Source organism: Bufo bufo, chromosome 6, assembly GCF_905171765.1.
Source record: "Bufo bufo chromosome 6, aBufBuf1.1, whole genome shotgun sequence".
In the NCBI taxonomy this organism is placed as follows: domain Eukaryota; kingdom Metazoa; phylum Chordata; class Amphibia; order Anura; family Bufonidae; genus Bufo; species Bufo bufo.
The window spans coordinates 319,956,407-320,028,495 of record NC_053394.1 but is presented as its reverse complement, the minus strand read 5'-3'; the positions used below and the strand labels follow the sequence as shown (position 1 = coordinate 320,028,495).

General features: G+C 46.8%; 1 protein-coding gene across 1 annotated transcript; it reads left to right on the top strand.

Moving 5' to 3' along the window:
* The first annotated feature begins 33,655 nt into the window (after window positions 1–33,655).
* On the top strand, window positions 33,656–60,955 carry LOC121005704 (membrane primary amine oxidase-like). The gene is made up of 5 exons (XM_040438476.1): window positions 33,656–34,984; window positions 36,764–37,041; window positions 42,410–42,695; window positions 57,854–57,983; window positions 60,668–60,955. Exons 1-5 carry the CDS (start codon window positions 33,681–33,683, stop codon window positions 60,953–60,955), a joined length of 2,286 nt encoding a protein of 761 aa, XP_040294410.1. The 5' UTR covers window positions 33,656–33,680.
* Window positions 60,956–72,089: the final 11,134 nt, after the last annotated feature.

Here is a 72,089-nt window from a genome sequence, read left to right as displayed (position 1 = left end):
AACTTCTCCAGGATCAACATTTGGGCAGGATTTTTTTCCTCAGCACCCTCAGATAACCCCAGGATTCTCACGTTACATCTCCTTGACCTGTCCTCCAAGTCTACAACTTTTTTTCTAAGGGTACTTTCACACTAGCCTTTTTCTATTCCGGTACTTCATCATAGGGGCTCAATACCGGAAAATAACTGATCAGTTTTATCCCCATGCATTCTGAATGGAGAGAAATCCGTTCAGGATGCATCAGGATGTCTTCAGTTCAGTCACTGAACGGCTTTTTGGATGGAGGAAATACTGCAGCATGCTGCGGTATTATCTCCGTCAAAAATTCCGGATCAGTTGCCGGAATGCCGGATCTGGCATTAATTTACATTAAAATGTATTAGTGCCGGATCCGGCATTAAAAATATCACAATGATGGATCCGGTAAAAATGTGAAAAAATATATAACGGATCCGTTTCTCCGGATGACATCCGGAGAGACGGATCCGTTCTTGCAATGCATTTGCAAGACGGATCCGCATCCGGATCCCTCTACAAATGCTGTCCGTTTGAATTCAGATTGCCGGATCTGCTTGCCGATCACTCTGCTGCAAGTGTGAAAGTAGCCTAAGCATGTTAAGATCCGTCTTTAGGGTAAAGATTTTAGTTTTTGATGTTTTAAGTTCATTCTGTAAAGCGCCCACTGACTTTTCTACGGCATTAACTCTGTCCCGAATCTTTGATACATCATTCCTTACCAGGGCTACATCAGACTGGATTGACATATCCTGTATAAATTCCCAATTTTTTTTTTGACTGCCAGCAATATTTCAACATTGGATGGTTCTCCTTCCTCCAGTCTCTCTGTCCCTTCAACTTGGGAGAATTCATTCAATGTTTCCTCCACAGTAATTGCAGAATTATTATTTATTTTAAAGTTAGTATCCTGCAGCCCTTTTTGTCCTGCTCTCGTACTAATCTTTGGAGAATTCAAAAACTGGTTAACTTTTTCCGATTCCAAAGGTCTCTGGGCTGTAAAAGTCAGCTAAGCGCCTATTTTGCTTAGGGCCCATTTTAGATTCTTATTTCCCCCTCCTTTACCTCTTATCCTTTCTTCTCCCACTTTTCTTGCTTTTTTTTTGCTTTTTTTTCCTACTCTCCTGCCTCCTATTTCAGCCCTTTTCTTTAATTTCGCTTTTTTCTTTTTTTCCTAAATCATCTGCATCATTAGTCTGTTATAAAAAATGCCTTCAGTACAGCACAAAAAAACACAAAAAACTAATCCAAAAAGGAAAAGTATAACAAAATAATAGCAAAGACAGGTGCACTCTGCGGTCTTACTAAACCCTCAAACTGATTTTAAAATTGAGAGATTAGCCAACATGTCCTATGGTGTAGGACATGTCTGAGCCCGAGTACCGCGCCACGGTTTCTCAAGTAGCTCTGGACCAAACACTCACCTACCTGTGCCATGTGGGCAATACCAGGAGCCAGTGGGCAAATTACAGGAGCATGAGGCCGACTCACAAACAACTCACCAGTTACCTCCAACATGTAACCATGCTAGCAATGGGAGGAGGGAGGAGTCTGCGAGTCCCACTCAAGACTGGCTAATAAGGCCCAGGCCTCGCAGGTGCACCTAAATGTAGCCTGTAGATGGAAAGCAGGCACATTTAAATTGGAGTTTATACACCTCCAGGCATCTCTATATATACAAATTGAAAAGAATGGCGTGGTTTTAAACAGGCAGGAAGTGCTCAAACCCACATGCAGTTGTGCATATATATAGGGGAGCAAATCCTGCACTTGTGGCCTGTTGCTAATGACGATCCCCAGCAAAAATGCATACAGTGGAGGATGCCCGCAGCGAACCACAAGTACCCCAATAGACATCCTACACAAGATAGCAATTATGTGGATGTGATAATCAATATAACAATATAACAAAATAATAGCAAAGACAGGTGCACTCTGCGGTCTTACTAAACCCTCAAATTGATTTTAAAATTGAGAGATTAGCCAACATATCCTACTATGGAGGACATGTCTGAGCCAGAGCACCGCGCCAAGGTTTCTCAAGTAGCTCGGGACCTAACACTCACCTACCTGTGCCATGTGGGCAATACCAGGAGCCAGTGGGCAAATTACAGGAGCATGAGGCCGACTCACAAACAACTCACCAGTTCCTCCAGCATGTAACCATGCGGTGCTCGGGCTCAGACATGTCCTACACCGTAGGACATGTTGGCTAATCTCTTAATTTTAAAATCAGTTTGAGGGTTTAGTAAGACAGCAGAGTGCACCTGTCTTTGCTATTATTTTGTTATATATGTTATATATAATGCCGATATTCACGATTAATATTCGCAATTCAAATATTCGCGCCCAACACTAATCGGTACACACAAAACCTGTCCTAATCACACAGGAGGACAAGTTACTTCACCACAATGAGCCAAAGTGCTGCCTCATTCTCCTCTCTGCTTTGCTTGTCAGGAATCATGATACTGAATACAGGTGAATCTCTTTGGAAATGGAGATGATGAAGAGACATGAGAGGAGGGTGAGGTGTGGCTAAAAAGCAGCAGCAGGTATTTGATAATATATTTATAATAAAGTAATATTTAAGTTTTTTTATTTTCTTAATTCCCAGAGAATGTGGCAGGCGCAGCACTATGAAGTGCCTTTTGCACAGCACATTAGAAGAATTTTGGTATCTCTGACTTTTAGTCTAACCAGACTGTCTATTACTCTGTAAGTCCTCTAGCGCCATTCTATGAAAACAGTAGGTTTAAAGAGCACACCAAATTCTTGAAATAACTTCTCTATTAACTTCAACTTTTCTTCATATAACACTGCCACCTCCGCAGCAGATAGTCCATGTACATAACACGTGTTGAAAAGATATTACAAAATGGCGGTATGATTACGATGGTGGTTCAACTGTTCAATCTTGTCATTCAACATAAAATGGTGAATATATTTCTCTCTTGAGTATCTGTACTCTCACTTTAAGTTATTTAAGCACTTTATGATCTCTCTGAGAGGTATATCTGAGGTCTAACTAATAGTTCACTTGCAGTATGCAGTTAGCAGTGACTATTTGCAGATTGGTTGAGTATGATCTGGTATGGTTGTATGCAATTTGGATTGCAATTGAATTTGCAATTGTATGCTGGCAATTTGAATTTGGATTGTGAACTTTGTATTTGCAATTGGTAGAACTGTAAATAAACACATATATATTTAGTTCAGTATACAGTTCTAAACACAATACCAACAATATGAACATTATATAACTGTTTTAAATACCTATATTGGCCTCTTGTTCCCATAAAACTCAGCTCTCAGTGGAGGGAATGTCTCTTCAGCTCCTGTCTCTAGTGAATAATGTAGGTGTGATATATAGACCACCTAGCCAAGTCAAAGAATTAGATGATCTACTAGTTGAGGAAATAGCTAAAATGACATTGAAGAGGAAGTTATCATTATGGGAGACTTCAATCTTCCTGATGTAAACTGGAAAACCAAAACAGCTAGTTCTGCCAGGAGTGCAGATATTCTAAATTCCCTACTGGGATTATCTCTACAGCAAGTAGTTGAGGAGCCAACCCGGAAGGAGGCCATTTTAGATTTAGTATTCACAAATGGGAATTTGATATTACTGTAGGGGAAAGCTTGGGATCTAGTGATCACCAGTCAGTGTGGTTTACTATAAGTACAGTGACTCAGAGTCACACCACACAAAAAAAAAAGTTTTAGATTTTAAGAAAAACTGCCTTTCTAAAATTAGATTAGTGGTATACGAGTCCCTATCAGATTGGAACAGTTTCATTGGAGTCAAGGAGAAATTGGACTACTTAAAAGTGGCACTATTGAAGGCAACAGAAAATTGCATTAGGCTTGTCAGTAAAAGCAAAAAAAAGGAATAGACCACTGTGGTACTCAGCAGAAGAGGCCAAAATCATTAAAAACAAAAAGATAGCATTTAGGAATTATAAAAAAATTTAATAAAATGAGGATGACAGGCAAATTTATAATATTAGGCAGAGAGAGGCCAAACAAGTTATAAGAGCTTCTAAAGCACAGGCAGAAGAGAAATTTGCTCAGTCAGGGAAAAAAGGCGATAAGCAAAACAAAACAAAAGAAGGAAGGCATATGGAAGAAGATAAAGAACTAGCTGACTGCCTCAATGAATACTTCTGTCCAGTTTTTACAAAGGAAAATGAAGGAAAAGGACCTCAGTTAGGAAAGAAGACTAATGAATCTTTTGATGCATGTGTTTTTACAGAGTAAGAAGTTCTAAGTCAGCTGTCTAAAATTAATACAAATAAGTCACAGGGGCCTGATGGGATACACCCAAAGCTATTAAAAGAGCTCAGCGGCGAACTAGCAAAACCATTAACAGATTTATTTAACCAATCACTGGCAACAGGAGTTGTCCCAGAAGATTCGAAATTAGCAAATGTTGTGCCCATTCACAAGAAAGGTAGTAGGGAGGAATCGGGCAACTATAGGCCAGTAAGCCTGACATCAATAGTGGGGAAATTAATGGAAACCATACTTAAGGAGAGGTTTGTTGAACATCTAAAATCCCATGGATTGAAAGATGAAAAACAGCATGGCTTTACTTCAGGGAGATCATGTCAAACTAATCTTATTGATTTTTTTGATTGGGTGACTAAAATAATAGATGGCGGAGGTGCAGTAGACATCGCTTATCTAGACTTTAGTAAGGCTTTGATACTGTCCCACATAGAAGGCTTATCAATAAATTGCAGTCTTTGGGCTAGGACTCCCATATTGTTGAATGGATTAGGCAGTGGCTGAGGGACAGACAACAGAGGGTTGTAGTCAATGGAGTATATTCAGACCATGGTCTTGTTACCAGTGGGGTACCTCAGGGATCTGTTCTGGGACCCATATTGTTTAATATCTTTATCAGCGAAATTGCAGAAGGCCTCGATGGTAAGGTGTGTCTTTTTGCTGATGACACAAAGATTTGTAACAGGGTTGATGTTCCTGGAGGGATACACCAAATGGAAAAGGATTTAGGAAAACTAGAGGAATGGTCAAAAAACTGGCAACTAAAATTTAATGTTGATAAGTGCAAGATAATGCACTTGGGGCATAAAAACCCAAGAGCAGAATGTAAAATCAGTGATACAGTCCTAACCTCAGTATCTGAGGAAAGGTATCTAGGGGTCATTATTTCAGAAGACTTAAAGGTAGGCAGACAATGTCATAGAGCAGCAGGAAATGCTAGCAGAATGCTTGGGTGTATAGGGAGAGGAATTACCAGTAGAAAGAGGGAGGTGCTCATGCCGCTGTACAGAGCACTAGTGAGACCTAATTTGGAGTATTGTGCTCAGTACTGGAGACCATATCTCCAGAAGGATATTGATACTTTGGAGAGAGTTCAGAGAAGAGCTACTAAACTGGTACATGGATTGCAGGATAAAACTTACCAGGAAAGATTAAAGGACCTTAACATGTATAGCTTGGAAGAAAGACGAGACAGAGGGGATATGATAGAAACTTTTAAATACATAAAGGGAATCAACAAGGTAAAAGAGAAGAGACTATTTGAAAGAAGAAAAACTGCTACAAGAGGACATAGTTTTAAATTAGAGAGGCAAAGGTTTAAAAGTAATATCAGGAAGTATTACGTTACTGAGAGAGTAGTGGATGCATGGAATAGCCTTCCTGCAGAAGTGGTAGCTGCAAATACAGTGCAGGAGTTTAAGCATGCATGGGATAGGCATAAGGCCATCCTTCATATAAGATAGGGCCACTGTATAAGGTTATTAGCAGGTTTAGCTGTATACACATATAAGGTATATTAGCAAACTAGGATAGGTCTTAGCTGGCCAGCTACAGAGAACCCCTTTAAAAGTAAATTGTCAACCAGTCAGTTTTTGATGATGAGATCAAGATAAGAAATGCCGGTGCGGTGACAGAAGACTCTGTACAGAACTTTGTTATGTCACCAACAGGGCTCGGTTTTTGTGTTGGTGTTCAAACAAATCCTCAGTATGAATTCTACCATGTGCATAACAGGAAAAATCACACAATCAATGTAACTGAAAGGGGCAAGTAAAGGGAAGAGCTGTTTCATGAGGAAACTAGGGGTGAAGTAAGTCCGTATCTGAACGGGTGTGTTCTACACATACGGAGGGTGATATACATGTTATGGCTACTGCAGAGGTGACCCCAGATCAGTGTTTTGCATAGAGAAGTAAGGGCCCCATAGCAAGGATAAAGCCAGGCCCCCCACACAGGACAGAAGAGTTTTTGCCTAAACCTCTTTCAATGACCCTTGGGCCATTTTTCCACTGCCTTATTTGCTAAAAGCTGTTCCTTTAGAGGGTAGAGTCCTGACCAAGTTTTCACCTCCAGAAAAACAGGAGATAATCCCAGCTGCGATGGGGCCCCCTCTTGCCCTGGGACCCATAGAAGTCGCCTGGTCTGCCGCTATAGTAGTTACGCCACCTGCCCCAGATGTTTCTCAACATAGAAACTTTGACCCTTAATTGGGGTCATTTAATGTGATAAGTCATACGGCCTTTATCGGGGGAAGTATATGTGGCAGTGGAGCTGCCAGAGTGGCATATTGGGGTCAATAAAATGGTGTATCTTACCCAGAGGAATCTGGGTGAGAGCGAGAAAGTGTGGGAAAATAGGGTTTTCAAACTCTTTGAATCAGTTAGGCTGTTAATTAGCAGCAAGATTAGGAGCTCACTGAAATTTGGGCTGAACTTTTTCACCAGGGCTCCCAGTCTGGAGAAGAAGGGGGCTGTGCCAATGCCTGTGGGAGCCAAGACCCTTTGATCACATGTGTGGTATGCACTGTAATTTGTGTTTTGGGGAACTTCTTGAAACAAAGCACTGCCACACTTTTTTCTTTTAATCAGAGGGTTGGAGGACGGCAATACTATAACACAGTGCCACATTGACAGAACTTACGTAGTATGCAGCGCTGTGTTTTCATGTAAAATGATGGATATCCCATTAGTGAATCTTGCTTGTTTTGGGAAGTATCTGTAACTGCTTGAAGTCTATTTTTCTGTTCCAAGGATGGGAAGAGGGTATGCAAATGAGCTCTTAGCAAGTTCTGCCTCTAATGCCACCAGATCTATCCGTAGGATGGAACATTAAAAAACAGAATTCACAAGCAGATGTGACCTCAACCTTTAGTTTCTGAAACAAAACTTGAAACAAAGCACTGTCAGACTTTTTGTTTTATCACAGGGGTGGAGGAAGGAGACATTAAAACACAGTGCCAGTTAGGGAGCCATGTATGCTCTAAAGCTGGCCAAACACTTACATTTTTGATCGTCCAGAATGTGATTAATAATTCTTCATATTAACAATCCACTCGCTACATACCAGGCTATAAGGCTACTTTCATATCTGCGTTTTTCTATCTGATATTGAGATCTGTCATAGGATCTCAAAACCGGAGGAAACCGCTTCCGTTTTGTCCCCATTCATTGTCAATGGGGACAAAACTCAAATGAACGAAATGGAGCGCACCAGAATGCATTACGTTCCATTTCATTACGTTCCCATGCCAGACACAAAACCGCTGTAAGCAGTGTTTATGTGTGCATCATGGGATGCTGATCAAGATGGATCCGACATGAAACACAATGTAAGTTAATGGTGCCAGATCCGGTTTTTCGGACACAAGAAAACCTGATCTTGTTTATTTTAGAGATAATACAACTGGATACATTCAGAAGGGATGCAGCCGGTTGTATTATCATAATGAAAGCGTTTTTGCTGATCCCTGCCGGATCCACCAAAGATGCAGATGTGAAAGTAGCCTAAACTAGAAGATCATGGAGTCATATTACAGGAGTTGTCTCACTTCAGCAAATAGCATTTATTATGTAAAGGAAGTTAATACAAGGCACTTACTAATGTATTGTTATTATGCATATTGCCACCTTTGCTGGCTGGATAAATTTTTCCATTACATTATGCACTGCTGATTTCCATGGTTACGACCACCTTGCAATCCACCAGTGGTGGTCGTACTTGCACATTATAGTAAAAAGCACTATCCTATGTGTGCTTTCATGGTCCCGGCCACCAGACAAGCCAACGCTTTTTCCTACAGTATGCAAGCACTATTGCATTGTGGCCGTAACCATGGATACGAGCAGTGTTTAATGTGATGGATAAATGAATCCAGCCAGACAATCACTATACATTAGTAAGTGCCTTGTATTAACTTTCTCTACATCAGGGGTGCACAACCTGCAGGCCGCATGTGGCCCCCAGATACAGGATTTGCGGCCCCCATCCTGCTAGGCAGAAACGCAGCTGATCGTGCGATCAGCTGTTTTTCTGCCCGGAGCGCCACACAAATGCAGGATTACAGCTCCTGCTTCTGCACTGTAGCAGGACGGTCCCCGGCTGTCAGAAACAGCAGGGGAGCTGAGGAGAAGGCAGAAGAGGTTTATCAGTGCTTCTGCCTTCTCCCCAGATAGATGAGCGGCGCACTGAGCAGTTTAGACTCGGCGATCACGTGATTGCCGGTTGTCGGGGACAGAGGAGTGCAGAGCCAGATCAGCCCTGCCCTATACAAAGCCCACCTCAGCAGGCTGGTTTTCCCTGTAACTAGGGCTCCTTTGGATGCTCCAGTTACAGTGGAAATAGTGTTAAAAAGCAACCTTCTGGACCTTTTGGGGACAAATTATGTGGGAAATATATATAAAAAGTTTAAAATGTAAAAAAAAACTTGAAAACACGAATAAAAAAAACACATAAAAGTAAAAAAAGTGCAAAATAATTTAAAAAGAAAAGGCAGTGTCCCCCTGTCTCCCAGAGCTCGTTTAAAGACCTCTTGGGGGACATACAGTACTGCAAAAATAGATTTTAAAAAAGAAAAGAAAATTTTCTGAAAATAATAATAAATAATAAACAAGTAAAAGAAAACAAAAAAAATGAAAGTCCAAAATAAAATTGTTCACGGTCCCCCAATGGTCTTTTTATGACCTCTTGGGGGACATGTAGCAAAAATATATTTTAAAAATAAATAATAAAGTAATTATAAAAAATAATAATTAAATAATAAATAAAAAAGTCAGTGTCCCCCAAAGGTCTCTTTGTAGCAGAAATATATTTAAAAAAATAAGTTAAAAAAAGACCAACCAAAACCATTACAATTATCACTGCATTCATGTGAAACCATACATATTATATAATAAAATTATCCAACTAATTATAATAATTTGCATATTTAATTAATGAGCTATAGTTTGAATAAAAATAACTTAAAAAAAAATTGTACAGTTTTCCTCTAATAAAACTAAAAAAATATATAAAAAATCCCTGCAAAATGTATTTTGGTAGTCCAACAAATAAAAAAAGTGTTTGAACCACGTGCGCTAAATCACAAAACAGTCACTGGCCATTAAGGCCTTTTCAGGCCTGGTCATTAAAGGGTTAACCAATAAGTGTGTTCCCCATAAGTAGGGCCCCATACACATGACCATGCTGTGTTTTGCGGTCCGCAAAACACGGATACCAGCCACGTGTGTTCTGCATTTTGTGGAACGGAGTAACGGATGCGGACAGCACACGGTGTGCTGTCTGCATTTTTTGTGGCCCCATTGAAGTGAATGGGTCCACATCCAAGCCGCAAAAAATGCGGATCAGATGCGGACCAAAACAATGACGGTGTGCGTGAGCCCTCAGGGAAAGTGCTTACTGGTTATTGCAGGGCACCTACATTTTATCTGGGGGTGCAGGAGGCAGTAAGAACCAGTGAGCGCCATCCTCTGCAGTGAAGGAAAGAAGGTAGGATGGAAATGTCGCCACTTAAAAGGGTTTCCCAGTAAAAAAAAATGAACAAGTTCCTGCAGCATGGTCCCTGACACAGAAGATTCATACTTTCCTGCTCCATGATGCTCTCACTGTCTCCATCTTCCTGTCTCGGAGCACCTCTCCACCAAATAACTGACTTTAGCGGTGAAACGCTGCTTGTGGCCACATCACCAATGAAGCCAGTCATTAGCTGGAAAGGTACATTTGACTCTGCCCATAGCCAGCCAGATGTAAACAGCGCCGGAAACAGAAGATGGAGACAGCGGATGGCAGGGAGCAGGAAAGTATGAATCTTCTGTTTCAGGGCCATGCTGCAGGCAAGTGTTAAAAATATATATTTTTTTTTATCGAGAAATCTCTAAGTTCCTATGCAGTGCACAATATTCAGGACAATTACTGGGAACAAGTGTTCATAGGAACGCTCATTCCTAATATCTGGCCGGCATAACTGTGCCGCTGATCAGTCGATAAACAAGGAATCACTCGTTTGTCGGCTGATTTGCATATTTTATCAGGATGAAAGATGTACCATAATCGTCACCACATCTCCCTGTGTAATCAGGAATGTGCTACCGATAATCAAGAGAACTGAATGAGGGAGGAATGACGAGCACTGATTAACCTTTTTATTTTTATTTTTTTGCTGCCCTCTGAAATAGTGATGTGACGATGAGGCCCCCAGACCAAAAAAAGGTTGCGCACCCCTGCTCTATATGATTAATGTTATTTGCTGAAGTGAGACAACCCCTTTAAAGGGGTTCTCTAGGAATTAAGAAAATACTTTAAAATTACTTTATTATAAATATATTCCCAAATACCGTTTATTAGTTATAATGGCTCGTTTTGGCTAGGGAGCAATCATCAAAATAAAATGGCTGCTGTCCTATTAGTAGACACAAAACCTGTCCTAATCACACAGGAGGACACGTTACTTTACAACACTGAGCTAAAGAGCTGCCTCATCCTCCTCAGTACAGTTTAATATGATCTTCAGCTGAATCTCTGTAGGAATGGAGTTCATGAGGAGAAATGGAGTACAGAGAGGAGGTGGGGATGTGGCACTTGTATGAAGTCTCCATTACCACAGTCTGTCCTGACCATCCTCTCTGTACTTAATGTCTCCTTATGAACTCCATTCCTACAGAGATTCGGCTGAAGATCTTATCAGTTGTTTTCAGGATCACAATCCCTGACAAGTAGAGCAGAGAGGAGGATCAGGCAGCTCTTTAGCTCAGTGATATGAAGTAACTTGTCTTGCTGTGCGATTAGGACAGGTTCTGTGTGTACTAATACACACAGATGATTGCTCCCCAGACAAAACAAGCCATTATAACTAATGAAAGGTATTTGGGAATTTATTTACAATACAGTAATATTTAAGTATTTTCATTTTCTTACTTCCCAGAGAACCCCTTTAAGAAGTTAACATACAAATACACACAGTGAGTTTATGCAAAGTTGCAGGTGCATGTAGTCAATAATAGCTGAAGAGGCGTTTCTATGAACTTTTATTCCTATTCATTGCCTTGCGTAAACATGATAGGGTTATTGGTGAAGTTCTCTCGGGTCCCTCACACACCATCCCACCCCTAACACTCAACCAGCCCCAACCCATCAACCCACCAATAAAGACACTGAGGCAGATAATTGGAATTAAATGGCCACAGCAGCCTTTTATTAACATAACATAACATTAAAACATGTACATCATGAACCCGACGAAGGAGGTCCTGAAAGCCCTAGTTACACTCTAAAACAAGTGCACCAAAAACACCCGGGTAAGTACAACTTGCCTCCAGCCGCGCCACACCAGCTCGGAGACCCCCGAGTGTTGTATCCCCTTTAAACCGCCCGATTACCAAAACCTGGGAGTCCAGCCCCACCAATTGAGGCCCTCCCATCCACAAAACACCAAGCCATAGCCCAGCTTCCAGGACCTCCTACCGCCACACCTGCCGTGACAAACAGATTCGACCTCCCGCCAGCCAAGCGATAAAAAAACCAAAAGGGGGGGGTGGGTGGGAGCTTGTTCCAACTAAAGATGGTGCCAGATAGCCCTTGGCGCCACCCTTATAAACCTTCAGCTCCGCCCCTACTCCCCGGCCGCTTCCTCCCACCATTTAACCCCTACCTCGCCTCACCAATCCACCATGCGTCCCCTCGCTCCCCAAAACCTATCATGGCAGCTTTCCTTAAAGGCTGTCGCCCCCCAGTACAGCTGCACTTGATAGGGTTATTGGGGAAGTTCTCTCGGGTCCCTCACACACCAACCCACCCCTAACACTCAACCAGCCCCAACCCATCAACCCACCAATAAAGACACTGAGGCAGATAATTGGAATTAAATGGCCACAGCAGCTTTTTATTAACATAACATAACATTAAAACATGTACATCATGAACCCGACGAAGGAGGTCCTGAAAGCCCTAGTTACACTCTAAGGCAGACCTGGGCAAACTACGGCCCGCGGGCCGTATACGGCCCGGCGGACCTTTTAATCCGGCCCCCGGCATTTTTGTTGCCGCCGCCGCCGCCGGCCCTGTAACAGCACGGAGTCACTGTCCGGAGTGAGGAGGGGGCGGGGCCCGCGGCCGCTCTGCGCTCCGCTCTGCTGCCTGGCCTGCCTGTCTCTTTAACAGAGCAGACCAGTGGCTGCTGGAGCGTGATGCAGCTGCCGCACAGGCAGAAAGAGGAAGGAGGCGGAGCCCCAGCCAGCAGCCACAGCCAAAGCCAAGCAACTAACAGAACTTACAGGTATTTGGTGGGGGTGGGGGGGGGCTCATATAGGACAGGGGGACAGTGTGTGCTTTCCTGCCTGCTACTACATCACCCCCCCCCCCCAGGGATTGTGGGGGTCATTAAGGGTTGGACTTGCTGCTGATGTTGAGTGTGCCAGTGTGTGTGTGTCCGTCCCTGTGTGTGTGTGTCTGTCCCTTTGTGTGTGTGTGTGTGTGTGTGTCCGTCCCTGTGTGTGTGTCTGTCCCTTTGTGTGTGTGTGTCTGTCCCTTTGTGTGTGTGTGTCTATCCCTGTGTGTGTGTGTTTGTCCCTTTGTGTGTGTGTGTGTGTGTCCATCCCTGTGTGTGTGTGTTTGTCCCTTTGTGTGTGTGTCCCCGTCCCTGTGTGTGTCCGTCCGTGTGTGTCTGTCCCTTTGTGTGTGTGTGTGTGTGTCTGTCCCTTTGTGTGTGTCCCCGTCCCTGTGTGTATGTCTCTCCCTGTGTGTATCACCTTGCCCACAGTGTTCCTATGTCTTGACGCAGCTGCTTCAGAACGTTCTGTGCGGGGAAGAAGATGGAAGAGGAGGCAGCGCCAGCATGGAGTCTGTGCGATAGACACAGGGAGGCACACTAAGGACGAAGGTAACACTTCCACATGATCTACACTAGTGTTATCTGTGGTTTTACATAGGACTGCAGGTAACACTACTACATTATTTAGCACTAGTGTTATCTGTGGTTTTACATAGGACTGCAGGTAACACTACCACAAGGTTAGCTCACACAGGGCGCCTGAACACCTAAGGCCGGCCCTGGCTGCGCACCCCAGCGCCAAGGGATGACTGATGTAATATGCCTCTTATATGTGGAGAGCGGTGATGTCACAGATGTAATATATTACTTATAAGTGATATATTACATCAGTGACATCACCACTCTCCACACATAAGTAATATATTACATCAGTGACATCACTGCTGTCCACATATACCGGTAAGTAATACATTACATCAGTGACATCACCGCTCTCCACATATATGTGATGAGCGGTGATGTCACTGATGTAATATATCGCCTATATGTGGACAGCGGTGATGTCACTGATGTAATATAACATTATATGTGGAGAGCGGTGATGTCACTGATGTAAAATATCACTTATATGTGGAGAGCGGTGATGTCACTGATGTAATATAACATTCTATGTGGAGAGTGTTCATGTCACTGATGCAATACAGCGCTCCAGATGGCGACCAAAATGGTCGCCAATGCGCCTTAAAATTTGCAGATGGCGACAAGACTTGTCATAGGCTACAGGCCTGAGGTCTATTTGGTAGTGAAATCCCAGCGCAGGCAGGCATGATGATGTCATCACGCCCGCCTGTGCCAGGACGCGGTGATTTTATGCAGTATTGAGTTTAGCCTTTTGGCCCGGCCCTCCAAAATATTTTCAGTTTCTCATGTGGCCCCATCGAAAAAATAATTGCCCACCCCTGCTCTAAGGCCTCTTTCACACTTGCGTTGTCCGGATCCGGCGTGCACTCCACTTGCCGGAATTACACTCCGGATCCGGAAAAACGCAAGTGTACTGAAAGCATTTGAAGACGGAACCGTCTTCAAAATGCTTTCAGTGTTACTATGGCACCCAGGACGCTATTAAAGTCCTGGTTGCCATAGTAGGAGCGGGGAGCGGGGGAGCGGTATACTTACAGTCCGTGCGGCTCCCGGGGCGCTCCAGAGTAACGTCAGAGCGCCCCATGTGCATGGATGACGTGTCCAATGCGATCACATGATCCATGCGCTTGGACGCACGGACGGTAAGTACACTGCTCCCCCGCTCCCCGCTACACTTTACCATGGCTGCCAGGACTTTAGCGTCCCGGCAGCCATGGTAACCACTCTGAAAAAGCTAAATGTCGGCTCCGGCAATGCGCCGAAACGACGTTTAGCTCAAGGCCGGATCCGGATCAATGCCTTTCAATGGGCATTAATTCCGGATCCGGCCTTGCGGCAAGTGTTCCGGATTTTTGGCCGGAGCAAAAAGCGCAGCATGCTGCGGTATTTTCTCCGGCCAAAAAACGTTCCGTTCCGGAACTGAAGACATCCTGATGCATCCTGAACGGATTTCACTTCATTCAGAATGCATTGGGATAATCCTGATCAGGATTCTTCCGGCATAGAGCCCCGACGACGGAACTCTATGCCGGAAGACAAGAACGCAGGTGTGAAAGAGCCCTAAAACAAGTGCACCAAAAACACCCGGGTAAGTACAACTTGCCTCCAGCCACGCCACACCAGCTCGGAGACCCCCGAGTGTTGTATCCCCTTTAAACCGCCTGATTACCAAAACCTGGGAGTCCAGCCCCACCAATTGAGGCCCTCCCATCCACAAAACACCAAGCCATAGCCCAGCTTCCAGGACCTCCTACCGCCACAGACGCGCAACTTGAACCAACTAACTCAAGCTTGCGCGCCCCTCCACACCACCAATGCCCGTTCAATCCCGCCCTGCAGACCCAGGGCCCATAAATCCACACCCACCGCATTAAGGTGAACCCCGTCCGCTCTCCAATACGCCCCCTCACCCGACTCCAGATCAAAATGCCGCACTACCACCGAACCGTTCCGGGCCACAAACTTACCTACCGCCCTATTCACCTTAATACGAGCCCTATTGATCCGTTCCACCGAACGCGCCTCCCGCCAACTCTTCCTCGGGACAATATCCGACCACACTACCACCAGCCCTGGGAACAAGGCCCACAACCTTAGTAAGTCAAATTTAATGTCCCTTATCAACTCTCTCACCGGCTTCACCCCCAAATCGTTACCACCTGCATGAACAACTAGGACATTCGGGGGGCGATCCAGCTGAACAAAACGATGCACCTCCCTCAAAACCCCACCCCACAACATACCTCGATAGCCCATCCACCGGATGGCCGCAACATCCCTGCTAACACCCAACTGCCTCCCGTTAGGCCTCACGTCAGCCCGTATCGCCCCCCAGAAAACAAAGGAATGGCCGATAATCCACACCAACGCCGGTGAATGACCTAAAATACTAAAGAAACAATCAACATCAGAGAGCAAGCCCTAAACCACAAACCATCAGACTTCCCTAAGCCGCACGTATGAGCGGAACCTACCAGATTCCCACCGCCCAATCCTCCGAAAAACCTCATGTCACAAGCAGACAGCTGAGAAGCTCTGACAGGAGCCGTTCAGATCCTCCCCCTTGAGTTTCTTTGTTTTGGTTTCTGTTCCTCACCTCGTTAGGCTATCTCAGCTGTCATGCAGTCAGACTCATTACCTCCCTTTATATTCTCCCCCATAAGGTAGTTGGGTGTGGCTGATACTACTTCCTGGAATGAGTGTGCATGCTGACTTCAGCTCCCAGCTACCAGTTCTCAGTTCACAGTCGTCTTCAGATAAGTGCTGTTTTGTATTTATGATTTTCTGTTGTCTGGATCCAGGTGACCCTGACTCCCTCCGTGTCTGTGTAGGGAGCCGGTGGTCGTGTCCCCTCACTATTGTAGGGCCTTCAGGTTAAGATAGCCGAGGTACGTGGATATGCGCCCATTCACCTTTAGAGTGGTCGTATAGGCTGAGCATTAAGGGAGAGCGGCAGGTCGATTGCAGGGGTCTCCCTTTATGTTCCTTAGTTGTGGATCCAGTGAGTCATCATTTGTTATTTGTATCATCTTGTTTCCTGTACACCATCCGTGACACCTCATCACTCACACCCCTCCGCGCAGCCTCCGTGGCTGCCCCAATCCTGAAAGAGTGACCCGTGTAATACCCTGGGTCCACCCCCAGGCTCCGCAAACACTTCTTCAACACAGCCAAAAACTGATACCGGGACAAAAAAGCCCCATTCTCATGCCTAAGCAAAGGGGCACCCGTCCCCCGCAACCCCGCACCATACTCCCGCAAGCAAACCACCGGGCACATAGAACAGCCCGGAACCGAAAACAAACAGACACAACGACCCCGCCCTTCCTGATCCGTCTTTGACACCCTCAGCCGAATCACCACCCGATCCGGGAACACATCCACATCATCATCCCGCAACCCTCCAGCACAGCGAACACTCCCACTCACCAGCTCCCCCAACCGAAATGCCCCAAAAAAGGCCAGCGAATACGCTGCCTTAAACAAACGAACCTCGCTCCCCGAGCTGCAAACCAACTCAACCTGCACCCCCAGCCTCAGCAACAAGTCAAAAGACACCGGCCGACGCCGATCCTCCGACCTCCACCCCCTCCGCCAGCCCTTTAGAACCTGACGAACCACAAAAGCCTTGGTACAGTCCACCAACCCCCGCACCCGAAACCCAAACGCCAGGCCCGCCATGCACTTGTTAATCCTCGCTGTGCCGGCATACATACATAATTCCTCTGGGTAGCCATTTTGTATGCTTCTGGCCTATGTAAAAGAACAGTGAACTCTCATCTTCCTGAAGCCTGGGTCACCTATGATATAGATCGACACTTTTATTACCACTACTCTGTGAGGCCGGCTATAAAAGGTCATAAAGGCTATACCAGGCCCAGCTCATCCTGTCCTATAAGATAAAGATCAGCTCGCTGTCAAGCCTGGCTGGAGCGTGACGTCATTAATTTCCAGGTCTGGTTTGAGGAGAGCTAATAGCCCTTAATTAGCTCTGGGCATAAAACCAGTCCACTTTCATATTTCATTTATAAATCAACTTATGCCCTTTCTGACACCAGATCCAGGCTGTACAGAGTATTGTGGTTAATTGGGTATCAAATATGACCAGAGGATGTGATTCTGTAGCTCACCTATGGGTGGTAGAAGAACTACAGGTCCCAGCATTACCGTGTGTGGTCTCATTCTGTATGTAAATACATAAGGATCGCAAATATGTATTCTGTATAAAAATATGCCGATGTATCAGGGAGATACGGGCTTAAGTATAATCCTCATTGTAGGAACTGAACTTTGATGGGGTAATAAAACCCTTGGAGGCCAATCCCTGGGCTTCACAGTCACTCTGCTGCCATTGGCTGACAGGAGTAAGTCTCCTGCCCATGGCAGAGTTCAAAAAGATCTGTGCACAAGGACAGAGGAGGGAGACCCATGGAACATCACCATGCACTTAATTGGACATTGACAGCATATCCCTGTATCAGAAGAACTTTGAGGGTCTCCCCTGATACATACTGAACTGGGTTTGCAAGGATTCAAAAAGGACATATGAACGACCATCTGAAAGCCTCCAGAGAAACTAAGTATTCTTTCATCTTTTTCCCTTTCATTTGAACTGTCGTGATTATTTATATTGTTATTATTATTCTGTAGATTTATAGTCATTTTCATTAGACTTGTATGCACTGCTTTTTACCTCTTATTAAAGATTATAAAATCTAAGTGGCCAAGTCTTCCATATTCTATGCTGCTGAACAACGTACCTTGCCTTTGAAGAGACGTTACCAGGTAGTTAGGTAAATTGCATTTAGGAATTGTAGCTGGGGGTGATTGACTGCGGTTGGTCAGTAAGTGATATCCGGTTCATCCACTGATCTGTGTGATAGTGAATGACCCGGATAGTCGGCTCGTGGACCGGGAACCCACGTGGTGGCAGTTACCGAAGTGTAGTGGGGGGGTGTTAGCCGGATGGTAATACCCCGGTCACGTGAGGTCTCTGTGTGTGCGCAAACTCCGTCACAGACCACTACGTCAGAGCTGTGGGATCCGGAGCGATCGGATCCATAGTTCGTGACATTTTCTGGTGGCAGCTTACGGGATTCTGTATGCTTAGAATATTAGTGCATGAAGTTATGTCCATAACTCTGTACTAAAGGATTGAAAAATTCTGGAAGACGAAGCACAGTGCATTAGTTTTGATAGAATAATAATTCACGACAGTACCCTCCCCTCTCTCTTGTTTTCTGTCCTATCTTTTATTTGGCAATAATGTCCGAATCCGTGAATTATGACGCCATGAGCGTGTCTGATATCACAGCTCTGTGTGAGCACAAAGGTATCCAAGTATATGGGAAAAATAAGACTGTCCTTATCCAGGAGTTATGTGCACGGAGGAGTCAAGAGTCATCCCTGCAGGATTCAGAGAATGGAGGACACTCAGGGGCCCCTGAGCCAGGTGACCCCTTCCAGAATGAGGATGATGAACTGGGAGGAGGACAGCCTGCTGGGGCTTTCAGTCCTCTAGCTGGACATAACTCTGTCTCTATGCCATCCCAAAATGGTCTGGACCAACTAATGCTCAGTAACCCAGACTTATATTTTCGGCTGCTGGAGGCACGTCGGGCAGAGCGCCAGGCTGAGCGGAGGCTGCAGAACGGGAAGCTGTCCGCAGGCATGAACTGGACATGGCCCGAGTACAGCTTCAGGGGTCCGACCGGCATGCTACATCCACAGGCCCATCCCTGATGGTCAAGCCAAAACTGCCTGTGATGGAGTCTGAGAACTGTGACATCTTTTCCTGCATGCTTTTGAAACCTCATGCCAGCAGTACCAGAGCCACAGTGGGCGGGACATCTAATGTCCGCACTGAAGGGCAAAGCTATGGAGGCCCTGGTCGGACTACCATTAGCAGAGCGTACCAGTTACGCGGTCATCAAAAAGGCTATTCTGGTCAAGTACCAGCTGACTCCAGAGACTTACCGTTTACGGTTCCGGTCCCTGCGGAGAGGGCCCGGAGATACTTTTATGGACCATCTGGGCAAGTTGCAGACCACCTTCCAACAGTGGTCTGATCCCCTCACAGAGGACACCAAGCAGTCCCTGGCGGATCTGATGGTCCGAGAACAGTTTGTCTCCAATTGCCCCACGGATGTGCAAAAATATGTATGTGAGCACAAGCCGAAGAGTGCGCGAGAGGCGGCCGAGCTAGCCGATGAATACGTCGCCATGCCCAGCACTCGGACATTCAAAGACACTCTGTCCCGCCTGGGAGGAACCTCTTCATCTGCTTCTTCCTCCCGGCCAGCTTTGTCGGTTCCGGTCCAGCGACCCTTTCACCAGGGGAGGGCTGGCAGCCTTAGTCCTGGGGGGCAAATCCAGTCAAGTGGCCCATTTTTAGCCCCGCCCATTATTAAAAGCCCCTCCTACATTTAATAGGCCACTCCCAACACACACGGTACAGCTGACATTCTATAGTTCAGGCCTGTCTACACATCATACGAAGAGGGGAGGACCTGTCCTGGCTGCACTGCCTGCTTATACAACAAGCTACAGCCAGGAAGCTCCTCCGCTCTCCTCCCTCCCCTGATCCTGCTTAAGGCTTGTGGTTCCCCCCCACCATCTGCCACCCGCCCGTGGCCTGCTGCCCCCTTTCGTCATCCTCACCCAGCTCTGAATCCTCCTTCTGCAAATGGCAGGGGGAGGAGCCGGAGCATCTCCTCTCCTACATAGCACCACATACCTCTTACATCCAATGTCACCTTTGTTGTAGACGTTCTTTTTCCTCATCTTCTCCATTCAGACCAGACCGCCATGATGATTTTTCAGCCATCTCCCGTCTCTGCAGAGATTGAGAAACAGACATTAGTTTCCTGCCACCCCCAATACTATACTGCAGAAACAGTACCCCTGGGAATACTACTACCACACAGATAGTGCCCCCTTAAACAATTATTGGCACACAGTGCTCTAAAAAATAACTGCGCCCAGACACTAATAGTATAAAGATAATGTCCCCCAAAAATAATTGTGCTAAGCTGATACTGTGCTAGGGTGCCCCCAAAGTAACAGTGCCCCCCAAAATCCCACCAATAGAAATAATTATCTGCCAGAGCACACTTAGTAGTAATAATGCCCCAATAGTGCCCTAGTAATCATGTTCCTCATAGCCCCCCAGTAGTAGTAAAGCTCACCATAATACCCCCTAGTAGTACTAATTTTCCCTATAATATGACAGTACATGAAATACCCCCGCTTAGTGCCCGCAGTTGAGCTAATGTCCCCATAATGTATGCCAGTATAAAATACCCCTATATAGTGCCCCAGTAAATGCACTCATACTGCTCCTCTCCCCCTTCCCCATAGTGTCCCCCATAATATGCCAGTAAAAAAATGCCCCTTAGTACCCCCAGCAGATTCCCCTATAGTGCTCCTCTCCCCCACAATGTGCCAGTAAAAAAATTTCCCTTCTTAGTGCCACCATATGCCCCAATAGTGCTCCACTCCCCCATAGCGCCCCCAAATAATGCCCCATAGTGCCGCTCTCCCCTATAGTGCCTGCCATAATGTGCCAGTAAAAAATGCCCCCTTAGTGCTACCAAATGCCATAGTGCCCCCCATAATGTTCCAATACAAAAGGCCCCTTTAGAGCCCCCACTTCCCCATAGTGCCCCCAAATAATGCCCCTATAGTAACCCCAGATGCCCCATAGTGCTGCTCTCCCCTATAGTGCCCCCCAGAATGTGCCAATAATAAAAAAAAAGCCCCTTTAGAGCCCCCAGATACCCCCATAGTGCTCCTGTCCCCCATGGTGCCCCCCCATAATGTGCCAGCAAGAAATGCCCCCATAGTGCCAGCTCCCCCCCCATAGTACAAGCCCCCCATAGTGCCAGGCCCCCCATAGTGGCAGCCCCCCCATAGTGCCAGCCCCCTTATAGTGCCAGCTCCTACCCCATAGTGCCACCCCCCCCATAGTGCCAGCCCCCTTATAGTGCCAGCCCCCTTATAGTGCCAGCCCCTTTATAGTGTCAGCCCCCCCATAGTGCCACTTCACCCATAGTGCCAGCCCCCTTATAGTGCCAGCTCCCCCATAGTGCCAGCCCCCCCCGTAGTGCCAGCCCCCCCATAGTGCCAGCTCCTACCCCATAGTGCCAGCCCCCCCCATAGTGCCAGCCCCCTTATAGTGCCAGCCCCTTTATAGTGTCAGCCCCCCCCATAGTGCCACTTCACCCATAGTGCCAGCCCCCTTATAGTGCCAGCTCCCCCATAGTGCCAGCCCCCCCCGTGGTGCCAGCCCCCCCCATAGTGCCAGCTCCCCTATAGTGCAAGCCCCCCCATAGTGCCAGCTCCTACCCCATAGTGCCAGCCCCCCCCCATAGTGCCAGCCCCCTTATAGTGCCAGTCCCCCATAGTGTCAGCCCCCCCCCATAGTTCCAGCCCCCCATAGTGCCAGCCGCCCCATAGTGCCAGCTGCCCCATAGTTCCAGCCCTATAGTGCCCCCCCCATAGTGCTAGCTCCCCCAAAGTGCCAGATTCCCCACCTTAGTGCCAAATCCCCCCATAGTGCCAAATCCCCCCCATAGTGCCAGATCCCCCCCCCATAGTGCCAGCCCCCCTATAGTGCCAGCCCCCCCAAAGTGCCAGCTCCTCCCCCATAGTGCCAGCCCCCTTATAGTGACAGCCCCCCATAGTGTCAGCCCCCCATAGTGTCAGCCCCCCCTATAGTACCAGCCCCCCCATAGTGCCAGCCCCCCCATAGTGCCAGCTCCCCCATAGTTCCAGCCCCCCCTATAGTGCCAGCTCCCCCTATAGTGCCCCCCCATAGTGCTAGCTCCCCCAAAGTGCCAGATCCCCCCCCATAGTGCCAGATCCCCCCATAGTGCCAGCCCCCCTTATAGTGCCAGATCCCCCCCAATAGTGCCAGCCCCCTGCAAAGAAGAAAAAAAAAACAACACTAATACTTACCTCCATCAGCAGCGATGCAGCCTCTTCTGGCCTGTGTCCCTGCTGTGTGCTGGCTCAGGCGTCGCAATGATAATGACGTCATTGCTCTGCCTGAGCCGGCCTCTGATAGGCTGCAGGCATTAGTGCCTGCGGCCTATCAGAAGAACAGGGGAGGGACACGCCTCTCCCTCCCCTGCCCCACAGCACACAGCACGGCCGCAATGACATCCAGGGCCGCGCCGCCTGTGGTGATGATCGGCGGTGCGGCCCTGAAGAATAAAAAAAAAAAAAAAAAAATTTTTTTTTTTTTTTAAGACGGTCGGCCCAGTGGCCGTTTATTTCGGGCGGCCTGGGGGGCAATTGCCTCCCTGCCCCCCGGCCCAGCCCGCCCCTGCCTTTCACAGGCCTGCACAAAGACCCGAAGGAGTCGCCATGCCCAGCACTCGGGCATTCAAAGACACTCTGTCCCGCCTGGGAGGAACCTCTTCATCTGCTTCTTCCTCCCGGCCAGCTTTGTCGGTTCCGGTCCAGCGACCCTTTCACAGGCCTGCACAAAGACCCGAAGGAGTCAAGCCAGCACCGACAGACGTGCGCAAGTGCTATGCGTGCGGCAAGCCAGGACACCTCAGCCACTCGTGCCCGGAGAAGAAGACAGCACCCCCTGGCAAGCTTGCCCGCAACCCATCATCTGCGCTGTTGGTGAATGGAGCTGCAAGACACACCGCAGACAACCTACAGTCGGTTACTGTGGGCAACTGGTGCACCACAGGCTTCCGCGATACAGGAGCCGAAGTCACACTAGTTCGGCCTGAACTAGTGGATGACGCAGACCTTATTCCCGGCAAAAGCCTCACCATCACGGGAGTTGGGGGGGTGAGCCCTAATGTTCCCCTAGCTCGTGTTTTCCTTGATTGGGGGGCTGGGAGTGGAGTAAGGGAGGTGGGAGTCTCTGCGGAGATCCCCACAAATGTTTTATTAGGCACTGACCTAGGACGATTGGTCTCCTGCTACGTGCCCCCTGGAAGCACACAGGACTCACCCGTCCCTATGGAGGTCCCTGGACATACCGAGGTACTGTGCAAGGATGTTTGCGTAACATCAGAAAACCTTGGGGATGGACCGCGGGATGTGGGAGGTGGGGTGTGTGGGAGCAGTTCTCCTACGACAGGAGATGTAGAGGGGATGGCGGGTGTATGTACACAGGTAGCGGACATGTGTTTAACTGATTCAAGTTGTGCAAATGTTAAATGTGATGACATTATTGTGCCTGTGTTGCCCGTCACTCGCAGGGCTGCAAAAGCCGCAGCGGAACGCTCCATTGGGGAAGAGCAAGTGGAAGTGTCCCCTTCCACTGGTTCGGACCCCGTGGACTTAACCGCGTCAGAGCCTCAGCCACTGTCCCTGTTCGCCACTGGACAGCTGGCTGGGACTTGTAGTGCCGCCTTTGAGCAGGTCCTGCGAGATGACCCTACCTTGGAGCAGCTAAGAGGGTTAGCTGCTAGCCCTCCCACTGAGGGAGACAAATACCGAGTGTGTTGGGACAATGGGAAACTGTATAAGGCTACTTTCACACTAGCGTTCGGGTGTCCGCTCGTGCGCACCGTTTGAAGGGGCTCACGAGCGGCCCCGAACGCATCCGTCTGGCCCCAATGCATTCTCAGTGGAGGCGGATCCACTGAGAATGCATCCGCCTGCCAGCGTTCAGCCTCCGCTCCGCTCAGTGAGCGGACACCTGAACGCTGCTTGCAGCGTTCGGGTGTCCGCCTGGCCGTGCGGAGGCGAGCGGATCCGTCCAGACTTATAATGGAAGTCAATGGGGACGGATCCGCTTGAAGATGACACAATATGGCTCAATCTTCAAGCGGATCCGTTCCCCATTGACTTTCAATGTAAAGTCTGAACGGATCCGCTCAGACAACTTTCACACTTAGAAAATTTTCTAAGTTTTAATGCAGACGCATCCGTTCTGAACGGATGCGAACGTCTGCATTATCGGAGCGGATCCGTCTGATGAAACATCAGACGGATCCGCTCCGAACGCTAGTGTGAAAGTAGCCTAAGGAGGACATCTCCCACAGTGACAGTAGGGTGGGGCCACTCAAGAGGCAGCTTATTGTACCTGTGCAGTTCAGGGAACAATTACTGCAAGTGGCTCATGAGATCCCCTTACCTGGTCACCTGGGAATAACCAAAACAAAGTCCCGGGTGATGCAGAATTTTTTCTGGCCTGGCCTCGGGGCAGATGTCGCCAAGTACTGCAGGTCCTGCGACACCTGTCAGCGAGTTGGCAAAGCAGGAGACCGTCACCGAGCTCCATTGAATCCCTTACCGATAATTGATGAACCCTTCAGGAGGGTGGCCGTGGACATCATTTGTCCACTGGCCATCCCCAGCAGTTCGGGTAAACGGTTCATATTAACCCTGGTGGATTACGCGACGCGCTACCCAGAAGCAGTGGCGTTATCCTCCATTAGGGCGGACAAGGTTGCGGACGCCCTGCTGGGATCTTCACGAGAGTGGGGTTCCCAGCTGAGCTTCTCAGTGACCAAGGACCTCAGTTCATGTCTGAACTAATGCAGGGGCTCTGTAGGAAAATACAGGTGAACCATATCGTAGCCAGCCTTTACCACCCACAAACAAACGGCCTCTGTGAGCGCTTCAACGGGACGTTGAAGCAGATGCTGAAGACGTTCGTGGAGGCGCAAGGGACGGACTGGGAACGATATCTACCTCACCTGCTATTTGCCTACAGAGAGGTTCCCCAGGAGTCAACCGGGTTTTCGCCCTTCGAACTCCTGTATGGTCGATGAGTAAGAGGTCCCCTAGACCTGATCAGAGAGTCTTGAGAAGGCAAGGTTGCCGGAACGGAAGTCTCTGTAGTAGACTATGTCCTCAGGTTCCGAGACAAAATGGAGTCGCTTGTAGGTCTGGTATAGGAGAATATGGTGCAGGCCCAAAGCAAACAGAAGCAGTGGTATAACCGCACTGCCCGAGAGAGAATCTACCAGGAGGGGCAGAAGGTCTATGTCCTGCTGCCGATGCGGCAAAACAAACTGCAAGCTGCATGGGAAGGGCCGTACCCCATTGTCAAACGTCTGAGTAAGGTAAATTATGTGGTGGGCCTTGGAGAGGGAGGTAGGAGACAGAAGACGTTTCACGTCAACATGCTCAAGGAGCATCACGAGAGAACGCCACATGTTATGCCGGTTTGCAGCCTGCCCGAAAGGGAGGAGGCCGACCCCCTACTAGATCTGCTAGCTGACACTCGAGAGTTGGAGGTGGACTTAACCCTCAACTCTCGTCCCAGCAGAGATCTCAGCTCTTAGAAGTGTTGACGGCTCACCGTGACACTTTTACAGGGAAACCCGGGAGAACACACCTTGCAGTCCATCATGTGGACACAGGTACACATGCTCCCACAAAGCAGTCCGCCTACCGAGTCTCAATGGAGGTCCAGGCAGACCTCAGGAGGGAGATCGAGGAGATGAAGCAGCTCGGGGTCATTCAGAAATCCCACAGCGCTTGGGCCTCACCGGTGGTTCTGGTCCCGAAGAAAGATCAGACAACCAGGTTCTGTGTGGATTATCGGAAACTGAATGCCATCACAACCTCGGATGCTTACCCCATGCCCAGGATTGATGAACTGTTAGATAAGTTGGCAGGAGCCAGCTACCTGACAATCATGGACCTGAGCAGGGGGTATTGGCAGATTCCCCTGACCTCGGAGGCTCAGGAGAAGTCGGCCTTCATCACCCCTTTCGGCTTACACGAATTTACTGTAATGCCGTTTGGGATGAAGAATCCGCCAGCCACCTTTCAAAGGCTTGTGAATGACTTGCTGGAAGGACTAGAAGAATGTGCTGTCGCCTATTTAGACGACATTGCCGTGTATAGCCCCACGTGGAAGGAGCACCTGGTGCACCTGTGGCAAGTACTGGACAAACTTGCTGCGGCTGGACTAACTGTTAAGCCTAGCAAGTGCCAGCTGGGCATGAATGAGGTCACTTACTTAGGCCACAGAGTAGGAGGAGGCACACTGAGGCCTGAAATAGAGAAGGTGGAAGCCATTACGAGATGGCCAACACCCCTCACCAAGAAACAGGTCATGTCTTTCTTGGGAACGGCCGGGTACTATAGGAAGTTCATCCCGAACTATAGCACCCTGGCCAAGCCTCTGACAGACTTGACCAAGAAGAAGCTGCCCAGGATGGTGTCATGGACGCCGGAATGCGAGCAAGGCTTCCAGGCCCTGAAGGATGCACTAGCCAGTTCTCCTGTGCTTCAGGCCCCAGATTTCACTCGGAAGTTTGTGGTCCACACGGATGCTTCCGCCTTTGGTCTGGGTGCAGTCCTGAGTCAGGTGAACCAGGCCGGGGAGGAGCATCCTGTACTATACCTGAGCCGTAAGTTACTGGCCAGGGAGACCAGCTACTGCACAAAAGAGAAGGAGTGTTTAGCTATTGTGTGGTCCCTGCAAAAGCTACAACACTACCTGTATGGACGCAATTTCACAGTGATCACCGATCACAATCCCCTCCGCTGGTTGGCAAGTCTCGCAGGAGACAATGCGAAACTGCTGAGATGGAGCCTGATTTTGCAGCAGTACAACTTCACCGTGCAGCACAGAAAAGGTAGTTTACATGGAAATGCCGACAAGTTGTCGCGGCAGGGAGAATCGGCCGGAGACGGCTGGGTTGCTGTAGAATAGGCTTGCGGCCATTTCCCCAGGCAACCTTTTAAAAGAGGGAGGTGTGCCGGCATACATACATAATTCCTCTGGGTAGCCATTTTGTATGCTTCTGGCCTATGTAAAAGAACAGTGAACTCTCATCTTCCTGAAGCCTGGGTCACCTATGATATAGATCAGGGGTGCACAACCTGCGGCCCAGGGGCCACATGCGGCCCTTGATACTATTCTGTGCGGCCCCCAACCATTTGGTAACAGACATGTATGCCTATGTCTTGTGGCTGCTCACATGTATTTTTCATGTATTTCTCCCATTAGATGGGAGTCCTGGAAGTGTAACTAGACATTAATGGTATATGTGTGTTCAATATGCCATAAGTACAATATTTCAGTTGTTAATGCACCTTTAAATTTTAATTTCGGCCCTTGTCATTGGTTCACTCTGGCAATGTGGCCCCCAACCAGGAAACGTTGTGCACCCCTGATATAGATGGACACTTTTATTACCACTACTCTGTGAGGCCGGCTATAAAAGGTCATAAAGGCTATACCAGGCCCAGCTCATCCTGTCCTATAAGATAAAGATCAGCTCGCTGTCAAGCCTGGCTGGAGCGTGACGTCATTAATTTCCAGGTCTGGTTTGAGGAGAGCTAATAGCCCTTAATTAGCTCTGGGCATAAAACCAGTCCACTTTCATATTTCATTTATGAATCAACTTATGCCCTTTCTGACACCAGATCCAGGCTCTACAGAGTATTGTGGTTAATTGGGTATCAAATATGACCAGAGGATGTGATTCTGTAGCTCACCTATGGGTGGTAGAAGAACTACAGGTCCCAGCATTACCGTGTGTGGTCTCATTCTGTATGTAAATACATAAGGATCGCAAATATGTATTCTGTATAAAAATATGCCGATGTATCAGGGAGATACGGGCTTAAGTATAATCCTCATTGTAGGAACTGAACTTTGATGGGGTAATAAAACCCTTGGAGGCCAATCCCTGGGCTTCACAGTCACTCTGCTGCCATTGGCTGACAGGAGTAAGTCTCCTGCCCATGGCAGAGTTCAAAAAGATCTGTGCACAAGGACAGAGGAGGGAGACCCATGGAACATCACCAGACACTTAATTGGACATTGACAGCACATCCCTGTATTAGAAGAACTTTGAGGGTCTCCCCTGATACATACTGAACTGGGTTTGCAAGGATTCAAAAAGGACATATGAACGACCATCTGAAAGCCTCCAGAGAAACTAAGTATTCTTTCATCTTTTTCCCTTTCATTTGAACTGTCGTGATTATTTATATTGTTATTATTATTCTGTAGATTTATAGTCATTTTCATTAGACTTGTATGCACTGCTTTTTACCTCTTATTAAAGATTATAAAATCTAAGTGGCCAAGTCTTCCATATTCTATGCTGCTGAACAACGTACCTTGCCTTTGAAGAGACGTTACCAGGTAGTTAGTTAAATTGCATTTAGGAATTGTAGCTGGGGGTGATTGACTGCGGTTGGTCAGTAAGTGATATCCGGTTCATCCACTGATCTGTGTGATAGTGAATGACCCGGATAGTCGGCTCGTGGACCGGGAACCCACGTGGTGGCAGTTACCGAAGTGTAGTGGGGGGGTTTTAGCCGGATGGTAATACCCCGGTCACGTGAGGTCTCTGTGTGTGCGCAAACTCCGTCACAGACCACTACGTCAGAGCTGTGGGATCCGGAGCGATCGGATCCATAGTTCGTGACACTCGCCACCGACCAACCCTCCTCCTTCTTACACCCCAGGAACAACACTAAAGGAATCTCCCCAGCATCCACTCCCAGCCCCAACATACCACACCAATCCCCCCAAGCAACCCACGCAGCCTCATACGCCGCCCACGTACCAGCCGACAGGGACGCCCTGAACAGCCTGTTCACCGTACCTCCAATATCTCCCACAACAACCCCGGGCACTCCATCCCGACGACATCCGCGTCCGGCGCCAACTGCCGAAAACGATCCCACTGCGAACGAGAAAGAGCATCCGCAACACCATTAGAAACACCCGGCACATGTACCACCACTGCCCAAACATTCAATGACAAACAACTCAGAACCATATGCTGCAACAACCTTACAACCTGAGGAGAGGAAGCAGACAACTGATTAATTGCCTGCACTACCCCCAAGTTGTCACAATGAAAACGCACCTTTTTATTCCTAAACTTGTCTCCCCACAACTCCAACGCCAACACAATGGGAAACAACTCCAACAACGCAACGTTCTTGACCCAACCCCTCTCCACCCACAACAAAGGCCAGCGATCCGCACACCACTGCCCGTTACAATAGACCCCAAAACCAACCCCCCTGCCGCATCCGAAAAAAGGTCAAAATCCACACTATCCACCGCGTCTCCCAAAACCAACGCCCTCCCATTGAAATCCTCCAAAAACCGAGCCCACACCCCCAAATCCCCCCTCAACTCCTTCCCCAAACGAATAAAATGGTGCGGAGCAGTCACTCCAGCGGTTGCCGCCGCCAACCGCCTGCAAAATATACGCCCCATGGGCATAATCCGACATGCAAAATTTAATTTACCTAGTAATGACTGCAAATCCCGCAAACGAATTTTAACTAACCGGCTTGCCCCGGCCACCACTGCACGCAAATCCACCAACTTGTCCTCCGGAAGCCTACACTCCATAGCCACCGTATCCAACATAATCCCCAGAAAACTAAGCTCGGTAGTGGGCCCCACCGTTTTACCCCCCGCCAAAGGAACCCCAAAAGATGCAAACACCGATTGCAACGAAGCGAGCAATACCGCACAAACCCGAGAATCCGCCGGACCAAAACACAAAAAATCATCCAAATAATGAATGACCGACGTACTCCCTGCTACCTCCTTCACCACCCACTCCAAAAAACAACTAAACGCCTCAAAGTACGCGCAGGACAGGGAGCAACCCATCGGCAAACACCTGTCCACATTAAAAAAAAACTCCCAAAAACACCCCAACAAATGTAGGCTATTTGCATGCACCGGAAGCAGCCGAAACGCTGCCTCGATATCCGTTTTTGCCAACAAGGTCCCCGGCCCCAACCGCCGAACCCACTCCACAGCCGCATCAAACGAGGTATAGACCACCGAACATAATTCGGGGTCAATGCCCTCATTGACCGACGCCCCCTTTGGGTATGACAGGTGATGAATCAACCGAAACTTGTTCGGTTCCTTCTTTGGAACCACCCCCAAAGGTGAAACCCTAAAATTAGGCAAAGGCGGCTCCGAAAACGGGCCATCCATCCTCCCCAACCCCACCTCCTTCGCCAATTTCTCCGCCACCACCCCCGGATGATCCCCCGCCGAGCGCAAATTCCGCCCCACGAAAGGGGCCGGTCCCGGATCCGACGGGATCCTAAAACCAAAACTAAAACCTTCCCACAACACCTGCGCCGCAACCCGATTCGGGTACCTATCTAGAAACGGCAACATCTTTTCCACCCGCACCGGCGTCCTGCCCTTTTCCACCATTCCCCCCCCCTTGCTGCCGTCCCCCCCTGAAACACCGTGACGCTCCATGTCCTCCACCGCAGTTGGTGCACTCGTGCTTGAACTTGCACTTAGCACCGAACTTACAGGTTCCTTCATTAAAGAGGAAACACAGCCCCTTTGCCATCGCTGTTGACGCACCTGACGCTCCAGCCCCAGAACCCCCATCCCCCCGAAAGGACTGCCCCTGCCGCCCCGGCGCAGTCACCCGCATCCATAACCCTATATCCTTATGGTCCCACCGCATAGACGGGCGGACCGCTTTCCTCTGCCTAAATTGTTCATCGTACCGGAGCCACCCCACACCCCCATAAACCCGGTACGCTTCCCCAATCGCATCCATGTAGCAAAATAGCGCCGAGCAACAATCCGGCGCCCTCTCCCCAATCACGCTAGCCAGTATCGCAAATGCCTGCAACCAATTAGAGAACGTGCTTGGAATCAAACGATACCGCCGCTTCTCATCCTCTTCCTTCTTCCCCTCCTTGCGACGCGCCCTATCCAGGTTAAACCGTTCCAGCGGCAATACTGAAAAGATCTCAATATACTCCCCCCTCCAAATCCTCTCTTTCACCTCTTGCTTCAAATGCGCCCCCAAGGGGCCCTCGAAACAAACATAAACCTCCCCTTGCGCCGCATCATCCACCTTGCGCCTCTCCTCTTCCCCACCGGCCTGCGTCTGCACCGAAACCGCCTCACTCACCCGACCCACCGCCACCGGAATCCCCGCACCAACCCCGCACGGCCCCAGAGAAGCCTCCTGCCCCCCCCACGCCGGTAACGGAGACACCCCTGACCCCCCCAAACCAGCCACCCATCCCGCCAGACTCCCTAAAAGCTGGCTAAGGCCCCCAATTAATTCTCCCTGACCTCCCCCAAACCCCTACACCCCCTTGAACCCTCACCACAGTCTGCAATGAATTCCCCATGGTCCTACCTGGCTGCCCGGGCGCTGTGAACCCCGCAGCCGTGGGTCCAGAATCCTGATGCTCCATCCTCTGCGACGAGACGTCATCACACGGCACCTCCACGGAACAGGAACCCCGCACCCCAGCCTCCAAGCTGCTCGGTGCGCCGGAAGATAGCGAAGATGAGGCAGGCAGCTCCTCTGCACGCTCGCTCTCCACTGGGCCCGCGTCATCCCACTCAGCATCTAAAGGCCTGGGCCTCCTGTGGCCTGACACCACGCGCCCAGCCTCGCTTCCAGCACTTGCACCGCTCCCCCGTCGCACGGGCCTCCCCACCCCCCTGGAGGGATGAGGGACCCCGCAGGCCCTGGTCCGGATCCCATGTCGCTAGCAGGGGAAGGCAGGGGGAGGGAACCCCTGCCCTGCACAGGACTCCGCCGTACTGCGGGATTCCTCCCGCGATGGGAGGATGATGCTGGGGGTCTGCTACCTCCTCCCCGGTGCGGAGGGTCCCTAGGGGGGCTCCCAATCCGGCGCCGAGTCCGTGGGGTGTCGCTCGGGCTAAGGCACGCCGGCGGCCGTACCCGCCGCGGCCGTCTGCCCTCCGGCGGCGCGCTGGCTGTGCCCGCCGCCTCCCCACTCAGCAGGCTGGATACCTGCGCCTCTAGCCACTCCGGGCCCCGCTCCTCTGCCACCGCCCGCAGTCTTTCCATTATCGCCTCCATCACCGGCGTGCACACACTGCAGCTTGTTCCAACTAAAGATGGCGCCGGATAGCCCTTGGCGCCACCCTTATAAACCTTCAGCTCCGCCCCTACTCCCCGGCCGCTTCCTCCCACCATTTAACCCCAACCTTGCCTCACCAATCCACCATGCGTACCCTCGCTCCCCAAAACCTATCATGGCAGCCTCCCTTAAAGGCTGTCGCCCCCCAGTACAGCTGCACTTGTCTAGTGGAAAGTGTACAGACAAGTCAAATCTCATGTGTTGTTGAATGCATGTGCAGTACGCCAGTCCTTCAGGGTGAGTGAATGTGAGGTCACGGGTTAATAGGCAGACTAAGGGTTGCTCTTGGTACTCACAGTTTGTAGGAGACCCTGGGCAGGTGTACAGCAGTAAAGGAGAGGTTGGCACATGGATCCTCTGGGGCACTCTCTGTAGATAAGGACCAGGCCGGGTGGTAGGTGAGGTGCCCTGGGTGTTGGAAGTTTAGTGTGCCGGTGGCAAGAACCCTAATAGTTTGTGACGCCAGTGCCGGTAACGGTGGCACACCGATTTGTTGTAGGAATAATTGAGGTACACACTGTTGTAATGAACCAGAACTTCTTTTTACTGAACAGTTCAACTATATACAGGTTTCAGTTAGTTCCACATGCAGGGACTTGGTAACAGGCAGGCTTGACATAAATGGCAGGCAAAGTTCTTGCAAGATACTCAGAGGGAATAACACTCACAGATCAGGCTGTACTTTCTTCAGATCCTGTCTGGCTTTCTCCAAGGCCCGTATGCCCTGTAGCTGGCTTTATCCTTGGGTAGGGAAACCTTCCTCTGGTATGAATCCTCTTGCTGTAAATATCCTTCTGCCCTTCAGCTTTCTACTTGGCTGGATAAAAATGGCTCTGCTCTGTACTTTTTAAGGTGCTAATTATCTTCAGGAGGCAACTTCTTTTCCTGGAATAACTTCTGAGCTTTTCTTACTCAGGAACTTCAGGCAGGCTAGACTGAGCTACTTAGCCTCCTGGACTGGACTGAACTACTCTTTCCTGTCTGGTCCTAACTATATATACTAGGGGGTTCCCTAGCTCCCTCTACAGCTTAGGAGGAGGAACTACACCCCTAACAGGCCTGGTACACAGGAGATAATATGAAAATATACATTACAATGCAATATAAAATACCATAGCAATTTCCCACAGGAGGTGGGGCAGCATAACCCTTAGTAGTGCCTACCTTTACGTAGTGGGACACTACACATGTTTTATGAATTCCTAAACATCATTCAGTCTGTGAATTAGTAATGCCCTTGAGTGCATTACTTTCATTTTCTATTTATTTGTTTTTCAAATATAAAGTTACTAAATCTTCATTCATTCTTTATTCTCAAACATCTCTTACTGCTTTATGTTGCAGCTGTGTTCTCTAATACACCCATGGGAATCACTGTATGTGTAGAGTCAGAGCCACATATGTTAGAAGCTTCAGAGTTACAAAAGGTTGTAAAATCACATAATCTCTTCTCCAGCTTACAGTTCCTTGCCTCCTCCCAGATTTCCAGTGTACTTTTAGGAATCCAACAAGTTAAATAGGCAGAAATGAGTGAAATGCATTCATTCTAAGCTAAGGCGTGGAGTTCAAGCCTTTTACATTGGAGGAGCTGATGGTTTAATGCAATGCAAACATGAATGTTAAAATAGTGACTGCACTTCTCATTTTGGCAGTTGCCACCATTTTAGCTTTGGTTTCTGTCCTTTTGTTTCTATCCAAAACAAAATCCTGTAATTCTGGAAATCAGAAAACATCTGTTTTGAAGCATAATGACCAGAGCTTGATATTTGCAGATCTAACACGTGAAGAACTTGATCAGGTGGTGGCATATCTTAAGAACAACATCAAGGAGAATCTGGTGGACATCTCCAAAGCTGACCCTTCTTCCAACTGTATATATTCTGTGGAACTACTGCCTCCCAGCAAAAAAGATGCCTTATTGTATCTGGATAAAGGAGGACCTAAGCCCAGGAGAGAAGCAATGGCTGTGGTATATTTTGGAAGTCATTCCGAACCTGAAATAAAGGAGTATGTGGTGGGACCTCTACCAAATCCCACATACAAGAATGATGTTACCCTTCAAAGATATAAAGGTAAACTGCCATATTACCGTAGACCAGTCACTGGAAGTGAGAGAAATCAGATACGACAGCATTTTCTTCTCAAAGAGTACCCTAAGGCAAAAAGTTTCCTTAAGGAAGTATTGGGCTATAATGAATCAGACAGTGAATATTTTGCTGCTTTAACCAGTGCTCCAAAAGGCTTTGCATCTGGAGAAAGGCAAACCTGGTTTTGCATCTTCTTTAATAGTCCGGGTAGTGGATTTTTCCTGCATCCAACTGGGTTAGAACTTCTGTTTAACCATAAGAACCTGGACTGTAATAAGTGGAGTTTGGAAAGGGTATTTTATAATGGTGAGTACTTGCAAAGTTTGTCTGAATTAGAGGAGGAATATAAAAAGGGACAATTGAAGGTAGTTAAGATGAAAAGGCCATATCATGAGGATGACATTGCTTCTCTGAATCTCCCAAATAGTTCAGTCTCTGATATCCCTCTACAATATGAACCACAAGGTGCTCGATACAGCATAAAAAACAACCAGGTCCTGTTCCACCACTGGAGTTTTGCATTCGGGGTTAATGTGAACAGAGGACTCAGGTTATATGACATCAAGTTTAAGGGGGAAAGGATAGTTTATGAGCTTAGCATCCAAGAAGCTGTATCTCTCTATGGGTCCAATGCTCCTACTGGAATGTCAACTAGGTACATGGATGGATACTTTGGTATTGGTCGTTTCACCTTCCCGTTGGTTCGTGGCATTGACTGCCCTTACTTTGCAACATTTATAGATACCCAATACTTGCTAGACTCAGACAGCCCAGTTCTTAACAAAGGATCTATCTGCATATTTGAACTAAACACTGGCATCCCTTTAAGGCAGACCTGGGCAAACTACGGCCCGCGGGCCGTATACGGCCCGGCGGACCTTTTAATCCGGCCCCCGGCATTTTTGTTGCCGCCGCCGCCGCCGGCCCTGTAACAGCACGGAGTCACTGTCCGGAGTGAGGAGGGGGCGGGGCCCGCGGCCGCTCTGCGCTCCGCTCTGCTGCCTGGCCTGCCTGTCTCTTTAACAGAGCAGACCAGTGGCTGCTGGAGCGTGATGCAGCTGCCGCACAGGCAGAAAGAGGAAGGAGGCGGAGCCCCAGCCAGCAGCCACAGCCAAAGCCAAGCAACTAACAGAACTTACAGGTATTTGGTGGGGGTGGGGGGGGGCTCATATAGGACAGGGGGACAGTGTGTGCTTTCCTGCCTGCTACTACATCACCCCCCCCCCCCCCCAGGGATTGTGGGGGTCATTAAGGGTTGGACTTGCTGCTGATGTTGAGTGTGCCAGTGTGTGTGTGTCCGTCCCTGTGTGTGTGTGTCTGTCCCTTTGTGTGTGTGTGTGTGTGTGTGTCCGTCCCTGTGTGTGTGTCTGTCCCTTTGTGTGTGTGTGTCTGTCCCTTTGTGTGTGTGTGTCTATCCCTGTGTGTGTGTGTTTGTCCCTTTGTGTGTGTGTGTGTGTGTCCATCCCTGTGTGTGTGTGTTTGTCCCTTTGTGTGTGTGTCCCCGTCCCTGTGTGTGTCCGTCCGTGTGTGTCTGTCCCTTTGTGTGTGTGTGAGTGTGTCTGTCCCTTTGTGTGTGTCCCCGTCCCTGTGTGTATGTCTCTCCCTGTGTGTATCACCTTGCCCACAGTGTTCCTATGTCTTGACGCAGCTGCTTCAGAACGTTCTGTGCGGGGAAGAAGATGGAAGAGGAGGCAGCGCCAGCATGGAGTCTGTGCGATAGACACAGGGAGGCACACTAAGGACGAAGGTAACACTTCCACATGATCTACACTAGTGTTATCTGTGGTTTTACATAGGACTGCAGGTAACACTACTACATTATTTAGCACTAGTGTTATCTGTGGTTTTACATAGGACTGCAGGTAACACTACCACAAGGTTAGCTCACACAGGGCGCCTGAACACCTAAGGCCGGCCCTGGCTGCGCACCCCAGCGCCAAGGGATGACTGATGTAATATGCCTCTTATATGTGGAGAGCGGTGATGTCACAGATGTAATATATTACTTATAAGTGATATATTACATCAGTGACATCACCACTCTCCACACATAAGTAATATATTACATCAGTGACATCACTGCTGTCCACATATACCGGTAAGTAATACATTACATCAGTGACATCACCGCTCATCACATATATGTGGAGAGCGGTGATGTCACTGATGTAATATATCGCCTATATGTGGACAGCGGTGATGTCACTGATGTAATATAACATTATATGTGGAGAGCGGTGATGTCACTGATGTAAAATATCACTTATATGTGGAGAGCGGTGATGTCACTGATGTAATATAACATTCTATGTGGAGAGTGTTCATGTCACTGATGCAATACAGCGCTCCAGATGGCGACCAAAATGGTCGCCAATGCGCCTTAAAATTTGCAGATGGCGACAAGACTTGTCATAGGCTACAGGCCTGAGGTCTATTTGGTAGTGAAATCCCAGCGCAGGCAGGCATGATGATGTCATCACGCCCGCCTGTGCCAGGACGCGGTGATTTTATGCAGTATTGAGTTTAGCCTTTTGGCCCGGCCCTCCAAAATATTTTCAGTTTCTCATGTGGCCCCATCGAAAAAATAATTGCCCACCCCTGCTTTAAGGCGACACTTCTCAAATCTTGGTTCTTCTTACTATGGTGGTTTGGCCAATACCGTTTTGATTATAAGAACTATTACCACCGTTGGAAACTATGATTACGTGTTTGACTTCATGTTCTATCAAAATGGGGCTATTGAGTCAAAAGTTCACGCAACAGGGTATATAAGTACATCTTTCTTCATGGATGGAGGTGCACAGCATGGAAACAGAGTAGGACCTCATACTCTGGGGACCATCCATACACATTTTATAAACTATAAGGTGGACTTGGATGTCGGAGGTAAGTAAATCTTAATATGTATGAACTAAGTGGGTAATTTATGAAACAGAAATATGCCATAATTAGGCGCATTACTGGCGCAGAATTTGTGACTTCTCCCCGCTCACGCCAGATCCTAAAAAGTGGGTTTGGGCCGGGAAGGGGACAGGCCGGCAGGCCCGTCTCATTTACCATTTTCTACGCCTGTTTTAGGCATATGAAATGGTCTAAATGTAAGACAGCTAGGAAGCTGTCCTAAATTTAGAAGCAGCGGTGGATCCACAATGAAGTTATGTAGAGTCTGGATCCAACTCCAGTGCAGGGGCTTTATTAAGACCGGTGTCTGAAACGCTGGTCTTAATAAATGTGCCCCTAAATCTCTTTTTCATCTTCAATCAGTAGATGTTTCACAACAGTTTATAGTGATCACCAAGGCTACTTTCACACTTGCGGCAGAGTGATCCGGCAAGCAGTTCCGTCGCTGAAACTGCCTGCCGGATCCGGCAATCTGCATGCAAACGGACAGCATTTGTAGATGGATCCAGATGCGGATCCGTCTCACAAATGCATTGCAAGAACGGATTCGTCTCTCCGTTTGTCATATGGACAAACGGATCAGTTTTTACCGGTCTGCGCATGCGCAGACCGGAAGGACGGGTCCAGCATTGCGTTATTTTTAATGCCGGATCCGGCACTAATACATTTCAATGTAAATTAATGCCGGATCCGGCATTCCGCCAACTGATCTGGCATTTTGTACGGAGATAATACCGCAGCATGCTGCAGTATTTCCTCCGTCCAAAACGCCGTTCTGTGACTAAACTGAAGACATCCTGATGCATCCTGAACGGATTTATCTCCATTCAGAATGCATGGTGATAAAATTGATCAGTTCTTTTCCAGTATTAAGCCCCTATGACGGAACTCAGTGCCGGAAAAGAAAAACGCCAGTGTGAAAGTACCCTTAGGCCTCTTTCACACGGGAGTTACGGATTGGGGCAGGATAGGATGTGGGTGCGTGGCGGGGAAATCGTGCGAGTGAGCACACAATTTCAATCAGTTTTGACTGTGATTGCGTTGCGTGGTTCAGTTTTTTCCGCGTGAGTGCAATGCGTTTTGCACGCGCGTGAGAAAAAAACTGAATGTGGTACCCAGACCCGAACTTCTTCAATGAAGTTCGGGTTTGGGTTAGGTGTTGTGTAAATTTTATTATTATTAATAATAGCATTCTTTAATACAGAATGCTAAGTATAATGTCAATTGAGGGTTAAAAAATAAATAAATAACTCACCTCCTCCATAGCTGTCGGTCTCTGCTCTTTCTTCAGGACCTGTGGTGACGTCACTGAGCTCATCACATGGTCCAATCACATGGTCCATCACCACGGTGATGGACCATGTGATTGGACCATGTGATGTGACGTCACCACACGTCCTTTAGCCGGCAGCTCAGGATTAAAGAAGTAAGAAAAGATCGGCAACTACGAGATCAAGAGGAGGAGGTGAGTTAATTTTTTTTAATTTTTAATCCCTCAATCCACATTTTACTAAGCATTCTGTATTGAGAATGCCATTATTTTTCCTTATAACAATGTTATAAGGGAAAATAATAAAGATCGGTTCCCCATCCCGATCGTCACCTAGCAACCATGCGCACTTGCTTACGATTTTCACGCAGCCCCATTCACTTCTATGGGGCCTGCATTGAGTGAAAAACGCACAAAATAGAGCATGCTGCGATTTTCACTCAACGCACAAGTGATGCGTGAAAATTACCGCTCATGTGCACAGCCCCATAGAAATGAATGGGTCCGGATTCAGTGCGGGTACAATGCGTTCACCTCACGCATTGCACCCGCGCGGAAATCTCGCCCGTGTGAAAGAGGCCTTAGAGTATCAGCTTAGAATGTGATATGTTAAAAATCAATATTAAGAGTACTGATATATTTGGAAAATCCATTAAGTGCATGCAAATATGCTCCCTGTAACTGTATCATATTGGCTGTGCTAAAAATAGTACTGTGAATATAGAATATGGCATGTTTATAGAAGTACCTGCCTGTAAGAGTTTACAATAGGGATAAAGTGAGTGACATAATAGGTGTAAAGTACCGATTTTGGCCACTGGACCAGGTACTATTATGTAAAATGAAAAACTAAATAATATTTATTAAACCTGTCACCCAGCCAATATCTGTAGCTATAAAGATATAAAGTCCATAGTTATACAAAAAGTTCTGCAAGCTTAAGTTTTTTTTGGGGGAAATTCTGATATTGATGAGCTAACCTCAGAACAATTAATATCAGATCTGTGAGGTGCTGGATGTCAGAGTTAAAGGGGTATTCTAGTAGGTACAAGTTATCCCCTATCCACAGGATAGGGGATAACTATCAGATCACAAGGACTCCTGCAGACCTCTTGCTGCTCTCCTAAAATGACCGGAGCGGCTGGTCACACAGAGCTTGGCTATCTCCAGAACTCCAATAGAAATGAATTGAGTGGTCGCGCAGTGCGACCGGCCACTCTGACCATTTTTGGGAGCAGCAAAGGGCCAGCAGGGGTACGGGGCCCCTGTTCTTGTGATCGGTGGGAGTCCTAAAGGTAGGAAAGGAACATAAATTGATATAGATAAGATAGTGTGGTATCCCAGTGTAAATACAAATCAAAAAGTTTATAGGAATAGGACCCTTAAAATACAATACTTTATTTCTACATAGATAAAAATATCTCCCAAGCCTAATAAAGAGGCTAACTCTGATGTACACAAATAACAGAAATAACAGATAAACAAAAGTAACACAAAAACAAAATAACACACAACCACTATTGTAGGGACCAATAGATTATTAAAGGTAAAAGAACACGGTGAGTGACCGGCTGACCAGGGAAGGGAGAACTATCCCTAACAAAAGCCCTGGTCTACCCTCAGCCCGGGGACAACTCCTGGTGGATAGAGATATTTCTCCCTTCCCTGGTCAGCTGGTCACTCCCCCGTGTTCTTTTACCTTTAATAATCTATTGGTCCCTACGATAGTGGTTGTGTGTTATTTTGTTTTTGTGTTACTTTTGTTTATCTGTTATTTGTGTACATCAGATTTAGGGTACTTTCACACTTGCGGCAGGACGGAACGACAGGCTGTTCACCCTGTCGGATCCGCCCTTCCGCTATTTCGCTGTGCCGCCGGACCGCTGCTCCATCCCTATTGACTATAATGGGGACGGGGCGGAGCTCCGGCGCAGCACGGCAGTGCACGGCGAAAGGCCGCCGGACTGAAAGTCCTGCATGTCCGACTTTTTAGTCCGGCGGCCTCTCACCGCGAACTGCCGTACTACGCCGGAGCTCCGCCCCATCCCCATTATAGTCAATGGGGACGGAGCGGCGGTACGGCGGCACGGCAAAATAGCGGAAGGACGGATCCGACAGGGTGAACAGCCTGTCGGATCCATCCTGCCCGCAAGTGTGAAAGTGCCCTAAGCCTCTATATTAGGCTTGGGAGATATTTTTATCTAAGTAGAAATAAAGTATTGTATTTTAGGGGTCCTATTCCTATAAACTTTTTTCCACCGATCTGATAGTTATGACCTATTCTGTGGATAGGGAATAACTTGTATCTTCCAGAATACCCATTTAATATTCCATGCCTGCCATAGTATATATCTCTAAACTATATAAAAATGAATTTCTGGGAGGTCACATTTTAAGGGGGTGGGGCACTGTAGAGGGTCAGTGTTAAGGGGTGGGGTGCTGTGGAGGTCACTGTTAATGGGGTGGGGTGCTATAGAGGTCACTGTTATGGGGGATACTGTCAATATCTTTTAACAACACACAAACATTAAATTAAATAGTGGAAATATACCTGTGCGAAGCTGGGTCATCCTGCTAGTCTCTTATATATATAAAAATGAATTTCTGTTTGTCTGTTCATTATGCACGGACAAACAACTGGACCCATCTGCACCACATTTGGCACACAGGTACATCGGGTGTCTGGAAGTGTTTTAGACCAGGTCTCAGCTATCTAGGACGTACCATTCCTGAGATATTCCCAAAAAAATGTAAATATGGCACCATCACATGACCTGCATTAGCCAATAGAAGCCCACAGGTCTTTCACTCATATCCCAACTGCCACACAAACACACACAAACATGGTCACATGACCTTTATCAGCCAATAGAAGCTCGCAGGTCCTTCAGTCTTGACATACGCATTTTTACACCAGGTTTTATTCATAGCCATTTTATTCACTGCTTTAGGTCACCTTTAAAGGGGCAAGGTGCTGTGGAGGTCACTCTTAAGGGAGCGGAGTGCTGTGGAGGTCACAGTTAAGGGGGCGGTCCGCTATGGAGGTCAATGGTAAGAAACGGCGTGCTGTACAGATCACTGTTAAGGGGGCGAGGTGTTGTGAAGGTCACTATTAAGGGGGCAGGGTATTGTGGAAATCACTGTTAAGGGGGTGGGGTACTGTGCAGGTCGCAGTTAAGGGGGCAGGGCATGGTGGAGGTCACTGTTAAGCGGGCATGGCATGATGGGGGTCACTGTTGATGGGGCAGAGAGGGGTGTTGTGGAGGTCACTTAAGGGGGAGGGTACTGTGGAGCTCACTAATAATGGGGCGGCCACAGTGGAAGTCACTGTTAAGGGGGTAGGGTACTATGGAGGTAACTGTTAAAGGAGCAGGCACTGTGGAGGTCTCTTTTAAGGTAGCAGGGCACGGTGGAGGTCACTGTTAACAGTGGAGAGATGCCGTTGATGTCATTGGTAAGGGGATGGACCGCTGTGGAGGTCAGTGTTAAGGAGGCGGACTGCTGTAAAGGTCAAAGTTAAGGGGGTGGGCTGCTGTGGAGGTCAATCTTAAGGACAGGGTGCTGTGAAGGGTCAATTTTAAGGGGAAGGGCCACTATGGAGAACACTGTTATGGGGCGGGTGGCTGTGAAGATCACAGTTAACGGGATGGGGCACTGAGGAGATCACTGTTAAAGGGGCGGGCTGCTGTGGAAGTCAAAGATAAGGTGGTGGGCTGCTCAAGTTTGCCCTTACTCATAGTTTCCCAATAACGCTGCACTTTTTCTGGACTTGGATGCTGGAATTTTTCTCCTCTATATTTATCACAGAAATTCTGTGCATCCAAAAAAATCAGCAACAGGTGAGCTATATTCATTTATTTTTCTGTCATTGCAATACCTGCCTGTGATACCACATGCAGCCTGTGGGCAGGTGTGGCACTGTCTTTGGAAGAAAACAGCCATGTTTTTATAGACCGTTACATCAGTCTAGGAAATTTGATATGTGTGTAAGGACAATGTTGGTGCAGAACGGAAGTTACATTTTTTAGATCATTTATGACAGTTTGTGATATCGTATTATCCCTACATACTATTTGGTTGCAGGAATAAATAATTCTTTGGTTGCTCATGATATGGAGTATCAAGATCAGGTTGCTCCCTGGAATCCAGAATGGAAATTGCAGCAAACTATGCTCACCAAGAAAGTTCTGGCATCTGAAAACCAGGCAGCATTTCAGCAGCATGACCCCATGCCTCGTTATATGCAGTTTGCCAACAAACAGAAGAATAAGTGGGATCATGAACGTTCTTTTAGGATCCAGATGGTCAGCTTTGCAGGAGACTATCTTCCAGAGAAGAGTGCTATCCACAACTCAATGAACTGGGCTAAGTAAGTGCAATGTCATAGAATATCTAGCATCTGGAATTGTTTCATGGACAGTACCTTTTGTTATGTCTTTGCAAATATATCTGAAGGCGGACATTTTAAAATTTGGATATTCCTGGAGAGGTTTGTAACATGGAAAAAGATTTAGCTTGGCTAGATAAATATAAAATAATTTAGGCTGTCTCACAGTATTTTTGCGTACATAAATTTATTACTCATTAAAATACACTTGAATTAATATCAACATATCAGCATGATTGCATGTATAGACATAAAAAGTGCGGAGCTCTCGCACACACCTATACGACTGGAGTACTCCAAAATATATAAGACCTTTAGCTAGTGTTATTAGCGTTTTTCTGCAGACTTCAAATATATAGAAAGTTTAGTACTGATGTACTATTTTACCGGTTGTTGGAACCAGGTGGTTCAAGGAACGTCCTTTTTGCGATTATCAATGTAGAAAATGCTGTATTCAAATATCGTCCGCTGATGTTAGTGCCTCCGCCTTCACCTGATGTTACTCCACTGGCTATCGTTGCGGAATGGGCTCCGACCTGGTTTCACACAGCGTCCCACGTGTCCTCCTGGAAGATAGCACAGTGGAAGCGGATGTAGCAGAGTTCTTTCGGTATGCGGTCCGATTTTAATCACAAAAGTTAGTTGCCTAAATTAGGCATGTCAGCATAAATCAGTCCTTATGGCCGATAGTTTATAGCTGAAATCGCTATTCTACATTGATAATCGCAAAAAGGACGTTCCTTGAACCACCTGGTTCCAACAACCGGTAAAATAGTACATCAGTACTAAACTTTCTATATATTTGAAGTCTGCAGAAAACCGCTAATAACACTAGCTAAAGGTCTTATATATTTTGGAGTACTCCAGTCGTATAGGTGTGTGCGAGAGCTCCGCACTTTTTATGTCTATACATGCAATCATGCTGATATGTTGAGTAATAAATTTATGTACGCAAAAATACTGTGAGACAGCCTTATTTTAAATTTGCTCTTTTATCAGTTGGTTACTGACAGGCTGGGCTCCAGTAGTTTGCTGGTAGAGCTTTTCTTAATATATATTATTTTGACTAAATAGCCCAAACAATGGAAACCGCAGTTCAATGTTTCCAAAGGTAAAATAATGCACTTGGGGAGAAGGAACCTTCACTCTGAATATTGTATTGGCAGCACTGTGTTAGCGAGGACTTCAGAGATAAGAATTTAGATGTCCTAATCAGACAGCTTTAAAATGAGTGCGCAGTGTGGACAGGCAGCCACGAAAGCAAGTAGGATGGTTGGCTATATAGCTAGAGGTATAACCTGTAGGAAGAGAGAGATTGTGATCCCACTGTATAGAGTGCTATTGAGACCATCTGGAATACTGTATCCAGTTCTGGAGAACCCACCTACAAAAGGACTTCAATAAAATGGAACGGGTGCACAGACGAGCTACAAAAATAGTGAAGGGTCTTAAGCATAAGATATACCAGGATAGACCTAAAGAACTTAGGAGGTCATTTACTATCAGATATATGGCACTCTTTGGCACATACAGTCAGGTCCATAAATATTGGGACATCAACACAATACTAACATTTTTGGCTCTATACACCACCACAATGGATTTGAAATGAAACGAACAAGATGTGCTTTAACTGCAGACTGTCAGCTTTAATTTGAGGGTATTTACATCCAAATAAGCTAAACGGTGTAGGAATTACAACAGTTTGCATATGTGCCTCCCACTTGTTAAGGGACCAAAAGTAATGGGACAGAATAATAATCATAAATCAAACTTTCACTTTTTAATACTTGGTTGCAAATCCTTTGCAGTCAATTACAGCATGAAGTCTGGAATGCATAGACATCACCAGACGCTGGGTTTCAGTGATGTCTCTAGTGATGCTCTGCCAGGCCTCTGCTGCAACTGTCTTCAGTTCCTGCTTGTTCTTGGGGCATTTTCCCTTCAGTTTTGTCTTCAGCAAGTTGTAACGGTTGCGTACACACACACACAGGGGGGAGGGAAGTGACCACTGCGCTCCACCCTTACCCCTGGCCCTGCCTACTTGCCTCGCGAGTCCTAATGACAGGGGACAACTGGACGGCAATCCCTAACTTGGAGTAAGTGCAGGGATGACAGACAGACAAACAACAGGACGTGAACGGACCGAGTCAATACCAGGAAAGCTGCAAAGTACAAATGGAGCAAGCAGAGAATTGTCAGGAGAAGCCGGGGTCATAAATACCAGGAGAGCAGAGAAGTACAAGAGGAGTCCTAAGAGAGTAGTCAGGTGGGAGCCAAGGTCACAATACCAGGACGGAAGCGCAGTACAGGAGGAGCAGGCAAAAGGATGGTCAGGGAACAGGATCAGGTAAGTATTCAGCAGTCCAACAAATAGCCAGGAACCTAGAAATTAACAGGCAACCTGTAGCCAGCAGGCTGCCTGTATTTATAGTGGGGAGTGAGGGTCATGTGACGTGGCCAGCGTCACATGACCGACAGACCAACCAGTCGAGCACCGAGTGATCAGCTCGGCGCTCAAGGCAGACTAGGAGCAGGGAGCCACCCAGCTAGTAAAGCCGCCCTGGGAATGAGGTCAAACACAGAACCTCATTCCAAAAGCTAAGCAACAGTTCTGCGGGCAATGGGGGACCGAGTGCACCTTCGGAACCCCGTGACAGTACCCCCCCTTTTACGAGGGGCCACCGGACCCAAGACTTCAGGCGATGGCTTTTCAGGGTCTTCTAAATGAAATTTACGAACAAGTCTAGGAGCATGAACCTCCCTGGCAGGTACCCAAGATCTCTCTTCAGGTCCATACCCCTTCCAGTGAATCAGGTACTGCAAGGAATTACGCACCTTCCTGACATCCACTATTTTAGACACCACATACTCGACAGCATCATTAACAAGAACCGGCGGAGGCGAGGCTTTTGATGGTACTACCGGTTCAAAATATTTTTTAAGCAGAGATTTATGGAACACATTATGAATGTGGAATGACTCAGGCAGCTCCAACCTAAAAGATACCGGGTTAATCACTTCCGTGATCTTATATGGTCCAATAAAACGAGGAGCAAATTTTTTAGAAGTTACCTTGAGAGATAGATTCTTGGAGGACAACCATACTTTATCCCCAACCTGAAAGTTTACCCCCCTTGAACGTCTCCTATCGGCCTTGAGTTTTTGAGAACATTGAGCCTTTTCTAGGTTCGATTGAACCCGGGCCCAAACTGTGCACAGTTCGGAGGAGAGTTTATCCACTTCAGGGTTAGAGGAGGAGACGGACGACCCAGAATGAAAATGGGGATGAAAACCATGGTTACAAAAGAAAGGGGAGACCCCAGCAGAAGAATTGACACGGTTATTCAAAGCAAATTCAGCCAACGGAAGGAATTTGACCCATAATTGCTGGTCATCAGCAACATACAACCTCAAGAATTGTTTCACAGACTGATTAAGGCGTTCAGTCTGCCCATTACTCTCAGGATGGTAGGCGGAAGAAAAAGACAATGAAATTTTACATCTTTGACAGAAGGCCCTCCAGAATTTGGACACAAACTGCACACCCCTGTCAGAAACAATATTTTCCGGGATGCCATGTAAACGAACAATCTCTCTCACAAAAATAGACGCCAGGGTTTTAGCATTCGGAAGTTTAGACAGGGGAATGAAATGAACCATCTTGCTAAACCTATCGACCACTACCCAAACCACAGTCTTACCCTCCGCCAGCGGTAGGTCAGTTATAAAGTCCATCGAGATATGGGACCAGGGTCTACTGGGAATGGGTTGGGGTCGTAGGTTACCAGCAGGGCGAGTCCTAGGTGTCTTGGACCTGGCACAAACCTCACAGGCTGACACGTAGGACTTGACATCCCTAGTTAGAGTGGGCCACCAATAAGATCTGGAAACCAGATCCTTAGTGCCCTCAACACCCGGATGTCCACAAAAGGCAGAATCGTGACACTCACCCAACAGCTGGAGACGAAATTGTACGGGAACAAACAACTTATCTGTTGGGGTGGATACCGGTGCCAGATGTTGTTCAGACCTAATGCGAGCCGAGATATCCTGGGTAAGAGCTGCTAAGAAGATTTCTGCTGGTAGGATGGATTCAGGTGGTACCTCAGTAGGTTGAAAAGCCTGGAAGCTCCGAGATAATGCGTCCGCCTTCACATTTTTACTTCCCGGCCTGAACGTGATGGAAAAATTAAAACGAGTAAATAACAGAGCCCATCTGGCTTGACGGGGATTCAACCTCTTAGCAGACTCGAGAAACATAAGGTTTTTATGGTCAGTGACAACAGTTACACAATGTCTTGCCCCCTCCAGGAAATGCCTCCACTCCTCAAATGCCCATTTAATGGCCAGCAGCTCCCTATTCCCTATGTCGTAGTTTCTCTCCGTGGGAGAGAATTTCCTGGAGAAGAAGGCACATGGTCTCAGATTAGTGAGGCTAGCAGGACCTTGTGAAAGGACTGCTCCTACGCCGTCCTCGGACGCATCCACCTCCACAATAAAAGGTTTCTCCTGATCAGGCTGGATCAGAATGGGAGCGCTACTAAATGCCTTTTTTAATTTTTCAAATGAAGAAATGGCCTCAGTAGACCAATTCTCCAAATCCGCCCCTTTCTTAGTAAGGTTGGTCAACGGTTTAGCAATTACGGAAAAATTCATAATAAATTTACGATAGTAATTGGCGAAACCTAAGAACCGTTGTAAGGCCTTTAAGGATGAAGGTCTTACCCATTCCTTAATTGCTAGTACCTTACCAGGATCCATCTTGAAGGCGTGAGGAGTCAGAACATGCCCTAGAAACAGAATCTCCTGTACACCAAAGACACATTTCTCTTGTTTAGCGGATAGCTGATTCTCCCTCAACACCTCTAATACTTGTTTAACATGAGACACATGGGATTCGAAGTCAGGAGAGAATATCAAAATGTCGTCTAATTAGACAATAACAAATTTACCTAAGTACTTCCTAAGAATGTCATTCATGAAGTTTTGGAACACAGCTGGGGCATTGCTGAGTCCAAAAGGCATCACTTGATATTCAAAGTGTCCTACCGGAGTATTGAACGCCGTCTTCCATTCGTCTCCATCCTTGATTCGGATTAGATTGTATGCCCCTTTCAGGTCAATCTTGGAAAACCAGGTTGCCCCCAGAACCTGGTTAAATAAATCCGGAATCAATGGGAGGGAGTATCTATTCTGGACAGTGATTTTATTTAATCTCCGGTAATCGATACATGGCCTAAGACCACCATCTTTTTTCTTAACGAAGAAAAACCCCGCCCCCATAGGAGAGACAGAAGGTCTAATATGCCCTTTACCAAGGCTCTCCTTAATATAATCTTCCATGGCCTTGCGTTCGGGCATAGAAAGATTATAAATTCGTCCTTTAGGAAACTTGGCCCCCTCTACTAGCTCTATGGTACAATCATAAGGTCTATGGGGGGGTAGAACCTCCGGGGTTGGTGATGAGAATACATCAGAATATTCTCTAACAACAGAGGGTAAAGTATCAGACTTTACTGAGACCCCAGCCTGTACCACGGACAAGCACGAGTCACACTTAGGCCCCCATCTCACCAACTCCCCATTGGACCAATCTATAGTGGGGTTATGTAGTCAGAGCCAAGGCAACCCTAGTACCACCTCAGCAGGTAGGTTCTCCAGGACTAGAAGCGAACATCTCTCTGAGTGGCACACACCCACGGTTAGAGAAATCTCCGAGGTACATAAGCTCACCGTACCACCAATAAGAGGAGTAGCATCAATAGCCATGACATGGATAGGAGTTGGTAAGGCAAACATAGGAATACCCAATCTTACAGCATACTCAGAGTCAATAAAGCTAGCCGCTGAGCCAGAATCAATAAAGGCCTTACCCGGCCATTTATCTACTCCCAGAGAAATCGTAATGGGTACCGAAAGCTTACATTTAGAAAATTCAGGGTATACCTGGTCTTTAGGTTGCCTTGTCTTAGGAGACTTGACAGAGAGGACCTTCTTAGGACACTGGTTGATCCAATGGTCAGGATCTCCACAGTAAAAGCATTCTCCACGTCTGCGGCGAAGATTCCCTCGGGTCATGCCAACCTGCATGGGTTCCTCGGTGGAGACCTCAGCATTGTCTCTGGGATAGGCCTCTGGCTGGACCACCATCTGGGAAGAGAACTGTTGTTCCTGTCGTCTCTCTCTAACCCGTCGGTCAAGTCGGACAACAAGGGTCATCATCTCCTTTAAGGTCTCTGGAAGTTGATAACTGACCAGAAGATCCTTTAATTTATCAGACAGACCTGACCTGAACTGACTCTTCAGGGCTGGTTCGTTCCATCCTGAGGGGACACACCACCTTCTGAATTGGGTGCAATAATCCTCCGCTGGTAAATTGCCCTGAACCAGTGCCTTTAGAGCCGTCTCGGCTACTAGAGCCCTGTCTGGTTCATCATAGAGGGTACCCAAGGCCTGAAAGAACCCCTCCACAGAATATAAACAACTGGTGCCAGCAGGTAAAGAGAACGCCCAGTCCTGGGGATCACCCTGTAATCGGGAAATGATAATGCCCACGCGTTGACTCTCGGGGCCAGAGGACACGGGGCGCAAACGGAAGTAAAGTTTGCAACTCTCCTTAAAAGACAGAAACTTCCTCCGGTCTACAGAAAAGGGTTCTGGGAGCTTAATCTGGGGCTCAAAATGCGGACTGGAGGCCTGAGGAGTGGAAGAACCTTGCCCTAACTCAAAAGAACTGAGTTTTTCCCCTAGCTCCTTCACCATCTGCGTCAGATTAGAGACATGGTCAGTCAGGGTCACCAGAGGATTCATAATACAGTGGTTATTGGGCCTGTTAATCTGTAACGGTCGCGTACACACACACACAGGGGGGAGGGAAGTGACCACTGCGCTCCACCCTTACCCCTGGCCCTGCCTACTTGCCTCGCGAGTCCTAATGACAGGGGACAACTGGACGGCAATCCCTAACTTGGAGTAAGTGCAGGGATGACAGACAGAAAAACAACAGGACGTGAACGGACCGAGTCAATACCAGGAAAGCTGCAAAGTACAAATGGAGCAAGCAGAGAATTGTCAGGAGAAGCCGGGGTCATAAATACCAGGAGAGCAGAGAAGTACAAGAGGAGTCCTAAGAGAGTAGTCAGGTGGGAGCCGAGGTCACAATACCAGGACGGAAGCGCAGTACAGGAGGAGCAGGCAAAAGGATGGTCAGGGAACAGGATCAGGTAAGTATTCAGCAGTCCAACAAATAGCCAGGAACCTAGAAATTAACAGGCAACCTGTAGCCAGCAGGCTGCCTGTATTTATAGTGGGGAGTGAGGGTCATGTGACGTGGCCAGCGTCACATGACCGACAGACCAACCAGTCGAGCACCGAGTGATCAGCTCGGCGCTCAAGGCAGACTAGGAGCAGGGAGCCACCCAGCTAGTAAAGCCGCCCTGTGAATGAGGTCAAACACAGAACCTCATTACAAAAGCTAAGCAACAGTTCTGCGGGCAATGGGGGACCGAGTGCACCTTCGGAACCCCGTGACACAAGTGAAATGCATGCTCAATCGGATTCAGATCAGGTGATTGACTTGGCCATTGCATAACATTCCACTTCTTTCCCTTAAAAAACTCTTTGGTTGCTTTTGCAGTATGCTTTGAGTCATTGTCCATCTGCACTGTGAAGCGCCGTCCAATGAGTTCTGAAGCATTTGGCTGAATATGAGCAGATAATATTGCCCGAAACACTTCAGAATTCATCCTGCTGCTTTTGTCAGCAATCACATCATTAATAAATACAAGAGAACCAGTTCCATTGGCAGCCATACATGCCCACGCCATGACACTACCACCACCATGCTTCACTGATGAGGTGGTATGCTTAGGATCATGAGCAGTTCCTTTCCTTCTCCATACTCTTCTCTTCCCATCACTCTGGTACAAGTTGATCTTGGTCTCATCTGTCCATAGGATGCTGTTCCAGAACTGTGAAGGCTTTTTTAGATGTCGTTTGGCAAACTCTAATCTGGCCTTCCTGTTTTTGAGACTCACCAATGGTTTACATCTTGTGGTGAACCCTCTGTATTCACTCTGGTGAAGTCTTCTCTTGATTGTTGACTTTGACACACATACATCTACCTCCTGGAGAGTGTTCTTGATCTGGCCAACTGTTGTGAAGGGTGTTTTCTTCACCAGGGAAAGAGTTCTTCGTTCATCCACCACAGTTGTTTTCTGTGGTCTTCCGGGTCTTTTTGTGTTGCTGAGCTCACCGTTGCGTTCCTTCTTTTTAAGAATGTTCCAAACAGTTGTTTTGGCCACACCTAATGTTTTTGCTATATCTCTGATGGGTTTATTTTGTTTTTTTCAGCCTAATGATGGCTTGCTTTGCTGATAGTGACAGCTCTTTGGATCTCATCTTGAGAGTTGACAGCAACAGATTCCAAATGCAAATAGCACACTTGAAATGAACTCTGGACCTTTTATCTGCTCATTGTAATTGGGATAATGAGGGAATAACACACACCTGGCCATGGAACAGCTAAGAAGCCAATTGTCCCATTACTTTTGGTCCCTTAACAAATGGGAGGCACATATGCAAACTGTTGTAATTCCTACACCGTTCACCTGATTTGGATGTAAATACCCTCAAATTAAAGCTGACCGTCTGCAGTTAAAGCACATTTTGTTTGTTTCATTTCAAATCCATTGTGGTGGTGTATAGAGCCAACATTTTTAGAATTGTGTCGATGTCCCAATATTTATGGACCTGACTGTATCTGTTGTAGATTGCAGGGCAAAGGTGTTTTGTGTTGCAATCTGCGACTTTTCCCTGCTCACACCAGGTCAAAAAACAGGGGGCGTGGGAAGGGGTCAGGCCGGCAGGCCCATTTCATTTTATCATTTTCCACGCCTGTTTTAGGTGTAGAAAATCGTTTAAATCTATGCCAGCTAGGGAGCTGGCATAGATTTAGACAGGCGGTGGATACACTAAAGTTATGTAGAGGCCGGCGCCTCTACATAAATTTACCGTATCCACTGCCAGCTAAAGGGGTATTAAGACCAGCGTCTAAAATGCCTGTCTTAATAAATGACCCCCTTAATCTTTATAGCCTTGAGAAAAGAAGAGAAAGGGGGGACAGGATCAAAATCATTAAAGGGGTTTTCTCATCTCAGACAATGGGGGCATATCGCTAGGATATGCCCCCATTGTCTTATAGGTGCGGGTCCCACCGCTGGGACCCGCACCTATATCGAGAACAGAGCCCTATATCGAGAACTGCGCATGCGCAGCCGCCCTCCATTCATTTCTGTGAGGCCGCCGAAAATAGGCGAGTGCTGGCTCGGCTATTGCCGTCCGCCCCATAGAAATTAATGGGAGCATGGGCTGCGCATGCGCGGTACACTCCCATTCACTTCTATGGGAGAGGCGGGGATTAGCGCTTGTTGGTGGACGGACCCCGGGAAATCTGGTGTCTTCCAGCCACAGCGCTCCCTGCTTCGTTTTCAATATAGGTGCGGGTCCCAGCGGTGGGACCCGCACCTATGAGACAATGGGGGCATATCCTAGCAATATGCCTCCATTGTCTAAGATGGGAATACCCATATGATAAAGTTTTAAAAAGGTTCTGGAGAAAAAAATTCTCAATAAGAAGCTAAACACAAGAACAAGGGGGCACAATCTGAAATTAGCTGGGGTTAAGATCAGTAGCAATGTTAGGAAATATTATTTTACTAAAAGAGTGGTTGAAGCTTGGAACAAACTTCCAGCTTATGTGGTGGAAATCTACAGTAAGTTAATTTAAACATGCCTGGGATAAACAAGTCTATCCCAAGATAAAAAATTAATCATACAAGGGCAGAATAGATGGACCAATTGTTTTTTTTCTGCGATCGATCTTCTGTGTTTCTAAATTTAATGTTGTATTGTTGCATCCAGTGAATATCAAATTATGATTTAAAGGGTTGTATAGTTTATAAAACTCATGTACACTGTTAGGTCAGTATGAGTTAAGGGGGGTGGGGGTCTTCTGTTCTCTTGGCCAGAGAGGATAATGGCTACAAAGAATATTTCTTGTTTTGAAGAACCTGTCCTGTCCTGCATTACGCAGATAACCAATTGATATCAGTAGACACTGTGTAATGCTAAATTTCCCCTGTGGAGGTGCTGCAGGAAAATTAAAAGCTTACTTAAAGGTTTCCCTATAGGTACAAGCTAATTACTAGGGGATTCGTCATGGGGACACTTTATAATAGAGATGGGACGACGAATCCGTCGAATCGACAAATCTTGCTGGATTCGAAGGATTCGTGGACTCGAATCCCGACCTCATTTTCAAAATTCGAATCCGACAAACCCGGGCATAGTCATCTGTATTGCCGTCTTCAGGACAGCGATACAGATGCCTTGCCTGTGCTGCGGCAGGAGAGAGAGATGGGTGTCTGCTGGGACTCTAACGCACGACCTTCTGTATCAGAGGCAACGCACTTACCCACACAGCTATTAGAACTGTATAGCTACTGACTGAAAACATATGAGACTTAGACTCTGTTAGCTGTTCTAACCAGTGTACATCTATACACATGACAGCTGCCCCAACACACCCAGCTCTGCTATATCTCTATATGACAGCTGCCCCAACACACCCAGCACTGCTATATCTCTATATGACAGCTGCCCCAACACACCCAGCTCTGCTATCTCTCTATGTGACAGCTGCCCCAGCACACTCAGCTCTGCTATACCTCTATATGACAGCTGCCCCAGCACACTCAGCTCTGCTATATCTCTATATATATATATATGACAGCTGCCCCAACACACTCAGCTCTGCTACATCTATACACATGACAGCTGCCCATCACACTCAGCTATGCTATATCTCTATATATATATGACAGCTGCCCTAGCACACTCAGCACTGCTACATCTATACACATGACAGCTGCCCCTGCACACTCAGCTATGCTATATTAATATATCTGTAAGTATTATACGTAAGTATATACAGTAGATAGATATATAGAGATATAGCAGAGCTGAGTGTGCTGGGGCAGCTGTCATCGGATTGTTTCACCCTTGGTGATTAAATAAAGAAAAAAAAAAGAAAAAAAAAAGATGTAGCAGAGCTGGGTGTGCTGGGGCAGCTGTTAAGTGTATTGATGTAGCAGGCTGGGTGTGCTGAGGCAGCTATCATATATAGCGATATAGCAGAGCTGAATGTGCTGGGGCAGCTGTCATGTGTATAGATGTAGCAGAGCTGGGTGTGCTGGGGCAGCTGTTATATGTATTGATGTAGCAGAGCTGGGTGTGCTGGGACAGCTATCATATATAGCAATATAGCAGAGCTGAGTGTGCTGGGGCAGCTGTCATGTGTCTAGATGTAGCAGAGCTGGGTGTGCTAGGGCATCTGTTATATGTATTGATGTAGCAGAGCTGGGTGTGCTGGGGCAGCTATCATATATAGCAATATAGCAGTGCTGAGTGTGCTGGGGCAGCTGTCATGTGTATAGATGTAGCAGAGCTGGGTGGGCTGGGGCAGCTGTTATGTGTATAGATGTAGCAGTGCTGAGTGTGCTGGGGCAGGTGTCATGTGTATGGATGTACACTGGCTAATAAAGCTATAACAGAGTCTACAGTAGAAGTCTTATATTTTTTCAGGCAGAGGCTATGCAGATCTTGTAGCTGTGTGGGTAAGTGCCTTGCCTCTAATGCAGAAGGTTGTGGGTTTGAGTCCCAGCAGAAACTTTTCTGAAATACACAAGCACTGACTCCATATATGGACATACAGCGCGGGACACAGGCTGGAAGAGGCTGCATCGCATCGCTGACATGGAGGTAAGTATAAGTGTTTTTTTTTTTTTAAATACCGGACTGTTACTGCCACATGTGGGGAGCGGGAGGCACTTGATACTGGCACATGGGGGGGGGGGATTGGCACCTGATACTGGCACATGGGGGGTGGTGGCACTTGATACTGGCACATGGGGGAGTGGGAAGAAGAGAGGCACTTGATACTGGCACATTGGGAGGGGGGAGATGGCACTATGATACTGGCACATTGGGGGGGGTTGGCACTATGATACTGGCACATTGGGGGTGTTGGCACTATGATACTGGCACATGGGGGGAGGAGAGAGGCACTTGATACTGGTACATTGGGAGGGGGAGATGGCACTATGATACTGGTACATTTGGGGGGGGGGTGGCACTATGATACTGACACATGGGGGGGTGGGAAGGAGAGAGGCACTTGATACTGGCACATTGGGGGGGGGGGTGGCACTATGATACTGGCACATGGGGGGAAGGAGAGAGGCACTTAATACTGGCACATTGGGGGGGTAGATGGCATTATGATACTGGCACATGGGGAGGTGCGTGGGAAGAAGAGAGGCACTTGATACTGGCACATTGGGGGGTATGGCACTATGATACTGGTACATTAGGGGGAAATGGCACTATGATACTAGCACATTGGGGGATGGCACTATGATACTGGCACATAGGGGGGGAAGGAGAGAGGCACTTAATACTGGCACAATGGGGGGAGATGGCATTATGATACTGCCACATGGGTTGGTGGGTGGGAAGGAGAGAAGCACTTGATACTGGCACATTGGGGGGGGGGAGATGGCACTATGATACTGAGACATGGGGGGGGGGAGAGAGGCACTTAATACTGGCACATTGGCGGGGGAGATGGCATTATGATACTGGCACATGGGGAGGTGGGTGGGAAGGAGAGAGGCACTTGATACTGGCACATTAGGGGGGTGGCACTATGATACTGGTACATTGTAAGGGAGATGGCACTATGATACTGGCACATGGGGGGAAGGACAGGGGCACTTGATACTGGCACATGGGGGTGTTGGCACTAAGATACTGACACATGGGGGCATCTACTGAGGCCACAAAGAAAAGAGTATTTTATATGGGGGGGGCTCTGTGTGGTACTAGTATTATCAGGGGGTTTATCTGTTTCTGCAGTATTGTATTGGGGAGCACAGCGGCACAGTATTGGGAGTGGTAGGATGATTTGTCCAAAAGATGCGAGAATGATGGAAAAGTAGTAAACTAAGATTTTTTTTTGTCAAACTGCAGAGACGAAAAATGGCTGAAAACAGGAGGTCTGATCTGAAGGTCTGAAAGGAAAAGATGAGGAAAGAGAAAATCTACGTCAAAGAGACATCACTGGATGTAAGAGGTATGTGGCGCTGTATTACCCTGTATTTCCATTTTTTTTCGAATCCAAATCCGAATACTTTGTTAAAAAAGTAAGGACTCTTTATTTTTTCATATTAAAAGAATATTTAGTTTGGATCACTTTATTTCTTACACCGTTCACACAATTCTTATGTACAGGATTAGTAGGATTCGAGATTTGAAAGATTCGAGAGATTCGAGAACCTTTTCGGATTCGTATTCGAAAAAAAATTGGATTCGTCCCACCTCTGCTTTATATGAGCTTATCATCGGGTGACATTCCTTACATGCAAAGATTGGCGGAAGCAGAGAACACCATTAACTATAAATCATGATAAATGCATTATCAATTTCAATTTTGGTGCACTGTCCACCTTTGCCCTAGGAACTTCTGTATATGAGGAATATGTAAAATGTTAGTCTTTTTCAGCCATGGAAGCGAAAGTATTCCACGATGTCCCTTCCCACTGCCGTTGAATTGCAGGCAAGGTCCACTTTTTTCTCCCTATAAGTGAATGGTACTTGTTCATTGTCTTTTTGCTTATAATTGTGGATTTAGACAAGCAGATAATCGTTATGATTCGAATGCAAGCGATGGAAGATGGACGAGAAACGCTTGTTCAACTTTTGTGAAATCGTTGATGCAATCATTGTTTGTCGTTAATGAATTGGGTTATGTAAATCTGCATTGTGTACATTCTTGAAGATAGACAGCCCTGTGTAGGCAGGCATATCAACAATTATACGATCGAAAAAAAAAAAAAATGTACACGATAATCTAGTTGTCTGCTAGAACGTTCAGTTGATAGTCGCTCCTGTTGGTGATTGCTTAGACATTTATCTGCTCTTCTAAATCCACCTTAAAGCATACAGACATGCACATACTTGCCAACCTTGTGGCACTGGCGCCAGGGAGATGATAATATGAAATCATAAGGGGTCAGTCATCCACCCTTTTGCAAGTTCTGCCCCTTTCCTAACAGGCCCCATCACACTTAAAACGCCTCCTCACTGAGTGATTGGACACCCACAATGTGTCTGATAACATAGTCCCAGCACCACATACAGCTAGGGACTGATTTCTGGGAGGTGCAGGAAGGGAGCGTTGCCAACTGTTCTGGGAATTCAGAAGGTCGCACGTTGCTCTGGGGGCCTCCTGGCCTTTCCTGACAAATATGGATATACAGTATACTGGCTCAATATATGTACATATAGGTTGTTAATATTGCCCAAGATTTTCATCATTATGCATTCAAGAGCTTTCTATAGATGACAGGGTTTAAAGACATAACTTCAAGCTCCTGGGCTACAATGCAAAAGGCCCTCATTTACTATATGCCATTTAAAATACTGGCATCTTATTATGGCCTCATGCACACAACAGTATTTTTTCACGGTCCGCAAAACGGGGTTCCGTTGTTCCGTGATCCGTTTCCGTTTTTCTTTCCGTGTGTCTTCCTTGATTTTTGGAGGATCACCAGACATGAAGGAAAGTGAAAAAAAAATCTAAGTCAAGTTTGTCTTGCAAATGATAGGAAAAAAATGGACGCGGATGACAATCTTGTGTGCCTCCGTGTTTTTTCACGGACCCATTGACTTGAATGGGTCCGCGAACCGTTCTCCATGAAAAAAATAGGACAGGTCATATTTTTTTGACGGACTGGAAACACGGATCACGGACGCGGATGACAAACGGTGCATTATCCTAGTTTTAAAATGACCCATTGAAAGTCAATGGGTTTCGCAGAAAAACACGGAAAACGGAACAACGGACACGGAACACAACGGTCGTGTGCATGAGGCCTAAGTGACAGAGTCTTCTCAGGCACCAGGTCCCTTGTGCAATTGTTTCCTCTGTACACCTTATAGCTATACCCATGAAACTTTACTGTAAAAGTGCTCGGCTTAGGTTGTACTATTCCATTGTATTTTCTTGTACTTTCTAGGTATAAGCTGGCTGTAACCAAACACAAAGAGGAAGAACAGACGAGTAGCAGTATTTATAACCAAAATGACCCATGGTCACCAGCAGTTCAGTTCTCTAACTTTATTAACAATGAAAATATTCAAGATGAGGTAAGTATCTGAGAACCTGCAGCCAGGTCAATGATTCTTGGTGGACTTTCTGTAATATATTTTTTACAGATGAATTTTAGGATGTGCTGTGAAAATTCTATATTTTTACTTGATTGGCAAAAGTTGCAGTGTAAATCAAAATAACTTGTAGTAAGACTTTTCTATCATGAACATTTTGTACACGTCATCCACAAATGTAATAGCTTCATGAGGTGTAATCAACAGCCATAATACAACTGAGATTTTCCTAAAACCCCTTACACCTCTCATACAATTAATTTTAAGTATTAAAAAATAAATAAATAAAAATAACAGGTATTTGCGCATCTGAAAAATGTCTAAAATCAAATATCAAAATATCTTTCATGCGTGGTGAACGCCATAATAAAAAAAGGAAGGTAGAAAGGAAAAAAACAAGAACAAAAATTGTCCTGGTCCTTAAAGGGGTTGTACAGCCGTTAATTTTGATGACTTATCGTTAGGATAGGTCAGTGATGGCTAACCTCTGGCACTCCAGCTGTGGTGAAACTATGACTCCCAGCATGCTCCATTAATTTCTATGGAGTTCTGAGAACAGCTAAGCAAGTGTGCATCTTGGGAGTTGTAGTTTTACCACAGCTGGAGTGCTGGAGGTTAGCCATTACAGAGATAGGTCATCAATATCGGATCGTCGGAAGTCCGACAACCAGCACCCTGCCGATCAGCTGTTTGAAGAGGAGGTGGTGCTTTGTTTCGGAAATGTAATCTAATACAAGTACTCACTCCATTCACTTAAATGGAGTGAGTGCTTATAATTGCACTATGCTCCACAGGAGACGAGACGTAGTGTAATGACAAAGTGGCGCTTGCATGGAGCGCCGCCTCTGCTTCAAACAGCTGATTGGCGAAGATGTTTGGAGTCATATTTCCGCTGATCAGATATTGATGACCTATCCTGAAGATAGACATAAAAATAGAGATGAAACGTGACCAGCATCTTCCTTTGTGCAAGATTTATTTTCAACCAACACAGCAGACAGGCAACGTTTCGGCTTCACACAAGCCTTTCTCATGGCTTGAGAAGGCTTGTGTGAAGCCGAAAGTTGCCTGTCTGCTGTGTTGGTTGAAAATAAATCTGGCACAAAGGCAGACGCTGGTCACGTTTCATCTCTATTTTTATGTCTACCATTTACAGCGGGAAAGAATCTCACTGCTGGTGACCGTGACTCTTCCAAAGATTTGGGACGCTGGTGCTGTCCTTGAAGATAGGTCATCAGTATCAACAGCTGGACAACCTCTTTCAGCGGTTAAATCTTAAAGTGGCCATATGCATTAAACAAAGAGTGTCCGAACCTGCAGTTTTCTGAAGGATCAGCTGACCATCTAAAGTGAGTAAGAGAGTCCTGACTTTCCCCGATGACAGATGTCAGTAGAAAGGAAGATTGTATTAAATTCAAACTCTTCGATATTTTGTTCTGAAGGCAGAAAAGCCACCAGGTCTCTGGCAGCTGTTTATTTCCCTCTCCCCATTCCAAGCTGAGCATTCGCATGAATGGGGCTGGTTGGCGGTAATAGCTGTTTCCCGGGAAAGTGTTTGTCCGAGAGCTATCTAAAGTTGCATTAGATAGAAGTTGGTTGATGGCTGAACAGCAGTTGAACAAACATCTGGTGAATGTTCATTTCACAGACGCGGCCATACACATTTTATTCCATATTAGCCATTACAGTTGTTCAAAACTGGTCACACATGTTTAATGAAACGGGCAATGGATGAAAGATCTTTCTGGGAACATTCTTTTAACCACTTCCAGAACGGGCCATTTGCCCCCGGTGGTCATTTGTCACATGACCACAGGGCCGGGACAGGAAGCTCATATTGCTTCCTGATCTGTATACACAGCGCTCGTTCAGGTCTGTCTATACAGTGATCTAGAAGGCAGGGACACACGGGAACGGTCCCTGCCTTCTCTCTGGGGTTCCCTACTGTCACTGACAGCGGGCCCCCCTCTCGGCAGCTGCACGATTAGCGTGCAGCTGCCATCTCTGAAAAGCCATTTCAAAACCGCTGTTTAGAGATAAACCCGACAGCCCAGGACATTTATAGTCAATGGGCGGTGGCTAAAGAAACAGCTTTCATTTACCAACAATCTTTTTTTGAACGAAAGATCTTTTGTCAAACACTGACTTCTTTTCAAACAATAATGGTCTGTCATCAGTCAGCTAAAACAATTTTTTGTTGTTCAATTTCAACCAATGAACATTTCTTTTGGTTGAAACTGTCATTTTGATCAACTTTAGACTATGTAAGAATGACTGTAAGAAAATTAAAGTGGTTTTTCCACCTGTTTTATATTGATGACCTATCCTCAGGATAGATCATTAGTATCTGATGTCTGGGGGTCTGACACTTTGGTCCCCTGCTGATTAGCTGTTTGAGGAGGTGGGACACAGCCTTTTCCCAACTTACTCTAAGCCAGTGACATCATGCTCATTGATCATGTGGCCTAGGCACAGCTCGGTCCCATTCAGGTGAATAGGGCTGAGTTGCGATACCAAGCAGAGCTGGTATACAATGTATGGCACTGTGCTTGGTAAGCTGTGAGGAGGTCGTAGCACTCACTGGAAGTGTTAGACCCCTACCGATCCGATACTCAAAACCCTTTGGCCGTTGGTTGCAAATTGAATAACTATTGCTTTATCTCTAGGATTTGGTGGCTTGGATAACAACTGGCTTCCTGCACATTCCTCATGCAGAGGACATCCCCAACACAGTTACAGCCGGAAATGGAGTGGGCTTCTACCTCAGACCTTACAACTATTTCAATGAGGATCCTTCAGTCTTTTCAGAAGACGCTGTGTATTTCCAGCCACATGAAGACCTCAGATCATGCAGTGTCAATCCTCTAGCGTGTTTATCTCAAACAGCCTCATGTGCTCCTAATGCACCTCCTTTTACCTACAATGGGCTTGATAGCGAGTATTTAAAAACTTAATATCCCAGTGGGCTGTAAAATACACATTTTATTTTGAGAGTAAACAATAGCAATTGATAAAACTGTCTATAATATCACTGAATTGACAATATTAGGAAATGTATTAATTTGATTCTGGATTACATGAGAATTCCAGACTACTATGGACATTTTTGAACAGTTTTCAGCCACATATTGTTGATGGTACTGACAACATCAGATCTTGGGTAGGTATCTGCATGTCCTCAGACCACTGTGTAAAGCTGGCCATACAGATTAGATTCATTTCAGCTGAGCCCATCATGTGTTGGGGAAGTGAAGGGAAGTTGGATTTCAACAGACGTAGTTCTTTTGTTTTGACAAAACTAACTGCTGCCATTGGTGGCTGGTACTGGCATACATCCCTCTCCCCAATCAGAACACGTGCAGGCTCAGCCAAGCTGATATTGCATGTGTATGGGGAAGCAGGGAGAGACAGCTATCGGCCAACAGCTATATGAAGTGTATGACCCGCCTAGGTGATGCAGCACAGTTTTGATAAGGATCGTCTCATTGTATAGAGATTTACAGCATATCAGAAAATCCTGGTGTCCTAGCTGTTCCAAATAGTATTTTTCCTCAATTCTCATTGGCCTTGGCTGAAATTTTCAATGGGTTGGTTTATTGTCCTGTTATAACCACCTTTACTAATGCCTCTCTCTTTTAGTATAAATTGATGATTGGGCACCTCTTTTATACCAGAATGAATGGAGACATTCATCAACAATGTGTGCATTTGCTACAGGTGGCTGAAGTGCTACATACAGTATTATATATGGAGACATTGTACCCCTTCCTCCTCTTAGATAAGGTACCATTCATATCTCCGGTCAAGCCTCCAGCAGTAAGCAGTTAAACTGGTAAAATCATAAGTCAGTAGAGTAAGGGTACTTTCACACTTGCGGCAGAGGATTCCAGCAGGCAGTTCCGTCACCGGAACTACCTGCCGGATCCGTAAAAACGTATGCAAACTGATGGCATTTGTCAGACGGATCAGGATCCTGATCCATCTGGCAAATGCATTGAAATGCCGGATCTGTCTCTCTGTGTCATCCAGAAAAACGGATCCGGCATTTATTTTTCTTTACATTTTTTGCGGTCTGAGCATGCGCAGACCGCAAAAACGGATCAGTTTTTCCAGAACACTCAGGGCCGGATCTGGCATTAATGCATTTCAATGGGAAAAAATGCTGAATCCAGCATTCCGGCAAGTGTTCCGGAATTTTGGACGGAGATAATACCGCAGCATGCTGCGGTATTATCTCCGTCCTGAAAAGTCAAAAAGGCTGAACTGAAGACATCCTGATGCATCCTGAATGGATTGCTCTCCATTCCTTACTGCGCCTGTGCCGAATACTAAATGGCGCGAGATTTACACTGCAGACACAGGCGGCGGGAGGAGAGCAGTGCTGCCCTGGCCTAAGCTTAGTGCCTCCAAAGTCAGGAAGAAAGATTCCCTGAATAAAGACAAAGATAAAGACAAAGATACAGGTCAAAATAAAACTTGCAGCCTACAGCAGAAAGGGAAAAGTTCCTATTTATTCCAGCCAGAGCTGAATGAGTACAGATGTAGCAGAGCTGATTGTGTTTGCCTGCCAGACGTTAAGCCAAAATCTGTTGATGACAAGACAAAGTTAGAAGATTGTTCCCTGATGAAAGTTCATGCCAAGTAAAGCTATTTTAACGTTAATAAAAATCTGGACTCCAATGATTTCTACAAATTCTTCAACTGTTAATTGTATTATCACTGCTTCGGACGACCACGCTGGGGGTTCCGGATATCCAGGTGGGAGCACCGTGGCGCACCTAAAGGGACACTATAAGCAACCCTTACACCACTCTGGCATTCCTACACCTGGGTTCCACCATCACCTTCTACATAGGGGGACTCAGTCCATTGTTGCTGAAATGCAACTGGCATCATGACAAAAACTCTACAAACTCACATAACACCTGTAGAAGAGACCCCTGGTAGTACCCCGTCCGTGCATATGAACTTTACAAAAAGATTCCTATATATTGAAGAGATCAGCCCCTTCGTAGAGAACCTAGTAAGGATCTGTTGGAGGAGTGGAACCCTCACACAGGTCACTGGTATAGATTTAGCCTACGACTGGAACGCGTTTCTAAGCTGCAGAAATTAATAGAAGGCAGTACGAGGCAGAGAAAACTCCTCTTTAAACTAATCAAATGACTTGAATTTCACCTTTCTGCCCAGGCCATTTTTAGCAAATCTGACATGTGTCACTTTATGTGGTAATAACTTTAAAATGCTTGGACAGTTTGTGCAGAAATTCTTTGGTTATGCAAACCGATTGTTGCGGAAGCTGTCCGGGTGGCTGGTCTCAGACGATCATGGAGGTGAACATGCTGGATGTGGAGGTCTTGGGCTGGTGTGGTTACACGTGGTCTGCGGTTGTGAGGCCGGTTGGATGTACTGCCAAATTCTCTGAAATGCCTTTGGAGACGGCTTATAGTAGGGAAATGAACATTCATTGCACGGGCAACAGCTCTGGTAGACATTCCTGCAGTCAGCATGCCAATTGCATGCTCCCTCAAACGTTGCGACATCTGTGGCATTGTACTGTGTGATCAAACTGCACATTTCTATATACCTGCTTCCACAAAATACTGATTGAGGGGTGCAATATACCTGCTTACACAATATACTGATTGAGGGGTGCGATATACCTGCTTCCACAAAATACTGATTAAGGGGTTTGATATAACTGCTTCCACAAAATACTGATTGAGAAGTGCGATATACCTGCTTCTACAAAATATTGATTCAGGTGTTCTATATACCTGTCTCCACAAAATACTGATTGAGGGGTGCGATATACCTGCTTCTACAAAATACTGATTAAGGGGGTTCTATATACCTGCTTCCACAAAATACTGATTGAGGAGTGCGATATACCTGCTTCTACAAAATACTGATTAAGTGGTTCTATATACCTGCTTCTACAAAATACTGATTGAGGGGTGCGATATACCTGCTTTAACAAAATACTGATTGAGGGGTGCTATATATCTGCTTCCACAAAATACTGATTAAATGGTTTGATATACCTGCTTCCACAAAATACAGATTGAGGGGTGCGATATACCTGCTTCCACAAAATACTGATTAAGGGGTTTGATATGCCTTCTTCCACAAAATACTGATTGAGGGGTGTGATATACCTCCTTTCACCAAATATTGATTCAGGTGCTCTATATACCTGTTTCCACAAAATACCGATTGAGGGGTGGGATATACCTGCTTCCACAAAATACTGATTAAGAGGTTTGATATACCTGCTTCCACAAAATACAGGTTGAGGGGTGCGATATATCTTCTTCCACCAAATATTGATTCAGGTGTTTTATATACCTGCTTCTACAAAATACTGATTGAGGGGTGCGATATACCTGCTTAACAAAATACTGATTGAGGGGTGCTATATATCTGCTTCCACAAAATACTGATTAAATGGTTTGATATACCTGCTTCCACAAAATACAGATTGAGGGGTGCGATATACCTGCTTCCACAAAATACTGATTAAGGGGTTTGATATGCCTTCTTCCACAAAATACTGATTGAGGGGTGTGATTATACCTCCTTTCACCAAATATTGATTCAGGTGCTCTATGTACCTGTTTCCACAAAATACCGATTGAGGGGTGGGATATACCTGCTTCCACAAAATACTGATTAAGAGGTTTGATATACCTGCTTCCACAAAATACAGGTTGAGGGGTGCGATATTCTTCTTCCACCAAATATTGATTCAGGTGTTTTATATACCTGTTTCCACAAAATACTGATGAGGGGTGCGATAAACCTGCTTACACAAAATATTGATTCAGGGTTTCTATATACCTGTTTCCACAAAATACAGATTGAGGGGTGCGATATACCTGCTTCAACAAAATACTGATTAAGGGCTTTGATATACCTGCTTCCACAAAATACAGATTGAGGGGTGCAATATACCTGCTTCCACCAAATATTGATTCAGGTGTTCTATATACCTGTTTCCACAAAATACTAATTCAGGGGTGCGATATACTGCTTCTACAAAATACTGATTAAGGGGTTCTATATACCTGTTTCCACAAAATACTGATTGAGGGGTGAGATATATCCTGCTTCCACAAAATACGGATTAAGGGGTGCGATATACAGTACCTGCTTCCACAAAATACTGATTAAGGGGTTTGATATATCTGTTTCCACAAAATACTGATTGAGGGGGTGCGAATACCTGCTTCTTACAAAATACTAATTAAGGGTTCTATATACCCGCTTCCACAAAATACTGATTTAGGGGTGCAATATACCTGCTTACACAATATACTGATTGAGGGGTGCGATATACCTGCTGGGGCAAAACCAACCTCGCCACTGGGTTTTGGAGGGGCCTGGCTACTAGCCTCTTGCCCCAGGATTATGGGCCCTCTCATCAGCCAGGCCTCATTTGTTCACAAAGGACTTGGACTAACTTGAACTCTCACCCCCACAAATTAAACCAGGGTTCAGTTAGTCCATTACGTTTGGTAATTGTATTTTGTGGATTGCGTCCTCAGACAATGCTCATTGTGTTAGTTAATTGCGTCTCAGACAATGCTCATTGTATTTTGTTTATTGCGTTACAGACAGAGGGAAGGGGATTTTGTGTACAATTGCTGGGGAGGTTTGAATACTGTAAATGCATGTGATTGGCTGTTTTTACAAAACCCTGTGGGTGGTGGCCTTGTTGGAAGATGTGTATAAAATGCTTGTGTGTTAGAATAAAGGGGTTGCTTTTATACCTTCATGAAGTTTTGGCTCATGTTTGGGGAATGCGATAACTACACTCTTGGGGATTGCTATATCACAATACTCCCCTGAGTATAAGCCTCTTGTAAGAGCTTGTTCATGGTTCCTGCTCTCTGGATGTAGGAGAGGTTCACCCACTGGAAGCTGAAGCCCAGTCTTGGGTCCAGCGTGGGGTGGAGGACGGTGAGACCCCAACCAAGCTGCGGCGGTTTCGTGGGGTCTGCAGTGCGTACGGTGTCAAGTGGAGTGCTTGGAGTCCTCTGGAAGCACTAGGAGCATCTATCGACGGAGGTACCCGGTCAGGGTGCTAGGCGTTCCGTTATACCTGCTTCCACAAAATACTGATTAAGGGGTTTGATATAACTGCTTCCACAAAATACAGATTGAGGGGTGCGATATACCTGCTTCCACAAAATACTGATTAACGCAAACCTGTCACCTCCAAAAACCATCTCAAGATGCCAGCAGTACCTGAGAGTAGCAAGCAGTGTGTTTCTGATGATTGTTTTGTTCCTGAATGCAGATGTGGCAAAAGCTCTGAAAACGTTTCTTTATCCTCTGCCGGCATGCTTCTCTAGACATGCTTGAAGTCAAGGGGGCAGCGGCCTCCTTGCTTCAAGTCAAGGTAACCATGCCCCCTTCACTGTGACTGACAGCCGGCAGTTTGGCTGGCTTTGCGGAACTGTCTGCATAAGCACTGTCAGTCACAGCGAAGAAGCAGGGAAGGGGGCGTGGTAACCTTGACCTGAAGCAAGGAGGCCGCTGCCCCTTGACTTCAAGCATGTCTAAAGAAGCGCGCAGGCAGGGGATAAAGGAACGTTTTCAAAGCTTTTGCCGCATCTGCATTCAGGAACAAAACAATCGTCAGAAACACACTGCTCGCTACTCTCAGGTACTGCTGGCAGCTTCAGATGGTTTTTGGAGGTGACAGGTTCCCTTTAAGGGGTTTGAAATACCTGCTTCCACAAAATACAGATTGAGGGGTGTGATATACCTGCTTCCACCAAATATTGATTCAGGTGTTCCATATACAGTTGCAAGAAAAAGTATGTGAACTCTTTGGAATGATATGGATTTCTGCACAAATTGGTCATAAAATGTGATCTGATCTTCATCTATGTCACAACAATAGACAATCACAGTCTGCTTAAACTAATAACACACAAAGAATTAAATGTTACCATGTTTTATTGAACACACCATGTAAACATTCTGTAATAATCGGCGCCACACAAAGGGAGGGAAATGGGAAGGCCCTGTCCAAGGGAGAGGGAAAGATGGTGACCCCTGACTCACCTTGCGGCTGGCACCTGACTGCCCTGACGTCCCTAGACGGGTTCCTCACCCGTACGCCGATCACGTGCCTAAACCCTGGCTTTCCCTAAGATGAGCCCTATGTAGTGAACGGGGCGGTGGGATCACTAGTCCGCACCACTGACACTAAAGGAAACACCAAGGAGAGGACAGACAATACAGACAAACATATAATCCCAGGTGGGCGACAACAGCAGACCACCAAGGCCCAACAGGGATCCTGAGGATAACGTTCTGGAACAACAACCAGGGAACACAGCTACACAGCTCCAGTGGGTCAGTATAGAAGTCCAGGCAGGAAGCTCTATATCTGGCAACCAGAGAAGTGAGAGACGGGAATATAAGGAGGTTGGGATTGCTGGACAAGAAACAGCTGAGGAGGAGAAGCTACGGATCCCTGAGTAAGCCAAAAAGGATTGCAAGGCAAACCCAGAAAGCTACCATTAATAAACAGCACTGTCTTTAGACATAGAGCGCGCAGCCACCCGCTGCGACTTCCTGACCCCGGGTATAACGGAGTCAGGCGTGGCTCTTGACACCCTCGTGACACATTCACAGTGCAGGTGGAAAAAGTATGTGAACCCCTAGACCATTGGTGGGCAACCTTTTTTGTCAACTGAACCAAATATCGCCAAAACCACGATTGGAATTTCTTTCGAGAGCCACATTTTTAAAACCTAAAATATTGCATCAACAGTACCAGTGAGGACTATTAGGCTCATGCACACGACCGTGTGCCCGCAAAAAAGTAGCGCATGCTGAAGTGAATGGGTCCATGATGCGTGCTGCACACATCAAGGACCCATTCACTTCAATGGGTTCAGGATCCGGGCGCATGCACTACTTTTTTGCGGTGCGGAGGCACAGCCAGAAGCACCACGGAAGCACACTGTAGCACTCATATCCCGGATCCTGGACCCATTGAAGTGAATGGGTCCTTGATGCGGGCTGCACACGGCCGTGTGCAGCCCGCATCTTGGACCCATTCACTTCAGCATGTGCTACTTTTTTGCGGTGCGGGCAGTCGGATGCGGATCGCGAACCCCATTCAAGTGAATGGGTCCGCGATCCTCATGCAGCTGCCCCATGGTCTGTGTCCATGCATTGCGGACCGCTATTTGCGGTCTGCAGCACAGGCACGGCGCCTTACATTCGTGGGCATGAGCCCAGAGTGTGTTTTTGAATACTTTCATATGTACTTTCTTTATTTGGATCTTGATTATTATTTCATTTATCTTTATCATTTTTTACTTTTCTTAAACTTGTCTGCAGATGTGGATGTAATGTGGATGACGCACTTATGGGGGATATCTGTAGATGACGCACTTATGGGGGATATCTGTGGATGACGCACTTATGGGGGATTCTGTGGATGACACACTTATGGGGGATATCTGTGGATGACGCACTTATGGGGATTTCTGTGGAGGCATTTATGGGGGATATCTGTGGATGACGCACTTATGGGGGATATCTGTGGATGACGCACTATGGGGGATTCTGTGATGACGCACTTATGGGGGATATCTGTGGATGACGCACTTATGGGGGATATCTGTGGATGACGCACTTATGGGGGATATCTGTGGATGACGCACTTATGGGGCATATCTGTGGATTGACGCACTTATGGGGGGATATCTGTGGATGACGCACTTATGGGGGATATCTGTGGATGACGCACTTATGGGGGATATCTGTGGGAGGATGCACTTATGGGGGGATATCTGTGGAGGGCACTTATGGGGGATATCTGTGGATGACACACTTATGGGGATATCTGTGGATGACGCACTTATGGGGGATATCTGTGGATGACACATATATAGCATAAGATGCTATATATGTGTCATCCACAGATATCCCCCATAAGTGCCCTCCACAGATATCCCCCATAAGTGCCCTCCACAGATATCCCCCATAAGTGCCCTCCACAGATATCCCCCATAAGTGCCCTCCACAGATATCCCCCATAAGTGCCCTCCACAGATATCCCCCATAAGTGCCCTCCACAGATATCCCCCATAAGTGCCCTCCACAGATATCCCCCATAAGTGAGCCATCCACAGATATCCCCCATAAGTGCCTTCCAGTAAGTAATGTATTAGTGGGGGGAAGGAAGGAGGCAGGGACACTTGCGGCGGGGCCGGTGCAGTGCACACACCGGGGGCAGCTCCTACCTTTCTGCTGCAGGACATTTCGTTCCTCCTGAGTGGCGGCCTCTTCACCCCTCCTCACAGTGGGCAGCCGAACTAGAGCCACGCTGCCCGCCCTTCTGCTGCTGTGCGCAGCGTGAATCATCTCTCCCTCCATCATGCGCCTCCTGCCCCGCCTGCCTGCTTCATTCATAAAGTGGAAGGAGCAGACAGACGGGGCAGGAGGCGCATGACGGGACAATTTACAAGCAGCTTGAGCGGCGCGATATGGCTGCGCGGCCGCCCACCCGCCAGCCTGAACCAAAGAGCCGCAGTGAAGGATCAAAAGAGCCGCATGTGGCTCGCGAGCCGCGGCTTGCCGACCACTGCCCTAGACTAATGACATCTCCAAGAGCTAATTGGAGTGAGGTGTCAGCCAACTGGAGTCCAATCAATGAGATGAGATTGGAGGTGTTGGTTACAGCTGCCCTGCCCTATAAAAAACACATACCAGTTCTGGGTTTGCTTTTCAAAAGAAGCATTGCCTGATGTGAATAATGCCTCGCACAAAAGATCTCTCAGAAGACCTACGATTAAGAATTGTTGACTTACATAAAGCTGGAAGGGGTTATAAAAGTATCTCCAAAAGCCTTGCTGCTCATCAGTCCACGGTAAGACAAATTGTCTATTAATGGAGAAAGTTCAGCACTGCTGCTACTCTCCCTAGGAGGGACCGTCCTGTAAAGATGACTGCAAGATCACAGCGCAGACTGCTCAATGAGGTGAAGAAGAATCCTAGAGTGTCAGCTAAAGACTTACAAAAGTCTCTGGTATATGCTAACATCCCTGTTAGCGAATCTACGATACATAAAACACTAAACAAGTAATGGATTTCATGGGAGGATACCACAAAGGAAGCCACTGCTGTCCAAAAAAACATTGCTGCAACGTTTACAGTTTGCACAAGAGCACCTGGATGTGTAACATCCCAGAGTATGTCACTAAAACTCTGCCACCCTGCTATATGATGTTAAAGTGTAAATGTGTTAACATCCTGTGTAATCTGACATTGCATTTGTATTATATGGATTTACTGGGACTGTTTCATGTAATTTGCTGTAATTCTCAATGTACACCAGCAGGTGGCAGCAATATGTAGGCAGACCATAGCTAGTTAATAGACCTAGACTGGAATAGACCATTCAGGCTAACTTCCCCCTATCTGAGGAGGAGTGGAATGTTCCCACATCCTACTTCAGAGGGAGGAAAGAAAGTTCTAGTCAGTGTGAGCCACCCCCCTGCTGGGGTAGGCTGTGTTAGTAGAAGCTCCCAGAAACAGGGACCCCAACCAAGGATCCAAGCCTCTGTTGAGGCCCAAGGTCAACCTTCCCAGCCTGAGTCCTTACCTCAGCTGGTGACCCAAAGAAAGCAGCCCTTCTCGCAGAACTATCAGATCTCCAGGAAAGAAACCACCACACCCTGCGAGCATCCTGTAAGTAAAGATCCAAAGACAAAGAGAAGATGAGTACCTCTTCAGCTAGTCAGACCCAAACCAAGCAGACCACAGACAGAGCAGAAGATAGATACCTGGCAGATTCTAATAGGTGTATGTACCAGATACAGAATAGATATAAATTCCTGCCACATATTGCCACAACCTGCTGGGACCCTAGACTAAAGCTGTATATTTGGTATGGATCAAAAGCTGCATATCATATCACCCAAGTAAAGACAAGTTGGACCCTATTATCTTGTGGGAATTCCATCATTCCTCCATTACTCCTATTAACAGCACTCAATTTGTTGCATGTGAGCCGGGATTACAGGAGTCCAGCCATACCACAGGTAGGAGACACCGTTGACACTATACAGAGACAATATCCCCCTCTGGCATTCCTCACCTGGTACGTGAGCCTAACCATCTTAAAGGGCCCTGCTACAGTACCTGCGCAAGCTGCAACTGGCGTCACGAACTACACACATATAAACTGACCCACTGCATAGCATCCCCACTGACCCAGTGTCCTGCTCATTGCAGATGTTCCACAGCAGTACTGTCAAAATATCTGTGGACAGATGAAACCAAAGTTGAGTTGTTTGGAAGAAACACACAACACTATGTGTGGAGAAAAAGAGGCACAGCACACCAACATCAAAACCTCATCCCAACTGTGAAGTATGGTGGTGGGGGCATCATGGTTTGGGGCTGCTTTGCTGCATCAGGGCCTGGACAGATTGCTATCATCGAAGGAAAAAATGAATTCCCAAGTTTATCAACACATTTTGCAGGAGAACTTAAGGCCATCTGTCCACCAGCTGAAGCTCAACATGGGTGTTGCAACAGGACAACAACCCAAAGCATAGAAGTAAATCAACAACATAATGGCTTAAACAGAAGAAAAATACGCCTTCTGGAGTGGCCCAGTCAGAGTCCTGACCTCAACCCGATTGAGATGCTGTGGCATGACCTCAAGAAAGCGATTTACACCAGATCATCCCAAGAATATTGCTGAACTGAAACGTTCTGTAAAAGAGGAATGGTCAAGAATTACTCCTGACCGTTGTGAACGTCTGATCTGCAACTACAGGAAACGTTTGGTTGAAGTTATTGCTGCCAAAGGAGGTTCAACCAGTTATTAAATCCAAGAGCTCACATACTTTTTTCACCTGCACTGCAAATGTTTACATGGTGTGTTCAATAAAAACATGGTACATTTAATTCTTTGTGTGTTATTAGTTTAAGCAGACTGTTATTGTCTATTGTTGGGACTTAGGCTACTTTCACACTAGCGTTCGGAGCGGATCCGTCTGATGTTTCATCAGACGGATCCGCTCCGATAATGCAGACGTTCGCATTCCG

Coding starts and splice junctions, on each gene's coding strand:
- LOC121005704 (XM_040438476.1), top strand. CDS start 33,681: ATGAATGTTAAAATAGTGACTGCACTTCTCATTTTGGCAGTTGCCACC. Junction 37,042..42,409: donor GGTGGACTTGGATGTCGGAG/GTAAGTAAATCT, acceptor ATTTGGTTGCAG/GAATAAATAATTCTTTGGTT. Junction 42,696..57,853: donor AACTCAATGAACTGGGCTAA/GTAAGTGCAATG, acceptor TGTACTTTCTAG/GTATAAGCTGGCTGTAACCA.